General features: G+C 39.1%; 1 protein-coding gene across 1 annotated transcript; it reads right to left on the bottom strand.

Annotated features, from left to right (window-relative positions):
- Nucleotides 1–14,129: 14,129 nt before the first annotated feature.
- On the bottom strand, nt 14,130–67,520 carry LOC307154831 (globoside alpha-1,3-N-acetylgalactosaminyltransferase 1-like). The gene is made up of 8 exons (XM_079864955.1): nt 67,379–67,520; nt 52,032–52,067; nt 46,390–46,425; nt 38,046–38,072; nt 34,562–34,609; nt 19,351–19,380; nt 19,128–19,265; nt 14,130–15,388 (listed from the first exon to the last, which is right to left on the bottom strand). Exons 1-8 carry the CDS (start codon nt 67,438–67,440, stop codon nt 14,698–14,700), a joined length of 1,068 nt encoding a protein of 355 aa, XP_079721081.1. The 5' UTR covers nt 67,441–67,520; the 3' UTR covers nt 14,130–14,697.
- Nucleotides 67,521–72,089: the final 4,569 nt, after the last annotated feature.

The raw sequence follows: 72,089 nt of genomic DNA, 5'->3' as shown, positions 1-72,089 counted from the left end.
CTTTCTACGGATGATGCCATTGTCTCCCAGGAGAATTTAATAATAATAATAATAATAATAATAATAATACATTTTATTTGTTGGTGCCTTTCAAAACACCCAAGGACACCTTACAGAAAAAAAAAGCTTGTACATTAATACAAGCCCAACAATAATATTTATAGTAAAATCAAAATAATAAGTACAATCTTGAGCTAAAAACCATAAAGTCCAGGAAATTAAATTGGAATGATAAAATGTATGTAGGATAAGCTAATCTAACAAGATGTGTTTTAAGTTGTGATTGTTTTAAGAGTCCAGTTGGTGAATGTGAAGTGGGAGAGAATTCCAGAGATGTGGGGCAGAGCGGCTGTAGGCTCTAGCCCCCATGGTGCTCAGTCTGAATGTTGGTACAGTTAAAATTTCAGCCGTGGAGGAACAAAGTGTTCGAGGAGGATTATAGGGAAGAAGCAGGTATGAGGCGGCAAGGTCTTGGAGGGCTTTGAAGGTAAGCAGAAGAATTTTGTAGTTGATTCGGTAAGGAACAGGAAGCCAGTGGAGCTGAGTAAGAAGCGGTGTGATGTGGTCAGTTGATCTGGTGCGTATGATAATCCGAGCTGACGAGTTCTGAATGGATTGGAGGCGATGGAGAAGTTTATTTGTGGAGCCAATGAGGAGGGCGTTGCAGTAGTCAATGCGGGATGTGATCAGGGAATGAACAAGGACCTGTGTATTGTTTTGGGGAGAGGGAGGGGCGGAGTCTAGAGATGTTGCGGAGGTGAAAGTAAGAAGTCCAAGTAATATTGCTGATGTGAGGGCCAAAGGAAAGTGTACTATCTAGAATGACACCGAGACTTTTTACTTAGGAGGAGGTGGAAATCTTAGAGCCATCAACTGACATGGTAAACGGGTGACTTTTGGAGAGTGTGGCCTTATTTCCATTGAGTTTGAGAAGATTGATTGACATCCATTTGTTGATAGCTTGCAGACAGGAGGTGAGAGCGGAGGGGGGAATAGAGGTGTTAGGTTTTATGGAGAGATAAAGTTGTGTATCGTCGGTGTAACAATGAAAATTGATCCCAAAGGAACAGAAAATGTTGCAGAGAGGTAGTATATAGATGATAAAAAGCAGTGGTCCCAGCACTGAGTCCTGAGGAACACCATGGGTGACTGTTGTAGATTTTGATGTGACATTTTTTCCCTAAATGAACTGTTTTCTATTATGTAGATATGACCTGAACCAGACTAGAGCATTGTTAGTGATCCCGATGGCATTCCAAAATAATTGTATGAGAGATGGTGTCAAAGGCTGCAGTGAGGTCGAGAAGAATGGATAGGATGGATAAAATTGTCAGCTACAAGTTGGAGATAATTTGTGATTCTTACCAGGGATGTTTCAGTGCTGTGATTGTGGCGAAAACCAGACTGAAAAGGTTCGTAGAGGTTATTGTTGTGCAGGTGGGCTTGAAGTTGAGTCGCTATAGTCTGTTCCAAAAGTTTGGTGATGAATGGGAGGTTGGAGATGGGGCGATAGTTATTTGGGTCACTAGGATCCAAACCAGGTTTCTTCAAATTCGGGGTGACAGAAGCAATTTTGAGAGATGGTAGGAACAGTGGAAGTAAGTAGAGAGGAGTTGATTATAGATGTTATGATCGATACGACAGAGGGCAGACAAGTTTTAACCAGGGCGGTAGGTATGGGATCAAGCAGACATGAAGAATTCTTGGACTTAGTGATGAGTCTAGTGATTTCTTCGACTGATGGAGGCTAGAAAGTTGATAGAATGGAGAATGGTGGAACCAGTGTGGTAGTCCAGGGTGAGCAGCTGTATGCAGAGGCAGATGATTTCAACTAGTGGTGAAAACTGGTAATTTCTGTACTAAAAAAATTAAAAAATGTGTTACACTGAGCTGTGGAGGTGAGGTGATTTGCAGTGTCTACAGGTTTAAGTAGATTGTTGATAGTGGAAAATAAAGTCCGGGTGTTATTTTCATTGGTACTGATAATGTCAGAATAAAAAGAGGATTTCAGCAGTCAGGGCACTTTTATATGAAAGAAGATAATCAGTATACATTTGTTGATGAATGGTTAGACCAGTTTTCTTTGATAGTCTCTCAAATTGTCGACCCATCATTTTCATATGTCGGAGTTCAGAGTAGAGACCTGCGTGGGACGGATTTTTCGTGTCCCGCTCCCGCAAGATTTTGTCCCGCTCCCGCAAAAATATATGTTATTTTCACCAGCGCCCGCCCGCAACATTCAAGTTTCGAATAAAAAAAAATAAAAAAAACATAATAATTATAGTATAGCCTAATAAATTATATAATAATAATAAACCTGGATTTCTTTCATGTTCAAACAGAAAAGTAGCCTATATATAGGGCCTAATACTGCTTAAGAATGCCTTCTTTGCTTTTAGCAATTCCTTCAAACATTAAACAAAAACTATCCTTATTCCTCAATAACAAAATATACCAAGTTTAAATATTTAGCTAAATAAATAAATAAATAAAAATAAACCGAATTAACTAAAAAAAACTGTACGACTACTTAATGTGCCCATGTAGGAATAGCATGTCGTTCACTGATGAGGGCTTCAGATTAATCCGTCTCTGCTCCAGTATGCGACCGCAAATATTGAAAGCCCTCTCCGATGGTGCGCTGGAAGCTGGAATGCAAAGTACATGGCGTGTTACTTTGCTTAATCTCGGAAATTCTTGACATCGTCTTTTCCACCACTGGAGGACATCATCGGGTCTGTGTGCTTCTAATCCATCCAACTTGACCTTTAAATATCTCGCTATTTCGGAATCAAATGACACGTCGCTGTCCATGGTATCATCAGCATCCTCCCATTCCGCAAAGTCTTGAAAAGTCCTTTTTGCTGGCGGCGGTTGTAGGTTTTCCTCTGTGTTATCCTCATCAAACCCCAACTCATCAACTAGCACTTTGACAGCAAGGATCACAGCTTGTCTTTCATTATCATCAATCATTTTTAACTGATGCAGTTTGGGAGTGAGGAATGTAGCTATTTTGTAGAGCATATGAATTCCATTTGGTGCCCAATTTTTCTGCGACATTAGTTCGTCCAGACATTGTAGACAAGTGGATGCAATTTCACTGAGAATGCAGTCAGTCCTGGCTGCCTCGCAATGGTTTCTTAGTTTTACGGACCACGGAAGTACTAGAGACGCACTCAGGGCTGTATTATCTGACTCCAAGTCATTGGTTGCGTCTTTGAACGGCTTCAAAAAAGTCACCAGGGTTTTAAGAATATTCTTGTCAATGCACCCTACTTTGTCATACTGTGTATTATCCAACAGGATTGTTGCAATGTCATCATATTGTTGAAACACAGAATCTAGCATTTCAAAATTAGAATTCCATCATGTTTCCACTGACTGCTTTAGAGATTTACTTAGCTTCACTTGCAGGGCGGAATGTTTGAAGTAGGTGACAAGTTTTTTCACGTCTTTCAGAAGTTGGCCAACTTCGGGTGTTTTGTCCATCACAGCGGACGAGAATGCATGTGAAAGAATGGTGTTGAGTATGTGAGCACTACAGTTCAGTCTTGTGAAGCCGCGTAGAGCTGCGACCATGTTCGCTCCTCTGTCAGTGACGAAGACAAGTTTCTTTGCCTGTGAACTATCTATTCCAAATACTCTGAGATTTTGAAATAAGAAAGATCGAATGTTGTCGCCAGTTTTTGAAGTGCCTGCATCGAATGGGGTTGCAAAGAGCACCCTTGACACCAAGTCGTAATTTGCCTCTATGTAATGTGTTGTGGCTGACAGAAAGGACATATTTTAGTGCACTTGACACTTTCGACTGACTTGCCGTAAACGTCAGGGAAGTTTGGCCTTTCAAAACGGTGCACACATGATGCTTCAGACCTGAAGTTCCAGACTTGTGCCCGCTGTATGTGAGTATTTTGCTGCAGAAATACATAATCACTAAATCTAAAACATGGCCTTTATTATGAGTTGGGAAATTAATGTACTGAGTGAGGCCAAAACTATCTAAAACGGAAATAAAATCTTTAGTACAAGTGTCAGTTTGTTTATCACAATGGATATTAAAGTCACCCATTAAAATGACATTGGGACACAATGCACATAATTCGGATAAAATGGCAGTAAGTTCACTAATAAAAACTGCAGAGGGTATTGGGAGACTGTAAATAGACACAATAAGGGTTGGAGTACGACCGTTAAGTTGAACAGTTAGGATTTCAAACGAGGACGGCTTTGTGACTGAGACTGGCGAGACTTTCGTTTCTCATGATAGATTAGAGCGAGACCGCCACCTCTTCCGGAGAGGCGTGGTTTGCAGGTGACAAACCCCGGAGGCAATGCATGGTTCAGGTGGAAATAATCCTCGGGTTGTTGCCAAGTCTCAGTAAGACACAGAAAGTCGAGTTTTGCAATTAAAATGGCTTTATTGGAGAGAGATCGGATATTAAAAAGTGAAAATTTGAATCCTTTATGGAACAGCGGGGTCAGCATTTTGGTCGGCGAAGAATGTCAGATGACAATTCCTCTGTGCATTCCTTCATTACTGTCTCAATGTTCAGTGGCATCCTGGATAGGGTGTCTGCATCCACATTTTCTTTGCCAGGCCGGTACTTGATGTTAAAATGGAAATCCGCAAGTTCCGCCACCCATCTACATCCTGTCGCATTCAGCTTTGCACTGGTTAAAACGTAAGTAAGTGGATTATTATCACTATACACAGTGAATGTGGGGGCATAGTACAGATAATCCTTGAATTTTTCGTTGGAGGTGATACTTATTTTCGGCGACTGTCAGGGTTCGGGACCCATAAGCAATAACTCTAAACTTTCCTGCTTGCTTTTGGCATAGAACTGCCCCAAGACCCTGATTCGATGCGTCAGTATGAAGTATGAACGGCTGTGAGAAGTCCGGGAACGCAAGTACTGGTGGCTCAACTAGACAATCAATCAGTCCCTCCACTATCTCTTGGTGCTTGTCCGTCCATACAATCGGCCTGTGAGAAGGCACTCCACTTTTCTTTCCTTTAGCCTGTCGGTTATGTGTCTCCTTGCATTCTTCCTTGTCTGTCTCAGTTTCTTTCAGCAGGTCGTACAGTGGACTCGCAATTCTTATATACTGTCGATAGTAGCTCAATAGACCCATGACTGCTCTCAACTGTCCAACTGTGCTTGGTCTTTTATATTTCAGACTTCTCACGGAAGCTGTATCAGCCGGGTACATCTTACTCCCTTCCGCCGAGGCAATCCTTCCAAGGTATCGCACCTCACGTTTGAACAGTTCACATTTGCCAGGTTTTAGTTTTATTCCATACTGTCTCAATCTTCGCAGGACTTTCCTTACATCATTCACGTGGTCTTCAAAGGTTTTACTGAAAACTAACGTGTCATCCAGATAAGGAACTCAGATGTTGTCTTAGGCCCCATTTACACTGCATGGTTCAAGTGACCCAATTCCGATTTTTTCCTCTCAAGTGGCACAGATCGGATATGACCGGTCAACGTGTAAGCAGGAAAAAAACGCATGGATTCCGATTTTCTCAGATCGAATTCAGGCCTCACTCATATGTGGTAATAAATCGGATATGAATCGGATACGTGCATTTGCGTCTGCCCTGTAAGCAGACAAATCGGATATTCCCCAGTAAATGCGAGTCGTTGTTAAAAAAGGAACGTCAACTCAGGTGGACACCAACTGGGATCACATGACTTATTAATGGTGCGATGGAGGACGAAGGACGTCTACATTTGGTTGTTTTGGCAGTGTATAGTGTAAATGCAAATATCGGATACGGGTCACTTTTAAAAGATGATGTAAGCGGGTCGTCAAAAAAATCGGATATAGTCAGCAAATCGGAATTGGGCATCAAGACCTGCAGTGTAAATGCAGCCTTAGTTCACCCAGACACTCCTCCATGCAGCGTTGACAAACTGAAGGAGCATTCATCAGGCCGAAAGGTATCCTAATCCACTCATATAAGCCCCACGGTGTCACAAAGGCTGTTAAAGGTCTGCTTTCCTTGGCCATGAAGCCCTGATGATATGCTTTCCCTTGATCAAGAAGCGAAAACCAGGAGTTCCCTCCCAAACTGTCCATTATGTCTTGTACACGGGGGATGCGCTGTCTATCAGGATGCATTTTCCGGTTCAGTTCTCTGAAATCGATACACATGCGTAAGCTGCCATCTTTTTTCGGGCACATACGACAGGTGAGGCATATGGTGAGTTTGATTTCTGCACCCATCCTTGCACAATGAGATCATGCAGGTAGTTTTTCATCTCTTGGTAGAGGGGTTTAGGCACTGACCGGTACGTGCGTGCAACAGGATTAGTGTCTTTCAGTGAAATTGCAAGTTGTAGTTTCTCAATGCAACCTATGTCATTGTCAGATTTGGAAAATGAAGCTGCTTTTTCTTTTAACATTTGCTGAACTATTTGTTTTTCAGACTCACTGAGATGGCTCAAGTTGACTGGCGGAATCCATGCGATGTCGGAGGTATGGCTGGTTTTATTTTTGATTTGATTGACGTCACAGAAGTTAAACCAAGTTCCTCAAAAGCTGCAGTTGGATACACAGCCTGCACAGGTTACCATCTTGCCTGCTAACAGTAGGTCATGATCCGTAGGGTTCTGAACACTGACAACTATGTGTGGAGATGTATGTCACCGCAAGGTTACAATTGTTTCACAGAACTCCAACCCTTCTGCCCACTGTGGGTTAACATCAGGCTCAAAAATTAGCAAAGTCTCTTGCTTTTGTCTGTATGTCTGCACTCTTCATTCCACTTGTACCGATGTATGTTTGGGCACATGAACACTTTCCTTTGTTGTTTTGACTGTATATTCACATGGTTTTTCAGCATGAATTTGTTTTATGAAAGCTTGAACTGTTCCTGTTGCTGCACTAGGACAGGCTGTTCTCTGGGATTCACTTGTGATTGGCTGCGTAATTCTCTTGGTGTTCACCATTTGCTCGATCACAATATATCCGACAATAGGATGACGAAGCTGACTACCCCTCATCACCAACACAGGTATGACAAGTTCATCTGTTTCCACTTTCTTTTGATGCTAAACCAAAACTCACTTCCATCCACCCAATATAAGGTATTTCCTGTCCGTTTGCCGCCACTAGACGGAGTCCCTCAGGTGCGTCAATTACCCCGGCCACATTTCTCAATCTGATGTTTGGTAAGTGCTCACTTTTCCACAGTTCTTCCACTAAACAAACTTGAGATCCTGTATCCCACAATGCATCAACAAGGAGCCCTTTGAGGTAACATGGCACTAGACACTGTTTTCCTACAAAGGCGGCACGTGTAGACTTGTCGGCTTCACATTTCTTTCTGTGCACTGCAGAATTTGTGTGTACTCTTGCTGTCTGGTTACATTGTTTCATATGGACATTCCAGTGATTAGCATGACATGCTTTAGAACAATACAATGTTTGTGTACAGGCAGCGCATTGTCGCAGTCTAAAGTCCAAACCTGTGATACCACACTGTACGCAGCTTTGTGGGGACATCGTTGAATATCTGGTCACTCCTCGTCCCGCAGTCGTGACCCTGTCCCGTTTAACGACTGCTCTCTGTACATCGTTGGGCCTCGTTCTCTACAACCAGCCACAAAATGATCGCTACTGCCACACCTATAGCAGTGAGTACAGTATACATCTACTTAGGGCTGGGCAATATAGGCTAAAAAAAAATCCGATTTACGATTTAAATCGTTTTTTTCCCCCCTACTTAAAATCAATCTGCAGATGACAAAGAAATTGTTGAAAACAAGTTTTAACTTTATTTTGTTTTGATTTTCAAAATCAAAAATCTTCTGGGATTTTATCTGGATTTCCCCCTTGGAGTTAAAGTGCAATCAGAAACAACAAGCTAAAAAGACAACATGGCAGGCCCTGCCTTTGTAAACAGTGAAAATGTAACATAACATAACGTAACATAACATTAAATGGGTGGATTGGGATTGTGGGGATGTAAACAAAAAAAAATAAAAAAAAAAAATAAGTGGATTGTGATTGTCAAAACATTTGATAACTAAACAGAAGTTTAGTGACAACACAATGTTTACATGGTACAATGACTGGTATGCTAATGTTTTTATTATTGCTTGACACAAATTACACAATTTCAATTCAATTAAATTCGTGTGATTTGACTCTGATCTTGATTCAATATCGATTCCTTTGGATAAATATTAGGTACAGTAGATACGTTAATGTGTTATGTTCATTGTTCTCCAAAAAAAAAGATATCTCACCTAATGCTGTAAACATACAGAGCTGGTATTATTATTAAAGGTTAAAAATAACAAAGATAAAAACTAACAGAAATTAACATTTTCACTAGTGAAAATGGAATTATTGATATCAAAAATAAAGGTTTTTACTGGTAATAATTGTATTTCTGATATAGTAGGAAATCAATTCTTGATATCAACAATTGATTTTGAATGGCAGCCTATGGTGACATTTCACTAGTGAAAATACAATTACAGATATCAAGAATTATAGTTTTTACTAGCTGAAATTCAATTCATTTTAACTAGTGAAAATGTAATTGTGGATATCAAGAATGTGGAAATGTAATTTCTGATATCAATAACTATCATTTTAACTAGTGAAAATTTAATTGTTGATATCAAGGATTCATATCCCGGAAATTAATAAAAGTTAAAATGGCTTGCCATAATCAATGGCAATATTCAATATAATTTCCACTAGTAGAAATGTTAATTCTTGATATCAACAATGACATCATCACTCACAGAAATACAAAATTCCTGATATCAAGAATTGAATTTCAGCTAGTAAAAACTATAATTCTTGATATCTGTAATTGTATTTTTCCTAGTTGAATGTCACCATAGGCTGCCATTCTAATTTAATTGTTGATATCAATAATTGATTTCTTACTAGTTGAAATTCCAATTTCACATATCAGAAATACAATTCTCACTAGTAAAAACCTATATTTTTGATATCAATAATAACATGGTTACTAGTAAAAATGTGAATTCCTGATATCAATAATTAAATTGTCGCTAATTGAAATGTCTATTCTTGATATCAACAATTCAATTGCTACTAGTAAAAATGTTAATGCGAACAGCACAAAGACAATTTCCAAAACACTAAATGAAACCAAGTATATATAAACTATTTAACAAGACATGATGAAAATAAATTCAGCTTTTTGAGCTTAATTTATTTGGACATTCAATAACTTGACATAGATATGCAAAAGGTTATAACACATGCACACACACAAGTGTTTGTACTGAAAAATACAAAGTTGCTTATAAAAAATACAAACTCACAAAGAGAGATCATGCTTTATATGAAAATTAAGATCTGTCACCTGTTCTTCAGTAGGCCTATATTCTTCAGTATGACTGAAAGGAATAGTTCACCCTAAAGTCATTGTCATTATTCTGTCACCTATGTAGTTTCAAACCCGCCTTCACACACACCATTCCACACACACTGTAAAAAGTGAACATGTGCAGTTGTTGCTTTAAGGAGGTATTTCTACCTGATTTATAAATTCAGAATTTTGTTGTTGTAACCTAATTAAATCAGGTTTATGAAACATAACAACAAGGTAATGCTGTTTTAACATAATTGATGACCCAATATAAAATTTCCAATAAAGTTCAGGAAAGACACACTCTGAAGGACAAAGAAGAAGAGAAGGTTTATTTCAGTCAGGACCACTATCGTCAAATACGATTGACAGTTAGCATATAGTTAGGATTGGCGGTATGGTTCTGTTCTGGGCAAGAACTGCCTGCGCATCCATGAGACCTCGCATGGATATGATCAGGGAGAGCAGCAATAACCCCCCTTAGGGTAAACAGAAGAGAACCAACATGAATGTATTGCAGATATCATTAATTCATTTTAATGTACAACATAAATCGAGAATTTAGTCTGATTCAGGGGGGAATCAGAATGCCAAATCCTGACTGACGAGAGGAGGAGCTGGGGAGGGAGGAGGGTAATGAGCTCCTGAGAAACGCGATAGCTGCTGATAATACTGAAGGAGCTTATAATACAGTGATAGGCGTCGTATTCCTATAGGTAGACGTGGATCAGCTGAGAGTCACTGATATGAACTTGACTAGACTAGAACTTGCCAAAACTGACGCTATGCTTGATATTTGGCAGCTCCTTGATGATCGGCAAATTTTGCTTCAATGAGAAATTGTGATTTGGGGTTATTAGCTATACACGTGTTTGTTTGTTTAGTTTGCCTCTTGTTCAGTTTAATTAAATAAAATTAACTAAAGTAAATTTGTGTTTGGAACTATGAGTGACAAAATAATATAATTATTTTATATAAAACTATAAAACTATGGGTAACAAAACAATATAATTCCTTTCAGTCATATACTGTGCAACATTTTCACTTTCAGAATCATCAAATCAGAGGGCTACATAATATATGTGTGTGTACTGTGTATAATTATTTTGTATATATAAATACACACAAATGCATTTTGCATTTAAGAAACATTTGCATGTATATATTGTATATATATATTTATACATCATTTATATTATATTTAAATTAGGGTTGTCAAAAGATTAATCGCGATTAATCGCATCCTAAATAAAAGTTTGTGTTTACATAATATATGTGTGTGTACTGTGTATAATTATTTTGTATATATAAATACACACACATGCATGTATATATTTAAGAAATATTTGCATACATATACTGTATATATATTTATAGTTTATATTATTTATAAATATAATTTTATTTATATATAAATAACACATTTTTCTTAAATATATACATGCATGTGTGTGTATTTATATATACAAATTTAATTATACACAGTACACACACATATATTATTAAAAACAAACTTTTATTTTGGATGCGATTAATCGCGATTAATCTTTTGACAGCCCTAATTTAAATATAAGTATTTTATATATAAATAACAACATTTTCTTAAATATATACATGCATGCGTGTGTATTTATATATATATATATATATATATATATATATATATATATATATATACACTCACCTAAAGGATTATTAGGAACACCATACTAATACTGTGTTTGACCCCCTTTCGCCTTCAGAACTGCCTTAATTCTACGTGGCATTGATTCAACAAGGTGCTGAAAGCATTCTTTAGAAATGTTGGCCCATATTGATAGGATAGCATCTTGCAGTTGATGGAGATTTGTGGGATGCACATCCAGGGCACGAAGCTCCCGTTCCACCACATCCCAAAGATGCTCTATTGGGTTGAGATCTGGTGACTGTGGGGGCCATTTTAGTACAGTGAACTCATTGTCATGTTCAAGAAACCAATTTGAAATGATTCGAGCTTTGTGACATGGTGCATTATCCTGCTGGAAGTAGCCATCAGAGGATGGGTACATGGTGGTCATAAAGGGATGGACATGATCAGAAACAATGCTCAGGTAGGCCGTGGCATTTAAACGTTGCCCAATTGGCACTAAGGGGCCTAAAGTGTGCCAAGAAAACATCCCCCACACCATTACACCACCACCACCAGCCTGCACAGTGGTAACAAGGCATGATGGATCCATGTTCTCATTCTGTTTACGCCAAATTCTGACTCTACCATCTGAATGTCTCGGACTCATCAGACCAGGCAACATTTTTCCAGTCTTCAACTGTCGAATTTTGGTGAGCTCGTGCAAATTGTAGCCTCTTTTTCCTATTTGTAGTGGAGATGAGTGGTACCCGGTGGGGTCTTCTGCTGTTGTAGCCCATCCGCCTCAAGGTTGTGCGTGTTGTGGCTTCACAAATGCTTTGCTGCATACCTCGGTTGTAACGAGTGGTTATTTCAGTCAAAGTTGCTCTTCTATCAGCTTGAATCAGTCGGCCCATTCTCCTCTGACCTCTAGCATCAACAAGGCATTTTCGCCCACAGGACTGCCGCATACTGGATGTTTTTCCCTTATCACACCATTCTTTGTAAACCCTAGAAATGGTTGTGCATGAAAATCCCAGTAACTGAGCAGATTGTGAAATACTCAGACTGGCCCGTCTGGCACCAACAACCATGCCACGCTCAAAATTGCTTAAATCACCTTTCTTTCCCATTCTGACATTCAGTTTGGAGTTCAGGAGATTGTCTTGACCAGGACCACACCCCTAAATGCATTGAAGCAACTGTCATGTGATTGGTTGATTAGATAATTGCATTAATGAGAAATTGAACAGGTGTTCCTAATAATCCTTTAGGTGAGTATATATATATATATATATATATATATATATATATATATATATATATATATATATATATATATATATATATATATATATATATAATTATACACAGTACACACACATATATTATGCAAACACAAACTTTTATTTTGGATGCTATTAATCGCTATTAATCATTGCACAGCCCTTGCACAGGAATCACTGCAAGCAATCAAGGCCGATTGTATAAAGTTTTAAAAGTATTTTTATTTTCTTTAAAAAAGGTCATAACTTTAAAAGTCAGTTACATAAAAATGTAGATTAGTCTTTTATTTGAATCTAAAAAGTAAGACATTACCCATTGGCTAACTGCTAGTTGGTCAGATTATAAAGTCGGCATGAAATAAATATTCACCCTATCTATTTTCTAAATGCACGTCATAGATCTTATTGTGAACAATTCATCTGTTTAATTTTTCAAAAAAAAAAAAAAAAAAAAAAAAATCTAAATAATAACTCTGGTAATAATAATAATAAAAACTTCTCTCATGGTGACTTATGCAGGACTTCTCCAATCAGCCATTCATCTTAAACCATCCCCTGCAAGCTAGCATTCATCTGCCTCCACTTTTGGGAGTAGTGTGATAGCTCAAAATCAATCAACAACTGATGCATAAAACCAAGTCCCTGTTTCTTTTTCGATAATCCATTACGCTTGCATGTACGTCACAATATATAGAAAAAATAGAGAAAAAGAAATACAAATACATTTAATGTACAGATAAAGATATGTGGCTACTTCCATTTCATCACGACTTTAAGACACAGTCTTAACATAGTGGCTGTGTTAGCAACTTGCCCTCAGATGGAACCCCTTTTCATTCTGTCAACTACAGAAAAGGATATGGAAAAAGTGTGGAAATGCTGTCCAAAAGATAGTCTGTCAGTATTACATCTAGTGTCATTAATTGCAGTATCTACTAAAGTCTGTTGTTAAAATATCACTTTGAGATTACTTAGCTACACATTAGAGGTGCTTGTTGAGCAACACATTAAGTTGTTTATTTTAGAACAATATAGCCTATATTTACATGTTCATGATGATTTGAATCATTGAAGACATTTGTCTGCTGAGATTTGTACTCTGAGGATTTGAGTTATGGTTAAAGGGACGGTTCATCCAAAAAAAAATAAAAAAAAAATAAAAAACAACAAACAAATTTTAAAACAGGTTTTATAACAAATAGGCTATCCTCTTTTGTGTTCCACAGATGGAAGTTATACAGGTTTGAAATGACATGACTGAATGATACAGTATAATATTATTTAGATATTTTTTGTTTATTTCACCATTAAAAGTGGGGTCAGATTTCATTTTTCTTTTTTAGTTGTTGTTACAGTTGTTATAGTCAGTATGTTCTTGTTTTGGCGAGTGCTCGAAGTGGGCCAGAACGCACCGGTACGCAGCACCGGCACATTTTAAGCTGTAAAAATACAATAAAATATAATAAATAATAAATATAATAAATATAAATATAGTCCTATGTAAAAATGTAGGGCTTATTTTAATTAGCAAAAATTACTATAGATGTCTTTTGTTTTTATTGGTAAAGTGTTAAACTTTTTTCTCTTGCATCCTATTCTTTCGTTATCCAGAATGGCATCAGCTGAAAGGTTTGCTTGAGCGGCGCTCACTACTTTACACGCGTGACTTTGCATTTCCTTCAGACCGAGGCTTATTATTTGCATTCGTAAGTTTTCCATCCACTTTGCTGCGTTCACCCCTCATCACACTATAGTTTTCCTCAGCAAAACAGAACGTGAAGACACTTTCCTCTGACGGTCACTGCTTCACGGGGACTTTGGTTTGGAACAACATAAGAGTGAAGAAAATAATGACAGAATTTACATTTTTGAGTGAACTTTATACTCTTTAATGGATCACAGTGACATTCCTTCCACATACATCAGAGACAGAACACATATAACCAAACTGACGTTCTCATTTTTATCACTTGAATTCATTTAAACATAAGTAGAAACAGGGCAGCACAGTGACTCAGTGGGTAGCACTCCAGGTACTCCAAAAAACGTTCTTAATACATTAAAAAAAAAAAACCCAGATGTTTTGCACGTTCAGAAAACTTACAGAAATAAAGTTTAAATTACATTTTTAAAATGACTAAATGGAATGTTCTTTTAACGTTTTAACCAAGAAAAAACTTTCTTAATACATAAAAAAAAAGACGTTTTCAATGTTTAAAAACATTCAGAAATAACGTTTTCATAACCTAATTGGAATGTTAGCAAAACATTCTTAGAACATATTTTTTGTTAGCTGGGAAGCTGCTCTTTGCACTTTAGTGAAGCAAAAAAATAAGTCAGATAATATACATTTCATCCATCAGGCAGCATACATGTTGTGCAGCTGATGGAAAAATATTTGTCAGGTTTTGTTTTTTGCACGTTTCAGTTAACAGCTGCTAAGGGTTTGGACGAATTTCATTATAGTTTTTGAGAACTTGAGAGAAGCGAATGACTTTGATCTCCTCTGGTTTAGATTTTTTGTCATCCCACAGATACTCGGGTGAAAGCAGTTTACTGGGTTTGTTATAAAGGAAGTACTTGTTCAAATGAGACTCCTCCTGCCATGCTGCCTCAATGGATTTAGATGCATCAATGTCCAGCTGCTCCCGGCAGGTTTTAACAAGCTGATATACGTCTTTCACTAAGCCACCGATCACAGCCCCGCCATAATAATAATCACCCTCAGCATAAGGAATGAAAGCTTGAGACTCTGGTCGGCGTTCATATGTGAATTGTTCACGAGCTGCAACATAAAACCAAGGATGTATGACACCTACCAGACGACTCAAAGTCTCCACCCCCCAGCGACCATAAAACTTTGAATCCACATCAAGGCTGAAAATATAGTCGGCTTCATTGAAAAGTCGACTCTCAATCAGTTTCTCCAGTTTTGCCATCCTGCTCAAACTGATATCCTGCCATCTGTTAGAACTAGGGACTGTCAACACCGTCAAAGTATGTTCTTCACCCAGTTTCACTGCAGGAACCTGTTCTGGTTGATCAGTGAACACATAATAATGCACACGAAATCCAACAAAGTAATACTGCTCTGCAGACTCCAGGAAATCTTTAAGAAACTGTGTATACCTGAAAAACAGAGGGAGAGTGACAAAATTGTAAAGTAATAAACTGGCAAAATATTAGAATTTCTTATCCCCTTTTGGCAGTTTATTAAGAAAGACCATACAATGAACTCATATACTGTACATTCACCCTGAGTTACCTCAGCTTTTAGATCTGAAAGTTAAGGTTATCCATCTATTTTTTATCCATAAACTTAACCGGAAATGCTGCATAAACTGCTTTCTGGAATACCTCACAACATGGTTCAATTGCAGCTAAACGTTTATTTAATAACAATAATAACAAAAGAATACAGACATAAGACAAAACATCCATGCAAGAAAAAGACCTGACACTGAACACTGGAAACAAGAGGGCTAAATACACAAGGAATAATCAGGTTAACAAAACAGCTGATAACAATCAAGGAGCAAGAACAGTGGGTGAAGAACAGGTAACAGAACATATGCAAACTAAAATAAAAAATTTTAAATTTTAAACTAAACAAACTAAAAAAAAAGTTAAAGCCCTTCCCTCGCTAAATTCCCTCCATTTTGTGGACTCAGATGTACACCATTGTCTATGTTGCACAAGTGATGACAGCAATGAGTTTAATTGTGCTGATTTATTATTATTATTATTTCTTTATGAATTGTTTTAGGCACAATTCTATAGGTCTAGGTATGCTTAGGCTGCTGATAATACCCAGAATATCAATAATGATCTAAGATGTCATCGCTCTGCTGCAGAATTTCAACAGCATCAACATTTATTCCATGTGATAATATTGGATCTAGAGTATGATTTCGACAATGAGTAGGTTCTCCTGACACATGTTGTCTAACTCCAATAGAATGTCTTTAAATGCCAATCCCAATGCATCTTTTTAGTTATCTACAACACTTCAAAATAATTATATTTGAAACTAGACTTCTTAGTAATTCTAAAAATATTACTATGAATTACAGCATCACCTCCCCCTTTGCCTTTCAGACGAGGCTCATGTTTATAACAGTAATCTTGCGGGGTGGACTCATTTAAAGTAATGTAACTGTTTGGTTTTAGCAAGGTTTCTGTCAAACACAGCACATCTAGATTAGAGTCTGTAATCATATCATTAACAATGAGTGCTTTTGAAGTAACGGATCTAATATTCAGCAACTCAAGCTTTATCATTTGCTCATTTGTATTATATCTGTTTTTTATTTGTTGAACATCAATTAAACCCCTTAGATGGGTTTGGAAGTTTTAACAACAAGGTATAAACAAGTATAAACAACAAGGAATGATAGTAAATAATGATTAAAATACGAAGCTTACAGACGCAAACCAACGCAACAGCAACAGAAGCAACGAGGCAGACAGGAGCAATCGATCAGGGAGCAATCGATCAGGAAGCAATCGATCAGGAAGCACCCAAAGCAAAATGTGAACTTTGATACCGAACTTTGATAAAAAGTGAACCGTTGTCGGGATAATTCCGGTTCACGTGGCTATGCGGAAGTGATAAAAATTTTAAGGCCAGACAAGTAGTTTGTTGAGGGTTGGGTTGGCATACCTATAGACTGAACTCGTAATACACATGTGCACGCCATCAGCGTTCTCACAGGATCTCGTTTTTAAAGTTTCCGTAGAGAGAACTTAAAGGGGAACTTGGCAACTATTTCAACTTAATAAATCCGTTTAGAAATCATTTGGATGGTTAAATAACATTTTCTGGTGAGAATGGTGAATTTCCCCGTACCCCCCAGCGTTCCCCGGCGGAAAATCAGCCTTGCAACATGGGGACTAACGTCCCGGTAAGTTGGAAATAGGAAGTCTCGTGAGAAGCGAGAACGAGCGAAAAACACAAACTGCTTTACGGCAATTCAACATAAACACACACGCCATGATTCTGTGTATGATGTATTACCCACCTCGGTAGACATAGCTCCACACGATAAAGTTGGCCGGCTCCCATAATAACAAATGCACATGAGCAGCGGTAGAAAGGGGGATGAGGGTGCCGCAAGTGAGATTTTTTTTTACTACAGTGTTCTGAAATATACGGCCCACAGCTGTAGGGGGAGCTCGTTGAGAACACACGCGACAACAAAAGGGAAAATCAGTGAAGAAATGGCTAGAGTTGCCATGTTCCCCTTTAAGAGTTTTCTATTAAAACGGTGTCGTGTTAGCGGCCTCTAAGTTAATAACTAATGATTGTTGCGACTGAAGTAAATCAATCAAAATAAAATTTCCGCCGACCCCTTCAGCAGCGGCGACTGGAACGACCGGGGCGAGCGGCTGGCAGCCATGGCCGAGTCCAGTCGCCTCTACATCGGCGATCGAGCAGGTCGACAGCTACGTCTACCATGGCCAGGAGCTGACTGCTGGGCACAAGAACAACCGCGAGCTGGCATGCCGACGGAGGGCCGCCTGGGCCAGCTATGCGTCCATAGCAGAGGTGGTCACCAACACGGCCAACAAATGAGCGAGCTCTTAACGCATTATAGTCCTTCACGTCTATTGCGATCTCAAAATTCCGGCCAGTTGATAATACCTAGAATATCAAAATCGACTGCTGGCGGTAGATCCTTCTCCTATTTAGCACCAAAACTTTGGAACAGTCTTCCTAACATTGTCCGGGAAGCAGACACACTCTGTCAGTTCAAAGCTAGACTAAAGACACATCTCTTTGACCTAGCATTCACATAACACATTATAGACTTCTATAATTCAATGTTAGGCTGCATAGATTAGGTCAGCTGGAACCGGGAACACTTCCCATAAATCCTGATGTACTCGTTACATCATAAGAAGAATGGCATCTACGCTAATTTTAGTGTCTTTTGTTTATCCCGAGGTTTTCCCGCAGCCTGCCGGATCCAGGCCGTATCCAGATCTGATGAAGGATCTGCGCCTGGACCCGATGACAATGCAGTGCTGAAGTGCCAACTAGTCTCTCCCTATGGAGGATCCCTTTACCACTCTACAGATAAAGCGTCGTCGGGAAACTCAATTCGCGTATCTACTCCGAATTGATAAAATAAAATAAAATTCTGTGTCAAAAATTATAAGGAAACACCAGTACTTTGTTTAGGCTTGGTTTGTAGGGAATTCCAAACCTGCGCACATATATTCAAACGCACATAACTATAGAACCAATTCTTAATGCGAATGTGAACGCCATCAGCGTTTATCACAGGTTCGCGTTTAAATTCTGTGTAGAGAGAATTGGGTCGTCTTAGCGGCCCCTAATTTAATAACAAATGATTGTTGCAACGGAAGCGAATCAATCAAAACTAACTTTAGCTGGAAAATAATTTTATTAAAGAACCGCTATAAAGCCAAAACAATCTCTGTTACCTTAAATTATACATTTATCTCTGTAAAGCTGCATTGAAACAATCTACATTGTTAAAAGCGCTATATAAATGAAGATGACTTGACTTGACTTGAGTTCGGACGGGTGATGGACGCGGCCGTGACTGAATGGCTGCCACTCGACATCAAAAGACAGCTCGGCCGCCCCGCACCCCGATGGCGGGACTCGCACAGACAAAACATCGGCAGAGACTGGATAGCTCTAGCCAGGGACCGAAACGCCTGGTGAAGTTGTTGTGGCCACCGTCGAAAGACCAAAATACAGGCCGATTGAAGATTGAATTGAAAAAATGTGGTACTTAACGTAAGCATCAGCATTGCTGAAAGGGCATTCTGGTTTATTTAATATTGTTTAAATTTAAGTCAATGAAGATCAGAGATAGGAGAGATATATACTTACTTTCCAAGAGCGAAGACTGTAGTTGCTACGGTTATGTTTTGTTGTTTGTAGATTGAATCAATCAATGTTGGATCAAAAGTTCCTTCCCGTACAACTGGGGCCAACCATGGTGCCAAGGGAAAAATTTTGCCATCTGGGCTGTTTTTTAAATGAGGAAATATACATACATATGCATCAAATCCAAATCCAAATACATAGTAGTATGTATAAAAAATGTTCTTACCCCAGTACACTGGGCTGGTTGTAAGAAAGCCTGTAAAAAAAAAAAAAATTTAAAATTAATTTGGGAACAGTTGTGATGTCTTGTAATTATCTACACGCAAAACTTGTCATTCAACATTTTGTAACGTCTGTTGTAGATGATGTGTCTCAAGGCCTCATTATGCTTCTGCGTCAAATCCACGCCGTAGCTACGGTGTCGTGGCCGTTTTATGGTTCTGCGTCGGGTTGCGTTGCATCGCGTTGCATTTCACCGCCAGAACGCTAGGGGGGTGTGTGGTTCGCGAATCTCTTTGCTAGTTTGTTTTGGTTCCGTGCGCCGGTTCCGCTTTTTCATTTCCGACAATGGCGAGCGAAAGAGAGAGTGTTGTTGCAGCTGGAGCTAATCGACGTTGAACAACAAATGATTTTATTGCAAATGTTTAATCGCAGAAGAAATAGACGACATCAGCGAAGGTGGTCTGTACGACCAGTGCACGAAGACAGGGAAAGGATTGGCGGGAGGGGGAAACCAGAAAAGCTACACTCCGGAAATGATGTATAATCTGACCAATCACAGCCCTTGCGGTCTGCGTCGCCTCGACACGTAGTTACAATTTTTTGGAGGTGCACGTCGAGCTACGGCAGAGGGGTCGGAGAGGGGTTCGCGGCGACGCAGAGGGGTCTGCGGGGGTACGCCGTCGATTCGACACAGAAGCATAAAACAGGCTTTACAGTGGGCTGATCTAAAGCTCTTAATTGACTTTATTATTGTTAAAACTCTCCAGGTCATTACACCAAAACCAGTTACCTATCAAATAAAAGATCTAACAATAACTTTCAATGCTCTTTACAGTCTTGCCCTTTAATACCTCAGCACCTTTCCACACACTTTAGTCCTTTGTAGCCACTCTTTCTGAATAGAATAGAATACTATACAATACCATTACATTTATAACATTAGCACAAAATTAAAATAAAAGTCAATTGCAAACCAGAATTTTGGCAAAGTAAAAACAGAATTTAGGAAAAATTAAAAGAGATTCCCTTTCTTTTCCTTTGTCAATTTACAAAGTGTTAAGACAATCTAGATCAGTGACTTCCTCAAATCCTAACAGTTTTTTGCCGTTTGAAAACTGTTTTTAACGGAAGCCGCCATATAAACATAACTTCTGCAAAACAAAAGCTCAGTTACTGCCATTACATAAAATACAGAAATGTGTGATTTGAGTGGATTGCTTTCCCTGGGCTCTGAATAAAATCCTGTTTCCAACACACAAGTGTAACCCACCAGCTTATATGAATATACATATAATATAAACACTGAAATTCATAATATTGCAAAAAAACAGAGATAATAAATATGATGTTTCATAATGCATGTATGAATAAGTTCAAATGTATTACATTTAAAGGTGCATTAAGGAACTTTTCATGTTAAAAATACCCGTTTTTCTAACCCATACATGCTTAAAAAATTGCCTGATGGGCTGAATGAGCCCTTCTATGATCTCTGCGATTGCCTCTATAATCCTGTACAGTAAAATAAATAAGAGGGATTCGGGACGGAATCGACTGGGCGTGACGTCATGCGCGTTCACGCTCACCTGGCTATGTCTGGCAGGTTTGTGTATTCGCCGCCGTTATCCGCATCAGCGAAGACAACTCAAGCGACTTTGGCAAAAGTAGAAGATGGATTCAAAGAGACCGGCTTCTAGTTCATCCCAAACCCCAACGCAAACTCCACGTAACCGCGTGCACAACTCTGGTTGCAGTTTCGCGTGTCGCCAGAGGGGGGCATATTTCTGCAAAAACTCAGAGACTTGCCCAATGCACCTTTAAGCAAGAGTTCATAGAAACACAAACATCTAAATGCTGTTGTCATGACGCTTCCCCTTTAAGAAATCCGTATGTGATCTCATGAGAATACGTGTGTAAGTAGAAAGTGTAGTTCCCTTTCGTGAACGGTTCACTAGTATTGCGTAGCTATACACTATAGGAAAACTTATTTTCTCGAGAATATTGAAGCCTTTATTTTAAAACGCAATGCAGCTGCACAGCAAGGCTGTCTAAGCATGCTGATTGGCTGGGCTGCGGCAACTGCACGAACCTATGGAGAAGCAGCGAGGACGAGCAAACCTATCAGGACGCTTCCCACCTCGCGCGGGCGTGGCAGCTGACTATAAGCGGCCCATTTCGCCATTGGAATCAGATTTAATTTCCTTCAGCGAACGACGCATCTCTTCGCTGACTTCTCTGGACAAGAAGCCTCTCTCGCAGTTGAACAGCCCGGCAGCGGAACACAGCGACCTGCAGCAGCAGCTCAGCGACCGGCGGCCTCCTGCTCAGCTTCCTGAAGCTTCTCAGCGTCCTCACCCGGCCTGCTAGAAGCCGCCTCGATGAGTGGTTCCTGTCGGGGCGCCAACAGGCCCCTCGCCAGCGGCCAGCTCCATTTTTCCCCGAGGTCCACCAGGAGCTCACAAAGCTCACAGGAGCTCCCTACTCGGTCCGCCTGCGTACTTCAACCTCAGCGACGCTCTCAACAATTGACGGCACAGAGGAAAAGGGGTATGAGAAACTGCCCCCCCCAGAGGAAGCGGTGGCTGCACATCTTTGCCCTCCCACCGCCGTTGGCACATCCTTCTAACGCCCGTTTCACACATACTCCGTGTGCAGTGCGTATGCGGTGCGTGTTGCAGTGCGTATGCAGTGCAGGAGCAGCACGCGCAATAGTGCTTTCACATATGCTGCGTTTGCAGTGCGTAACTGATCCGCTGCTGTAGGCTGTACCACAAATACATACTCACTATTTGTATTTCAAATCCAGACGTTATCAGCAACTTTTATTTAAAAAAAGTTTTTTGGTAACACTTTATTTTGATAGTCCGTTTGTTGAGACTTTACTAGTTATTAGTAGCCATTCAGTAGCTTGTCAACAGTGCATCAGTTGACATTCAACAACACTGTTTCAACAGACAAGTAACTTACGTTCAACTGACTGCCTATAGACTATAAGGTACAATTCAAGTGTTAATCTACAGATTTTACGAAAAAGTGCCTGTTGACTGTCAATGTTATTTTGCAACAGGTTATTAACCAATTGGCGACTAACTTTCAATTGTCAACTTACTTTCTGTAGATTGAGTACCAACAACTCAAGATCAATCTGTCAGTTAAATGTCAACAGTCATGTCAGCATATGAAGTATATGATACTGTATATCCTACTCAAGGGGTCTCATGTGCATCAAATTAATGATTATTTTAGCTGATTTAAACTGTTTTTAAAAATGTTTTAACCATTTGTAGATAATCTGTTGATAGTCAACTAAAGATTACATGTAGTTGCTTATTTGTTGCTTGTCAACAAATAAATTGTTTGTGATCAGTAGACTATTAATAGACATTCTCAACTAAGCGTTAGTAGATAAATTTTAGGACTATCTAATTAAAGTGAAAGACAGTTGATATCAGTAGAAAGTCTATAACCTATCAACAGATTAATATATTGTTTATGATCAGTTGACTATTAATAGACATTATCCACTAAGTGTTAGTAGATATCTTTTAGGACTATCTAATTAAAGTGAAAGACAGTTGATATCAGTAGAAAGTCTATAACCTATCAACAGATTGCATACCTAACCTGACTGAAGTAGAACAAACACTATGGCCAGCACATCAGAGAAAAGAAAATCACTTTTATTAAATAAAAATTAATAATACAACCCATTATCTACTAGGATATCACGATCACATCTGAACCATCTTATTATGTGAAAAAAATTATATTGAGCATTCCAAATGAGAAAACTCTCAATAGTCTACATCATTTCAAATGGCCGAGGCCAAGATCAAAAGTTATAAACAACAAATAACAATAATTATTAATTAATACATTTAGCCTTTTATGACAGTAAGTTTTACAGAAAATCGCATTTATTAAATGCAGTTTAACGTTATAATATAACAGTTAATCATTTAAGAAATAATCTCTGTTCCTGCTGCAAACTCGCTTCGGAGGATTAACAGACAAGACTATAGTTTAAACCCTTAACAATACCTTCTTTAATCGTTTAACCATTTTGTAACATTTAGTTTATTTAACGTTACGGTGAGACACAAAAGGCGTTTTCTCCTATAGAACCATAATACACCAAAACACAATAAATTAACAAAATACATAATTTTTATTAGCTAACGTAATGTTAGATGTAATCCAAATCTTTATAATTCATACGCAAGCAAGAAACAGATCCAAATTCAGCCCTTCATCCACATCCAGCGATCTCCATCTCCATTCTCAGACCGTAAATGTCAAATCCCGCGCTCGTGATGAATTTAAATTCAAAAATTGCGCCCTCAAGAAGCATTACGACATGTTTTACGGCACTGATATCAAACGCTCATTGGCTCTCGCCTGCTTCGTCACAGATTGCAGCAGGCCGTGTTTCAGTTGAAATAACATTGAAATGCAGAAGCGCGCGCGCCGTCTTCATGCAGAGGGAAGCTGGGTTAACATTTTCATGGATTAATAACTTAAATTCTGCTCTGTCCCTTATACAAAATTATTATATAGCCTACTGCCAGAGATGACTGCAACACATCGTCATTTGTTGTTTTTCTTCATAATGGTTATGGGTAGGTTTAGGGGCAGGAGTAGGATTAATGTTAGTGGCTCAAAATATATTTTAATGCTATTAATAAAACTGGCATTTCCCTACACATCTCTGTCCATAAAGTGTTTTATTCTTTTTATATTCTGTATAAAATGAGTAATTTATATTTAGGTTTGGGAGTAGGGTTAAGGGAACTTACATTTATCTATAAAACAGTATAAGGGAAATGATACAGATATCTTTATGATTCGTAAACGTTTTGTAGCTGTGAATTCGTAATAATTCTACGTTGCAGACATGTCTGTATCATACGTTTCAGCATCAATCCAAACGTACAAAAAAAGTATGTTTTCAATCTGTTGATAGGTTATAGACTTTCTACTGATATAAACTGTTTTTCACTTTAATTAGATAGTCCTAAAATGTATCTACTAACACTTAGTGGATAATGTCTATTAATAGTCTACTGATCATAAACAATTTATTTGTTGACAAGCAACAGATATAATCTTTAGTTTACTATCAACAGATTATCTACAAATGGTTAACAATTTTTTAAAAACAGTTTAAATCAGCTAAAATAATCATTAATTTGATGCACATGAGACCCCTTGAGTAGGATATACAGTATCATATACTTCATATGCTGACATGACTGTTGACATTTAACTGACAGATTGATCTTGAGTTGTTGGTACTCAATCTACAGAAAGTTGGTTGACAATTGAAAGTTAGTCGCCAATTGGTTAATAACCTGTTGCAAAATAACATTGACAGTCAACAGGCACGTTTTCGTAAAATCTGTAGATTAACACTTGAATTGTACCTTATAGTCTATAGGCAGTCAGCTGAACGTATGTTACTTGTCTGTTGAAACAGTGTTGTTGAATGTCAACTGATGCACTGTTGACAAGCTACTGAATGGCTACTAATAACTAGTAAACTCTCAACAAACGGACTATCAAAATAAAGTGTTACCGTTTTTTTTCAGCATTGTGATTCTCTTTGTACACATTTAATAGACGCATTCACGTTTAAACACAATTTAAACAACATATTATTAAATGCATTAGGCTATATAATTATATATTAAGTTGCTCAAGCAAGTGGTAAAATATTTTACCATGTACTTCGCATAGCCTACATTTTAAATTAAAACTTAAAATTGACAAAAACAGCAGACTCATATCCTTTCTTTTGCATAATTTAAATCTTTATACAATAAATCTTACATGTCACAAAGAACTTGTTTTTCCACTTCCACGAATGAGATGAGTGTTGTTCATCATTATGTTGCCTTGTTGAAGTAAATTGTATTTTCCCTTGATTTACCCCGGTGTTAACGTCTCAGCATTGCGATTCTCTTTGTACACACTCTTTAATAGACGTATGCACGTTCAAACACAATTTAAACAACGTACGTCAGCCTATTATTCAATTACTTCTACTTATATTAAGTTGCTCAAGCAAGTGGTCAAATATTTAACCATGTAGTTATATTAAATCGCAAACATTTTAAATTAAAACTTAAAATTGACAAAAACAGCCGACTCTCATGCATTTTCTTTTTCATTTAAATGTTAATAGGCTACAATAAATCTTGCATGTCACAAAGAACTTGTTTTTCCACCTCCACGAATGAGTTGTTCATTATGTTGCCTTGTTGAGGTAAATTGTAGCTTTCCTTGCTTTACCCCGGTCTTAAAGTGAAAAAATTTGTATTTAACTCTCTGGGGTCTAAGGTGTTTTTGGTGTCCTTGAGATGTTCTGACATGCCCTGACATTTTTGCTTTTTTCAGTTGCTTATAAACATATTAATGGCAAAGGTGTAAATTCACTCTATATAGCACAAACAGGGCTACCATCATATGTGAGCACCATGCATGTACATGTTTTCATTTTTGAGAGAATAATGTTTATGCATGGTTATTGAAAAAACTAAAAACTAAAGTTTCTGAAATAAGGCCTTAAAACACATTCTAAATATGTGTCAATAAGACTTGTGACTAATTGATGTCATCGCCTAGTGTTTTTTCTTTAAAATGATGTGAAAATCATCCTGCCTAATCATTCACATTACACAATACATTGATTTAAATTTTGCAAAACACTTTCTGTCTGGAAAGGCAATATGCGGAGTGGGCGTCAACGATCATGAATATTTAGTGGTTCGCACCTGGAGACAATGGGGCCCGCATACTTAATGAGCCATTCATTCAGGTGTGTCACAAGAAAGAATGCAAGAGCAACAGTTGGAAGCATCTCAATTATTTTATTTTTTTTCACAAATTGTGCTTGCAAATTGGCCTATAATATCAAAAGGAAAACATGTCTAGTAATTGTGCAGTTAATTCTCATATTGTATTTTCAGTTTTGGAATATTTATCCTCTCCCCAAATTTGTCACTAATAAAACACAATAAAAAATTATTTTAAAGAAAAGGCTTATATTTGCCTTTTATTAGTTTGTTTACATCTACCTTGTATTTTTTTTTTTATTAAAAAGGTTACAATTACAACAACAATTCAAGTGTAATCTTTCTTTGTAAAAACTAAAGTATACATTTTATCATACATATTTCAAAGTTAAGGATTCATTACTTGAATATAGCCTAGGCTACATTGGAATAAACACTATAACTTATTATTTGATATTTTTTGACAAAACATACTATATTTAACATATGAGCAAAAATTGGCAAACAAAAGCTTATTTGAGGTAGGGGTGTCAAAATTTATCGTTTCTACGATGCATCGCGATGCAGACGAGGACGATTCGGTATCGGTTCAGTAATAGACCATAACCGATTATAAGTTTGACGCTTTTCTGACGTCATTTGTCGCGTACGTGCACATTTCGGCTTTTATGAACAACCTGGTAAGCACGACCTGCAGAAGACACGCGCTGTGTGCGCTCATGTCACGCACAAATATATGCAGGAGGTAATACCACTAACTTAATAAACCATGTTAGCCGTTTTCACCCCGAGCTGTTAACGCCTGGCAGAGTCTGGCTGCTTTAGAGATGCGCGGATGAGCTCCAACGCCGAATCCGCAGCCAAAAATAAATCATCCACCCGCCCCAATAATTTTCTCTGATTTAAGTATCCGCACCCGATGGTCAAATTACAATTATTCTGTGTTGTTACGCGTGATTATAAATGGATGATCGTCACCTTCAACAGCAGATTCGGCGACGGTTGATGCGCGCATCTTTAATGGTAACATAATACATTGATTAATGAGCGCTGCTTTTAAATGAACATTTCTTTAAAACAAAATTTATTTGACAGATTTTGCTTTTCTTAATGGCATAAACAGCTATACTCCCTTGAAACTTAAACTGGAATGTCACTGTTTCTGTCACTGCGACTTCCCGAACAGGCGAGCACACGCACACACACAAGCGCACACATCACTTTTGAAGTAAAATTTAAAATTGAGGATGCGGTGCATCGCGATGCATTGTGATATCGAATTGAACTGAATCGATGACATGATAATCGAAATCGAACCGAACCGTGAGACCAGTGTAGGTTCACACCCCTAATTTGAGGTGGCAGATATTTTACAGTAAAAATGTATAATCTATCCAAAACTAATCAATGAAATGTTGTCTTTCATATGTCTGTAACATAGTAACTTTCGTTTTTATTATAAGAAATATAAATGTTAATTTGCAGTTTAATACGTTGCTTATACAAATACATTTTATTTCAACATATTTCACTCGATTTTTACTCAGTAGCCTATAGCAATACAGTTTGCTAAAAGCGAAACATTCACAGACAGAAACGATTCAAATTTAAACCGTCTTTTGCCAGTTGTGGTAAACAGCGGCATCTCTGCCGTTCTTTCATTCATTCATGCACAGATACGCGCCGCACTTGAGAATGAAAAAAAAACTTACTACATTATTACATAGCCTCGGATCTGTTGCTCCTCGTACTTCTGAGGTAAATTTTCCATTATAGTATTATTCCTCACAGCGCTGCGAGACTGTGTAAACAAGTACAATGATCTGATGTGTTTTCTCGAGCTGATATGGGGGCGTTCACAGTTTGCAGGATTGCCTCAGACATTTGCGTTTGAATAGCGTGCGCTCTCCGGGGCGGGGTCACATTACATCTGAATGAGCTCTAATTAGCTCGACTGGAATCGCTCTCTTTTAATACAGATTTCACAAGCTGAGAATATTTGTTTTTTATATAAATTACTTCATTTAAAAGAAGAGAATTCAAGCTTCATGCCTGTATGTCTGTATGCCTGTTTGACTGAGTATTCGCTGAGTTATGGTTCATTTTCGGACGCGTTTCAGAATTGACTTCACTGACAGAGAGAAAGCAGAACTCGCATCATGTTTATTTTTCTTTATTTGGCGAAAAGCACAACACTTTGTTTTTATTGTGAGTATACACAAAAATAATATACACTTAACAGGATCGATTGATGTATAACACAAGCATATAAGATAAAAAGTAAAAAAAAAATTTTTATTTTTTTTTCACTGATAAGGAAAAAAACGAGCCTATTGCGCCGGCGCGATAGCCGACCTCAGGGGGTTAATTCAATACATTTATGGTGAGATTACTACATTTTATTTAATTAATCGCATGTATGGTGAAATTACTACATTGTCAGGTCAATCTGTGTTCATTTTGACCATGAAACATGCGCTGTCACTTTAATTCAGCGCGTGCAGCACAGCAAAAATAGACAGAAACGATCTCTGCACTGCTGTATACGCACCGCAACTGGAACGGATCGACGGACTGCAACCGCGTGCAGTGTGAAAGCTCTAACCTGTTAACATGGGTACGGAAAAAAATACGCACCGAAATGTGATGCTGTTAAAACAGCTATTGAGAGCTCAGAAAGTTTGCGACCACCGCTGCTCTCGCGCTGTAGAACCACCAGCACCGGTAGAGACTTCCTGAAGAAGCACCGACACACTCACTTGTTGTAATATAACAACACTCTTCAGAGACATCGACATGAAGACCGATCGGCTCCGAAGCGAAAGGCAACTGGTGCGTGCATCCACTTCCGTATTCATACCCGCGCCGCGGGGCGGAGTGTGAGATGCAAATCTCAAACACCAATGTGCATTGGCTCATTTTAGCAGTACTCGAAGATGACAGGCTCCCTAAGCGTGATACCAATCAGTCGACACGTCGACGTACTGAAAGGGAACAGAGAAAATCATTCACTGCTCTTAACTAAATAACTTTTGTAGCTTTAATAAGGATTCATTTATATTTACTTCATAAATTATGCAATGCAGAATGTTTGATCGCTTTATTCAATTTCTGTATATTTCCTACCTGTTGGTGGTACGGGGGGGTCATATTTAAGACATCAGTAGCTGTATTAGTATCAGTGATACTGGCTTTCATTCATAAAAAAGATGTCATTAAACAAGTATTTAAAATATACTGTCTTTATTTAGTCATTTTATGTTGTTTCTACATTAATCTAGAGATTAAATGTGAAATTATTAAATGATGAAATATAAGTCCAAACAAACGCTGACACGTGACAATAATACTGAAAGACAATTACAAAGCATTATTTTTTCTAGGAAATTTATATGAGAATTCTGAGTGAGGAAACCGACAAAGTGGCCACTCATTCAGTTTTCGAGATGCTAGGCCACAATTGAAGATTTCGAGACACTGTGTCCACAGAGGAAAAGTTTCCCATGGCTGAATGACGACGTTAGAACTTCAATTTGATCCAATTTTTGTAGTGAAGACATATTTGTAATACCTCTAGTTAGTCCCGGTTTGAAAACGTTCAAACAAAAAGCTGCAATTGGACACAATCCTACCTGCAATCTATTGAATGTGGCTTTAGACAGTTTGTTTGGTAGACAGGTTATATAAAGTTCCTGTCATGATAAAAACTATTTTAGTCTAAAAAGTATTTGAGTCTGTAGCACCAAGTTTCATCCCAAAATTCCACTGTCCGCAAAGCCACTATTTTGTACAATGGAATAAATGCTACATGGGATCTCCATTTCTCAGCTCTTGAAGGCTCTAGAGACATGAGTGCAAGATTGGAGGCTCTAGAGCCTTCCAGAGCTGAGATATGGAGATCCCATGTAGCATTTATTCCATTGTACAAAATAGTGGCTTCGTGGACAGTGGAATTTTGGGATGAAACTTAGTGCTACGGACTCAGGGGAGCCCGCGAGGGTGATCGCAAAAGGCCCGAATGACCATTAAATAAGAGGCATCTGTCATCCCAATTCACCCTACGATCCCTCCGAGTCATTATGCGTCCAATGGCAGCTTATTTGTATTGCCGTTTGTCCATGAACCTCCTATATGTACTTCTTATATTATTCAACATTTTATTGTAATCTACTGTTTCTTTTAGATTCTTGACACAAGGATTGCACAGCTCTGTAAAGCACATGGTGGAACTGCTTTACAGGTGCACACATTCTCTGGTGGCGATCCTTCACTAACAAGAAACATGTGGATGACAGTCACATTTCTTGTCTGAAGGTAAATGAAAATCTATAAAATAAATCTCAGGAGCAGGGGACACATTTGCAGCACCAATTATTTACTTAAAAATATTTTAAAGGACCTTGATGAGAATGACATGGTCCTTATTCCAAGAATTGTTGGTGGACAGAGCCCTGGAAAGGGAAACCATTTAATTTTGTGGGTATGTGTAAAAAAAAAAAAAAAAGAATACATTTTTGCTCAACAGTTGTTACTCTTTGTGGTTAAAGCGGTTTCTGTTTGTTTTGTAAAGGTCTTGGATGGTTTGATGAATCATATTCGAGTGTATGACCCCACTGGCAACTACAAGTCAATTTCTGAGATGGACCTGGCTATACTATGGTATTTTGTGCATTGTAAATGACAAAATTGTTATCTTTATTTACTAATGTACATTTCTTAATTTATTTTTTCTTTTGTACAAAAGCAATGCATTCTGAAATACTTGGGACTTGGGAAAAAGGACTGTTGAGTACCCAGAACAGTGGAAGCTGGCTGACTCTAACATGGGGTTTTGGTTTGTAGCTACAGTAAGTTAAATAAATGCTTTTTATTTTATATTTTTTGTGTATTACATAATTTAAGGAAAAGAAGGACAAAAAGCTTGAACATATCGACCTTTTAATGTGTGAAATGATTCCTGAGGTACGCATTTTATGGGATAATTTTGGTACAAATATATACTACACATTTTTATATCACCAAAAAAATATATATATAATCATCATTTACTCACCCTGGTATCATATGATAATATGTTGGGAGAAATTGATAGCTGATTTTTATATTTTTTGGTGAACTAACTTGTTAAGTAATTACTTTTTTAAATCTTTTGTTGTTCAGATCAGCCTTATAATACTGAGCTAATATTTAATTCTGAGCTATTTAATTCTTTATAAAAGTTAAGGCTCAGCCACGCCTTCCTAAAACGCTTCGTTCAAACGCCTCCACAAATCTACATCATTATGTGGGGCAGAGTTTCATAACACCGCCCAAATGTATACGCAAAGAAAGAAGGCGTAACTTTTAAAACCGTAAATAAAACCTTACCAATCTGATACGATCTGGTCCAGTCGCGCTGGCAAAGTTGATCGATCAGCTTGGTCATCTGCATTTTCTGGTTCAGATTCGTGCTCGAATTGATAAGGTAGTTCTGACATTATCACCTATCATTATTGCTTTGGGAGCTGTTGTTCCAAACATTTCCGTCATACGCTTAAGGTTTTTGGGCCAATCACAATGCACTGGATAGCTGGCCAATCAGAGCACACCGAGCTTTTTACACATTTCAGAAAGGCTAGGCATAGAGGAGCAACAATAATGTACAGCATGTGTAAAATAATGACTTTTTTGGACCTAAAACCGCGTAAACACATTACAGTAATCCAAATACACAAAATAATGTTATTTTTAGAACCATCATATGACCCCTTTAATCTGGTCTGTCGTCAGCATGTGGTTCGGCCGAAACATGATGGTCACGGATCTGTCAGAGATCACTTAAGGCTGATTTATACTTCTGCGTCGGACCTACGCCAGAGCCTCTACGCTGTAGGCAACACATTGGTTTTAATTTATACTTCTACGTCGTTGTCCGCGTTGAAGCGCAATTACACATGCAGAGGGAGCATGTGAAACCCGAGGGAACGGTTCTAGCAGACCAATTACAGCGCTTGCGTCCACGTAGAATTGGTGCGTTGTTACATTTTTGGAGAGATGCACTTCAGGGTACGCCGAAGGGTATGCGCACAACACAGCCTACGACGGCGGGAGTTTGACGCAGAAGTATAAATTGGGCTTAAATGTACATCTGTTTTACAAAATGTGCCTTGTCTTAATTTAATTCATGAACATATCCTACATAAACTTTTAATGTAATGCATTTATGTATTTCTTATTAGTCTGCAGCCGAAACTTATTATTATCATAAGTAGTTCTATAATTAATTTTAAATCTGTAAAAAAAAAAAACACTAATACTAATACTACATATAACATTTTTATACAGTAAGACAATTGTGATTGTGATTTTTTTTATTCATTGCCACCAAAATGGGGCCATTCAAAGCCTTTATAAAGTCTCCTAATGGCTGACACAACACGTGCAGGTAAGGGTCCAATACAAGCTTTGCTATTGCCTGATACATGATAATAATCTTTACAATATTATGTTTATGTATTATCTGAGCATAGTATTATATATATATATATAGTCAGCTAACATGTATATATCTAAGCTAACATTCTCTTCATACCACAACTCAATTAGTCTCCTGTGACTGTTGTTCTGTTTAATCCTGGCCTGTCCCTGCTCTCTGGGTTCTATAGCTGCCTCATAATTATATGGCTGAGGTCTGTCAGACGAGTAAACATTTGCAATTTCCTCAGCGTCGGAACTGTCATTGCGATCCATTGCTTTCATTGTTTAAATTGGCCGCACTCCCTCCTGTTACGTCACTTCTGATTTTGCCGATTTTCAGATGCGATTTTTTAGAATCTAGTTCCTACATTATTTTTCTATACATTGAGTCACTGGGTACTTCTAGAAGCACATTTTTGAGGTTGGGCACTGATGTTAGACGAGAAGGCCTGGCTCGCAGTCTCCGCTCTAATTCATCCCAAATGTGTTCTATCAGGTTGAGGTCAGACCAGTCAAATTCCTCCACACCAAACTCGCTCATTCATGTCTTTATGGACCTTGCTTTGTGCACTGGTGCGTAGTCATGTTGGAACAGGAACATCCCTAAACTGTTCCCACTACGTTGAGAGCATGAAATTGTCCAAAATGTCTTGGTATACTAAAGCATTAAGAGTTCCTTTCACTGGAACTAAGGGGCCAAGCCTAACCCCTGAAAAACAACCCCACACCATAATCACTGACCACCAAACTTTACACTTGGCACAATGCAGTCAGGCAAGTACCGTTCTCCTGGCAACCGTCAAACCCAGACTCGTCCATCGGATTGCCAGACAGAGAAGCATGATTCATCACTCCAGAGAACACGTCTCCAATGCTCTAGAGTCCAGTGGCGGCGTGCTTTACACCACTGCATCCGATGCTTTGCATTGCACTTGGTGATGCAGCTGCTCTGCTATGGAAACCCATTCAGTGAAGCTCTCTATGCACTGTTCTTGAGCTAATCTGAAGGCCACATGAAGTTTGGAGGTCTGTACCTATTGACTCTGCAGAAAGTTGGTGACTTCTGTGTGCCTCAGCATGCACTGACCACGCACTGTGATTTTACTTGGCCTACCACTTCATGGCTTAGTTGCTGTTGTTCCCAATTGCTTCCACTTTGTCATAATACCACTAACAGTTGAACATGGAATATTTAGTAGTGAGGAAATTTCACGAATGGACTTATTGCAAAGGTGGCAACCTATCACGGTACCACGCTTGAATTCACCGACTCATTCTTTCACAAATGTTTGTAGAAGCAGTCTGCATGCCTAGGTGCTTGATTTTATACACCTGAGGCCATAGAAGTGATTGGAACACCTGAATTCAATGATTTGGAGGGGTGTCCCAATACTTTTGGCTATATAGTGTATCTTTATGCTATGAAAGATTCGTAAATAGTTAATGTTTTGTAGCTGTAAAAACGTAATAATGCTACATATGTTGCAGATACGTCCATATTATAAATTTCAGCATCTATCCAAACGTACAAAAAAGTAAGTTTTATGTCTTTGAAAATTACGGATTATTACCTACGTTTTAACAATGAAACCAGGCTGGTAGTGCACGTGCATAACGCGCATCATTTGTAAAGTAACGGTCGAAGAGGAGAAGAGGCAGACAGATTGAGAGTAACTTGTAAAAGTGTATTTAAAATCTTTAAAGAGGAAGAAATAATAATACTTGATTTTTTTTTTTTTTTTTTTTTTTTTCACTGGTCTAACTACTATTTTTATGTTTGGTGTGTTACACTAAAGTGTTTCTTTATTCAACATCTGGTCTCCAGCGTAAGTTTTATATCTTTCTACCCCACTCCATTAGAAGCTAGAACTGGTCCAGTAGCGTAAGTGTTGTGTTGGAGGATGCTGGTGCTACATAAGTCACAATAAATTAGAGCAAAACTGTTGAAGGAAGTTTTGTACTTACCCATGTAGTGATTGCAACTGATAATTTTCCTGGTGCTCTTTTTCTTGTCTAAGAAATAGGAGATACAGCAGTGAATGTTTGTGTTCTGTAATATAACTTTTGTTGTGTTTGTGTGTTTTTATTAGCATGTGGATTACTGCACAGTATACATCATTAGCAATAGCAATAATGCATACATTTTCCAGGTAGAAGAACGTGTGTTGGAGCTACTAACACATTACAACTAACATGTAACCTACCTTAATAACTGTGGGGAGTGGTAAATCTCTAATGGTCCAAATAACCAGTGTTGGGCAGTAGCGTCTCTACAAGTGACGCTACTAGTTTAACTACATTTCTCAGTGAGGTACGCATATATATATATATATATATATATATATATATATATATATACATACATATACACACATATATATGCTCGCGATGTTTTCAGCCTATATGGACATGAATGCATGAACTTCATCTACACAGCCGCTTTGAGAGTCACTTCAGGAGCATTTTAGCTTGATTTGAGAAAAACTATTGTCATATCATAAAAACACAGAGAGACTCAAAGGTCTACACGGCAACCCGTAAAAATAAAAGTTTGGTTTAACCTTTGAAGAAAGCTTTGCTTAAATCATTACATTTTAAACCATTGGTTTTTACAATTAAATTAAACCATTTAAATGAAATCAAGAAAAATATTTCATAGTGCCCTAAAAATGTAATTTATTTTTAAAAAATTAATAAATTATTGTTAAATTGTATAAGTTTCATGATTTCAATTAATTAGACATGCTTTTTGATTTCTAAAATGTAATCTAACCATTAAAATGGGAGTTCAAAAAAAAAGAAAAGAAAAGAAAAAAACAGAATACAGAAAAATTCAAATGGAAAAAAATAAAACTGATTTTATAGCCCCTACAACTAGCTTTTTGGTGCATTACCACCACCTTCTGCTCCGGACGGTGACATCCCAATCTCAATCCTTGGGCTGACATGTGAGAAATGTACTTAATGGAAAGATGCACACACTCTCGACACTTGTTATAGTTTATAGTTTGTTTGTTATATAGTTGTATGGTTTTATATAGTTATGTTTTTTTGTTGTTGTTGTTGTTGTTGTTGTTTGTTGCCAAATTGGTTTGGAACAGTTGTTGAATAAAAAATTGGACTGAGAAATTATGCCTGCCTATCTGTTTGACTGACAGTTTTATTTATCACTGAGATAGCATTGACTTGGAATGAAGTTGGCTCAATATAAAAATGAAATTTTTAAAAATAGCTTAGATGTAGTAAACTACTTTTGCCATAATGCTGTAGCTTGCTACATTTCCCAGGGTGGTAGCTTCAGAAGCTACATTTAATGTAGGCTAACTGCTAGCTTAGCTCACTACATATTTCGAGTATCTTGCCCAACACTGCAAATAACATAATCAAACAATATTTAAGATATACACATGTGCGTGTACATGTGTATTTGTATGTTTAGAGAGTTTTACTTTTTCGTTCTAATATAATATACTATATAACAATATATACAATTAAAACTGCTACTTAGCTATATTTGTTTATATTAATTGTTTTAGCATTGAAAAAAATAAAATATTACAAATAAACTAAAACATTCTAAATGTTTAAATTCCAAGTCAAGCATGATTTCCGTCTTTTTTTAAATAACATTCATTATGTCAGCATGACATAGAAGGAAAGCAAGTTTAATATTCTAAGATCTTGGACCAGGAAAGAATGCAGGTTATCAATGTCCATTACTATTTAATTTTAACGTTTTTTATTTTGTATAATTCTAAATCATTTGTTGCTACTGTTTGTGAACAATTTTTAAAGATCAGGTGTCTTAATATGCATACCACTTGGTCCACATAAAATGTAAATCTATGATTTTTTCCACCTTTCCTCTCATCCTCTTTGCTAGTTTGCTTTGCAAACTCCCACAACACCTCCGCGCTGTCTCCTCCCTCCAGACATTTAAACTGATCTCAAAACTCATTTATTTACACTATGCTCTGTTAACCAATTGTATACTTAGGTTTTATTTTATTTGTAACATGATAACTGTCTGTCTGCCTGTTGTTATATCCTGTCTCATGTTGTTATATCCTGACTGTATATTTGTAACTGTCACTATTATGTAAAGTGTCCTTGGGTTCTTAAAAGGCGCTTTATAAATAAAAAGTATTATTATTATTATTACTCGATGATCTCAAGTTTGGTATGGAGTACTACAAGGCTTAGTTCTAAAACTGTTGCTTATACATGCAATTTTTTGAAGATATCATTAGGAAAGATGAAGTTTTCCCTGTTATGCTGATGTAAAATTTGTAAGACCGCATTTTCCATCTTAAAAATATCTCTATACTCTCAGTGTCAAATGCAGAAAAGTTCATTCATGCATTCATGACCCCCAAGGCTAGATTACTGTAATGCCTTACTGGTCATTAGAGTAATCAAGCAAAAGTGTCCAATAACAGGAAAGAAGCAGAGATAAAATACGTAGTATAAAATTAAGTTTTTTTAATCACTTGGCCATGCTGACAGTAAGTTTGAACTTGCACTAGGCCTATAGTGTAGGCCATGTGCATAAATGTATGCTTCTAAATGCACTTTTGTACACTGAAAAAAATTTGGAGTAGGATTTACTTGAAAAACTTGTTTTTCCACTCAGAAAATGCTAGTAAATTTACAAAGATTTGCCAAGTAAAAACCTAAACATATTTATCAGTAGCTTTAATTAGAAATCTTTAAGTTAAATTTACTTGGAATATGGAATTAAGTAAACTTTACTTAACCTAGTTAAGTGAAAGTAACAAAGAAAATAAGTAATTTGAACTTGGCTAGTAAAAGGTTGATTATTATCGATTTAGTTGAAAATTCCTTTGCATAACATTTCACTCAAACAATAATATTGAATTATACCAGTCATTTATAGTATGTGCTTTACTTAGATTATCTAAGTAATTTATACTACATCATGTCAGATGTTAAACATCATGTGAATGCAAAGACCTCAATACTTGGTAGACAATACACAATGACGGTAACATTTGATGGATCATTTTTGTGTTTGAATGTGTCATTTTGAGCAGAAAATTGACTCGAAATGTCACAAAATGGCAAGTTACTAATCTTGACAACAAAAGCAATGATAAAACAGTGTAAATACAGCTGGAAACCAGTGAAAAATGAACCTCATTAATTATTCAAGGTCCAGTGCATGATGGGAACCCCAGTATCAGAAAAGATGAGTAATTTTTACTTAATTTTATTGAGTTGATATTTACGCTTTCATTTCTACTCGCTTGAATTAAGTACTGATATGGAATTTACTTAGTTTTTTTAATTCTTGCCTGAACTAACTTTTTAATGTAAATTACATTGGTTTTTTTTCAGTAGTATTTACTTCACCAAAAAATGATTTTTTACAGTGTATGTGTAAGTGTGTGTGTGATTTGAGCGTGTTTCAGTGAGTGGCTGTACTTACTTAAGGCAGGATCTGTGCTGTTTATATCTGAAACATATATATGGTTATAATGCTGAAATACTGCATGGTCACAATACATTCCCCTAATTCAGAAGAAAGGGATTACGGTGGGTGAGCTTGTGCAAAACAAAACACAATTCCGAAAACAAAACAACAAATTCATAAACGAAATGACTTGCAATCAAGACTTCAGAAAGTAACATATAGGCCTACTGCACATCTGCGACAGGAGAGAGTCGATTTGCGTGTGCATAGAGCTGTCTATTTAACCAGCTAATTTAATGCGATTATTATGGAGAAAAAAAAACTTTTTTTATCAAAATCGTCCTACCATCTGATTTTAAAAGAACACGATCATGTAAAGAGGGAGAATGGCGTGTAGAGTAAGAACAGCAGATTCTGCTGGCTATTCTCTGAGAAAACAAAGGAAAATAACATTTGAACTCTCTTGCTATATTACCGTCCCCATTCGAGACACGATCACACTTGAGTTGACCACCTCCCAATATTAGGGCTGGGTATTGACACAAATTTCACAATTCGATTCGATTTCGATTCACAAGCTTGCAATTCGATTCGATTTCGATTACGATTCGATTCGATTCAATATTGATTATTTTGGATATTAGGTACAATACATTGCAAATTTTCTCAAGGAAAACAAATCTCTTAATTATTATTGTAAACTATGGGAGTCAGTTGTAGCCTGTAGGCTTCATTAGCCTACTATAATATTGAAGATAAAAATGAACTGATTTGTATACAAACACTTAAAATAAACTTTTATTTATTTTTATAATAATAAAGTTATATGAAATTATATAAAAATTTAAATGGTGGCTGTCATAAAAACTTTCCAGATTTATTCAAACATGCATTAAATATTGAAGAACATTAAAAATTATAATGAATATGTAATATGGTGCATATATTTAACAAAATGCTACTCTCTAGAGTTAATTTTTCTAGCTGACTAACGAGTTTATGTTCACTGGATATGTTTTTTCTGAGGTAAATGTGACGTTACATGACATTGTTTACTAACGTCTTTCGGTTGAAACACTGATTGAGCGATTCCATGTGACATGATACAGACTTCGATAAGTTGTACTCTATCTGTTAACACACTTTCAGATGCTCGTTCATGTTTATTTCGCGCTGTAACTGGTATTATTAAGGCGGAAGAGAAGGTCATGTCCGCTCCGCACTGCTGCTTCTCTTAAGCTGAGCTGTGCCAGAGCGATCTCACGCCACAGTACCAAAAACGGTAATTATGTTTTTGAATTTCATAAGAAAATGGACATAATTTGAAATCTGACACATTGTTTCATATCAATAATAACAAAGCACAAAGATTATTGTGATTTATTGGATGGCATGCACGCAACAATGTTCCATTCATTCATCAACTGAAAACAGGATGACTAATCGATTCTTGGGATTTAAGAATCGATATCGTTTCGCAAAAATGAGAATCGATTAAAATCGAGAAATCAATATTTTTTTACCCAGCCCTACCCAATATACACATCATTCCCTTCACCCATCCCTACCTGAATTCACCCAAAAATCTATATGGTTTTAATATGAACAATTATCATACAGTATTATACATGTTTGGTATCATTTGAAAGGTAATAAAGTATTTAAGAGTTTAGAGATAATCCGCACACAGAGGAGGGTGTGTCTTCCAGGCAAATGACATCCTATTCTCAAAGGTTTAAACTCAATGCAAATTCTGTCCCCAGTAAGTCTGGGATGGTGATCAGTGCAAATTCCCATTGTTAGCATAATGTTTCCATGTGAAAGAACTTTCTGTCTATATAATGAAATGCAACGAGAGACTCTGGGCGATTCTGTAACCCAGATCAGATCATGTATTTTATAATGTCAAGGTATTGCATCTTCTCTTTATTCCAGAGCATTTGATGTTTTGTATCTATTATCTTTGAACTGATTATGAAATTGCCATTATACATTTACCTGACATAATAAATTGTAAACATTTTATTTTATTCTAATCGACTCTGACATTATTTTCAGTAAAGATTTAAAAAGAATAGTCAAACATTCGCTCACATTTAATGATGCACAGATATAATTAAAACCTTTTCATTTATGGAGTCAGATGAAATAATGAGTTAATACATATGAAAAAATATATTTCATTTAATCAAATTACTTTGCCACGAGGAAAGACAGTAGACCTTCTGTCAGAACAGAGACCTTCACCCGCTGATCGGATGCCTCCTTTGGGCCGATTGAGCCGGGCTTACACCCACCACTAAACTTTGACTATAGGCATGTTGCAATATTAACTTCTTGTGTATTGATCTGTATAAAATTAATATCACATGTGGAAAAAACAGCACTCTTGCTTGTGTGCTTAACTATAGCCTATGAATATAATATAAGACAAAAGCTCATGCAGAGGAATTTTATATCTGGAATTTCAGGGACATTACTGCATTCTAATAGTGTTTTTGTTTGTTTTTTGCATAGTGAGTGACATTCTCGATAATGTCAGTTCGCAGCCTCGCACATCATAAAAAAAAAAACAACAATAATTATCGTAGACAATTCAGCTCTAATATTTACACATGGACACGCGAATCGACTTCCTCCTGCTGTACATTCTGCACGTCTTGATTGACAGATGTCTCGTCCAATCAGCGGTCAGTATTCCATTCGCCACATATACCTACCTTTTTTTTGTCTGAATTGTCGTTGTGTTTTCTGATTTGCTAAAAGAAGGCTTTTATTTTATTCTCGCTGTATTATTAGGTTTGTTTGAGATTAGCAAAATCTGCGCAGAACCGATCACCGGTGATCACCGGGAGATGCATGCCGGTTAGAAATGTGTCAGAGTGCGGTACGCCTTGCTCTGATGTCATGCTGACGTATGTAAAAAAAAAAACTCACGACGGCGGACGTGTCGGGTTCTGCAGTTTCTCTCCACCAAGTGTGCTGATCAAAAGCACAATGGGAAACGACTTGCTGACGACATAGCTTAATGCTCATTGGTTTAAACAACCGTGATGTATTGTTCTCTTTTAAAGGTGCCCTAGAATGTGAAATTGAATTTATCTTGGCATAGTTAAATAACAAGAGTTCAGTACATGGACATGACATACAGTGAGTCTCAAACACCATAGTTTTCCCTTTCTTATTTAAATCTCGTTTTTGAAAAACACCCCTGAAAAACAGGCGAATCTCCACATAACACCAACTGTGACGCAACAGTTGGGATCATTAATATGTACGCCTCTAAAAATTTGCATATGCCAGCCCATGCTCAGTGCCAGGCGAAACTGCACAGCCGAATCATCGGAAGTTCTGCAGGTGAAGAAACACGCAGGAGGAGGATCATAGGGAAAATGGCAGATCTATCTATAATCTGATACCGCTACAGTTTAATTCGAAGTTGTTAGTTGCTCTGCCCGTTTCACCACGGACTGTTTTTCTAACCTGGAACAATATCAAGCAGCCAGGCATCTCTTGGCGTCTCAAACGGACGAAGGGGGCAATTTCAACTAACGTTATATTCCCGCAAGCGGTAAGTAGTGATTTTATTAACGATAATTTACACTGTGTTATCTAGATCCAGCGCGATATTGTTTTTTCCTCGAGAGACATCGTGGCTTGCAAACGAGCGAACGAAGCATGGCAGTTGCTCAGTGTTTGGATGTACAAATGAACACAAAAGTATTTTTTTAGTTCCTTCATCCGAGCCTCTGGAGAACCAGTGGGTTATGTGAATTTCTGATGTGTAATTGTTCAAGTTCAGACAGATAATCTTTCTCTCAAAGTCGTTCAACACTGTTTATGCATCAGTAGATCGCGTTGCAGTGATAAGATCTTCATTCACGCGATCAACAGGCTGTCATCTGCTCAATGCTGGAATAATCTAAATACTTAAAAAAACTTCTCATGATTCGTTAATCCCGATAGCTGTAATAGTAAAAACGTATAAAAGCTGTAATAGTAAAAGTTTTCAGATAGCTCTACATGTAATGCCAGATATTTCATATGCAAGCATGTCAGCCAATCACAGCAGAGGGCGTTTACACTGAAGTCTCACAGCAGACACGCCCCTTCAAACAGAGTGTTCAATCCAGGGAATGAAATCAGGCTAGGAAATATGCCTTTTATTTCTAAATTATAACAAATTTTGATCTAAAAAACATACTAACATTATAAGGGCACCCCAGGAAACAATAATAAAATAATCCATTCTACGGCACCTTTAAAATGTTTGATTTTAAAACTCTGATTTCATGTTTTATGTGTATAAATTATGAGCGAATATTCCCAAACTTTCTGACAGTGTGATCTCTATATGGGTAATGTGATGTCATTTAAAAAAAAAAAAAAATTAACATATGTCTGTATTAAAATAAAAATGATTGATAAACACGTATTTGGAATGGAATTAAATAACAAGTACTTGGGTGTCTTGTTCATTATATTTATTTTCATATAAAAGTAACAGAACGTCGCGGTTACGTATGTAACCCTGAGTTGGGAAAGGAGATGTTACGACAGTGATTGACAAAATTGGGGGTTTCGCTTAGAAGTCAATCTAAGCCTATCACCTTCAAGTTTCACAAAACGAGCTAATGGCATGGGAGATGCCATGGGTCTGCGGAATTTGCATGGCGCAACTCCGCCCCACAGCGTGGGTATAAAGGAGGAGCGATGGCAATCTCACATTGTGTTTCCTCGCTGAGGAGCCGAGACTGAACTCTAGGCCGTTTCAGCGGTACAGCGGTTGTGGCAGAGGGACGTAACGTCTCCATTCCCTACTCAGGGAACGAGGGTTACATACGTAACCGAGACGTTCCCTTTCGGTCACTACGAATTACGTCAGCGACTGACGAAATTGGGGGTCCCAGTATAATCACACCTCATCCAGTGCCCTGCGCAAGACTGAGCTCCCTGTCGTGGGACTAGCACGGACGAAGGGCTAGGCTTAACGCAAGAATACCAAGGTACACTGGGTAACATATACCAGGAGGAATATGTAAGAAAATCCAGTCCGCAGGGTGGAATGTTTCAACCTCGAGAGAGAGGGCAAGACACAAGCTCGGTGGAGACTTGCTGTGGAAATACACATGTGAGAGTCACCCAACAGGGGAACCATGCACATGGAATACCTAGCCAATCACGTGGGCTGACCAACCGGGCATGCACTCTCGTGACGGTATCATCAGTGTAGGAGGAACTCAAGGTCTTAGGAAGAAGAACTTTAGTCCATGGAGTGGAATGGCACAGCAAGCGATGACACCGAGAGGGTCTTATTCCCGGCCACTGGGGCGAGTACCTGGGAGGACACTGGCTCCACTCAGAGAATATAGAATATTGCGAATGTGTCTGCCAGTGAGGCACCATGCGCTAGAGCCCAAGAGGAAGCCTGGTGGAGTGTGCCTTCACACCAAGGGGGCATGGTCGGCCCTGCGTCTGGCAAGCCAAGACACTATCCAGTGAGACAACCTTTGCTTGGAAAGAGCCTTTTCCTTCAGCTTCCCACCATAACAGACAAAGAGCTGGTCTGAGGTCCTGAAACACTGCATTCTGTCTATGTAAGCACGGAGGGCGCGTACTGGACAGAGCAGTGCCAAGGCTGGGTCTGCCTCCTCCGTGAGCAGAGCTCGCAGGTTCACCACCTGATCTTTGAAAGGAGTGGTGGGAACCTTGGGCACGTATCCAGGCTGGGGTCTCAGGTTCACGTGAGAGTTAGCCGGCCCGAATTCCAAACCTGGTCTCGAGAGTGAGTAGGATCAGCCAGTCGTGGAGATAGTTCAGGATGCGAACCCCGTGTTGCCGACTTGGCACAAGGGCTGCCTCGATGACTTACGTGACGTCGTGAGGGCACAGGGCTAACCCAATGGGAGAACCGCGTACTGATATGCATGCCCCTCGAAAGCAAACTGTAGAAACAGTCTGTGTCGAGGAAGAATGGAGACATGAAAGTAGGTGTCCTTCAGGTCGATCTCTGCAAACCAATCCAACGGACAAACGCATTCGAAAATGCGTTTCACTGTCAACATCTTGAACAGAAGCCTGTGAAGGAATTGGTTCAAGATGCGCAGGTCCAGGACTGGTCGTAACCCACTGCTTTTCTTGGGTTCAATGAAGTATGGGCTGTAGAAGCCGGACTTCATCTTGGCTGGAGGGAAGGCCTCGATCACACCCTTCACCAGTAAGGTGGCGACCTCCGCACGCATGACAGGGGCATAGCCACCTAACATGGTATAGCGGACTTGGTCCGGACCTGGTCGCTCGCACAAGCCAGCGGAGCAGGCTGGGAAGCCAAGCGCTCAAGAAATGAACCAGCAGGGTCAAGGAACTACAGGCGTACACACGATGGGGCAGCGAAGCGGAACGACCGGCCCAGACATAGGGATGCATATCGTCCCGGAGTGGGGGCGTGGTCAAGTTCTGGACGGCTGGCCGTAGGTGTAGAAGGGCCTCAGTCTGCTTCTGGGTGGACAAAAACTGTTGGGCGCAGTCCTCAACCACACCGCCGAAGAACCCAGCCTGGGACGTTGGGGAGCTGTGAAAACAAGTTCTCAGTCTCCTGCACATCAAACTGGTTGAGCCCTAATGGCGTTCCTGGGACCACACATGTGGACATCACCTGGCCCAGGGATCACGCAGTGACCTACATTGCCCGTAGAGCGAGGTCGGACAGTGCGCAGCGGAACGACCGGCCCGGACATGGGAGGCACAGCGTCCCGGTGGTGTCCTGATGCACGCGTCTCGCCAAGGAACCAATCGTCCAGCCTACAGTGCTCGGGGGAGGGCGGCGCCACTCCAACTGATGCTTTAAGCTGCGCCCAGGAAAGCATGGCCATCAGCTCTGGATCTGACTCAGCTAACGCTGGCACTCCCGAGGGAGGCAACGCAGTCGGATGCTCATTTCCAGAGGAATCAAGCCTGCCTTGTGATGCTGTGAGTGACATGACATCATCTGCCGGAGCCCCGATTGAAAACACTGGGTCCCCGAGAGAAACCAGGCTCACACGGAAGCTCCACGGCTTGCCCTGGCCACCAGCCAAAGTATCCCCTCTCGAGGAACAGATAGATTGGGGTGTGGCAGAGGAGACTCTACCCACATGGAGATCATTGAGTCTCGATCTAAACATCACGATGGTCATGTTCCCGCAATGAAAACATGACTCATCCACCAGCGCTGCCGAGCGTGATTAAGCCCAACACGCCAAACAGTGCTCGTGACCGTTAGGCAGATGGATCACTTGCCCACATCCAGAAAACACACAGGCGAGCCGTCTTGAAAAAGACGTGCCACGTGCAGCTCTTTTAGAGAGAGGATAAAGCTCAGCAGAGTGCTGACGCACCCAGGGACAAGCACACACACTGTCGGCAGATCACTGCACGGATCAGCAGCAGGCAATGTGATCTTGCTGGAAAGCGCCGTTGCACCAACACACTGGAGAGCCGCTCGTCTCGTAGGGTGAAGATAACTCAGAATGGCTTGTGGGAGTGAAGAAAACTCTTGGCTCCGAAGCGAAAACATAATGTGAGATTGCCAACGCTCCTCCTTTATACCCACACGGTGGGGCGGAGTTGTGCCATGCAAATTCCACAGACCCAAGGCATTTCCCATGCCATTGGCTCGTTTTATAGAACTCGAAGGTGATAGGCTTCTAAGTGAAACCCCCAATTTCGTCAGTCACTGACGTAACTTGTAGTGACCGTACGAAGGGAACTTCAATGACATCCAGTTTAAATGCTTATTGGTCTTAGTCACATTTTAGATATTTAGTCTAGTTTTAATTAACGAAAAGTCATTCCATTTTTTGTCAGCTTTTAGTCATTACTTTTAGTCAAACTTCAGTTACCGACATAAATTTTGGTAACTATTTTATATTTATTAAAAAATATAATAGGCCAAATCAATTAAGCTTATGAGAAATTAGAATCAAGATAACAGGCTGTATTGACAATTCTACATATCCCTTTTCCTTAGTTCAGTGGTTCTCCAATTTTTTAGAGTGCCTATTAAAACAAGTATCCCATTCATTTCTAGAAGTAGGCTAATAACTGCTTATGTTTTAGAGCAGGGATGGGCAACTTCAGTCCTGGAGGGCCACTGTCCTGCAGGGTTTAGCTCCAACCCTGATAAAACTCACCTGCCTGTAGTTTTCTAATAATCCTAAGACGCTGATTAGCTTGTTCAGGTGTGTTTGAGTAGGGTTGGAGCTAAACTCTGCAGGACAGTGGCCCTCCAGGACCGAAGTTGCCCATCCCTGTTTTAGAGGTATTAGCTCAAGGTTGTTTTTATGTGTGTAGTTATCACGCACAGTTGAAAAACACTCACCTGGTTAAATTGGGGGTGTAGCCAAAATAAATCAATCTGTGAGGAAACACAATAACAGATCATGAATGATAAAGTGAAGCAGATCATATATTTTCTCAATTGAATTATCAGATTTAATACACCGATACACATGAACCTGTCACAGTAGTTTGATGAGGTTTTACAGTGTTCTAACCATAGATATCATATATAAACGCTAGATGTCTTATGGCGCAGTCACTTCCGGCATCACCGTTCGGCCATCTTACGGCAGTGCTCTGTGCATTAAGGTGAATGATCAGCACGTACACAAATCCTCATATCTCGATGAAATCTCGACGGATTTACAAACGGTTTGGTTTCTTACAAACGTTATTAACATGGCTATAATTCCGAATGCTTGAACATGCATGTTATAATTTTTCATATGTATGCAGTTTATGTATGCAGTGTCGTAACTACATCTCTGACGTTTATAACAAACCAAACCGTTTGAAAATCGGTAGAAAATTGAGCAAGTTATGGTTATTTTAAAGTACATGCACCATTAAACGAGTGAGCGAGCACCCTGTCGCAAGATGGCCGCCGTGTGCGGACGTCGACCTCCATTGGCCAACAGCGCGTACGAGGTATCTAGTGTTTATATATATATCTATGGTTCTAACTGTTGCTGGTCTTCGTCAACAACGCGCTTTTGCACCACCTGCTGGTGAGGTAGACTAACAGCAGATGGAGAGTATGCTTGACAAACCACTGCTTTTCTTGCAGCTCCTGGATGTCAATGTTGAATTTACTGTCGAATTTGAACCACTTGAATTTGTGGAAGCGAATTTGCAGAGCGAAAAATAAAATGGACCGAAAATTGCCTGTTGAATATTATAGGTTGTATGTATTTTTAAACAGTTTGAATATTTTGGAAGTGAAATATGAATGGTGAATATGGATTATTGAATTTTTAATAATGAAAATGTGTTTGAAATGTTTTTAATTGAAATATTCACAGCTTAAATATTCAACCATGTTGAATTTCAGCCCATAAAAATGCAAGCCCTAAAAATACAATGCATTAAAATGCAAGCATGGTTAATGCAATGCCTATTTTTTCCCCAAGTAGTGCAATTCAACAGGCTTTTTTGTGTCAAAAACATTTGGCATTATTTTACTTCCATAGGCCCTGATCCTATTGCAACAGGTGCTGAAAGAGCTTCTATTAATCAATCACAGCAATCTTGAAATGATTTGGAAGTGAAAGAGAGAATGTGAAGTAGGCTAATTATTGTAAAAGTCACTCATTACATTACTACTATCTTGTCAGTTATATCACGATTTTTTATATTTTATCACTTTGCATTTGTCCATTAGTTGATTAGAGTTACATTGAAATAAGTAATGATGACACCACAGCAGCTCCTGAAAATGAACTCCACAGTCTTTCTGCTGGGCATTTAGGAACAGATTTAACCCTTATAAACTTTTCTCAACAATAATGTGTGTTTGCTACAGTTAGATCAAGCCATTCATTCATAAAATCAAAATGATTATCTGGGTCAGTATATATAAAACTCATTTACAGCAATGTAAGTGTATTTGTGATTATTGTGATGGCTGTTTTATGTTCAATTCAGTGTCTTCACGGTTACTTTCCCTGTGTAGCCTACATGCATCTTTCTCTACCGTGAATGAGATTATAATGTTACAACCCCGATGCGGATGTACAGATTCAATGTTACATTTGAGGTTGACATATATCTCTCTTAGTTGTTTAGTTGCCTAAACTTTATATTGCGGCGATGTGCTGCATGCAGTAGGCTACTAGGGTCTCCCTCAATACTTCAGGATTCCCCTGCTGGACATATAAAACGCTTAACTTAGCTTAATGGACTAATACAGTGATATAAAAGACCAAACTAGCAGGCAAGCAGATGGACTCAGAATATGAACTTAACGCGCAAAGTTTAATGCTGACTGAGCGTTTCCCAGTGATAGACTGGCATAAAGTTGGCTTGACATTGGACATTCGCACATTTAGGGACCGTCTCTAAAGTTACATATGATATTGGTATACAATACCGTGGTATACACTGGTATACATATATACCGTGTTGTTGTTAGGTAACAAGTATAGGTCTCTGCAGGAGAGTAATAGAAGTTACCAGATCAGTGGGCGAGGCCATAAACACAGGGATGTTTTCGACCGCATTACCCGATTTGCCTAGGTCACAGATAGGGTAGGGTTTAGGTGTGGGGTCGAGTGAAGGGCACCATTATCATTGCATGATTTATAAACACCCACCAGTACCAGTTTGAAAACACCCACAAATTTAGAAACACCCACTTTTGTTCCGCAGAGACCCCATACTCTTATGCTGAGTCCACACTGCACGATTTTCAAAGTAGTGAGGTCGCTGTTCTTTTCACACTGCCTATCTGGGGTAGCATCAGTCACTGCTGAGTTGACACTGCACGATGGATCGCAACAGAGGGTTTCACATTGCATGACTAAACAAAAGAAAGAGTCGCCAACAACTTCTGTCTGGTCCGCAAACTACGTTTCATAACCAAACACACGCGAGAAGACTGAAATTGTTATTAAAAATGATAACCTGCAAGAAGCTTGCGATCCAAATTATCTGTGCACTGATTTGCAAAATGAGAAAAAGAAAAACAGATTATGCAAGAAGAAATGGTTGGGGAGACGTGGGGAGCAAGGATTGTGTGTTATGCATAGAGAGTTGGGGGTAAATAAATAATTTTGCAATGTGCTGCTGTTGCTGCTGGTCAAGCAAATGTTTGTGCTTTGTTTCTGTTTGATATCATTTTAAATATATCTATTAAATTCTGATATTCCGGTCTATAACTCCTCCCCGAACATCCCGCTGCCCTGTATCTTGCTCTCTCATTGGCTGTAGGTCATCACTGATGTAGTTTTCAGTCAGAACACATTTCATACAGCAGGATGTTGTAAAAAAAAAAAAAAAAGAACCAATCACAACCAATCACAGTAGGGCTTTACACAAGCTGCAATAGCCGCCACAAAGACTTTGTGCGTGGATGGGGCACGGCCCGCATCCAGTAGCTCTTGAAGAAATGAAAGTACCAGTGGTACTTCGCATAATGCAGGGTCCTAGTTCCTGGCTGAGCACCAGCTGGAGAACACAGACCACTTAAGGGCATAGAGGCGTCTCGTGGATGGGGCTCTAGCCTCACAAATAGTGTTTAGGACTCTGGCTGGAAGGTCCGTAAGCTCCCGTCGAGGGGCCACACATGGAGGGCCCATAGTTTGGGACGGGGGTGCCAAATCGTCCTGTGTGCCTGGGAAAGGAGGTCTTTCCACAGGGTTATCGGCCATGGGGCTGCTGTGAGCAGCTGAATCAACTCGGGGAACCAAGGTTGGGTCCGCCAGAGAGGGGCCACTAGAAGGACTACATGTCTGCCTTCCCTGATCCTTTTGATGACCTGAGGGAGGAGCGCGACTGGGGGAAAAGCATAAAGAATGTGGCTAGGCCATTCATGGGCCAGTGTATCCCTCCCATAAGAGGAGACTTCTGGATAGCCTGTACAGAGGTCTCGTCCTGAGCCCCCCTGGCGGTTTATATAGGACACTACTGTCGTGTTGTCCGATCGGACTAGGACATGGTGACCTGCCAGTTGTAGGAAGGTTTGGACGGCCAGCAAAACCGCCAACATTTCTAGGCAGTTGATATGCAGCCGTTTCTCCGTGCTCGTCTAAGAGCCAGGGATGGCTTTCCATGCCTCGGCCAGGCTGGCTATGGGTTGGAAACAATTTCAGGGGACGGTGCACTGCATTTGCGCAGGGTACGGACACCCATGTGGTGTGGAAGAGGAAAAGTGCTCTTTTCTCGAGTATTTTTGTTTTTTATTTTGTTCGCTTTAACAGCGGTCAATTGCAAGGGGGCGTGAACTTGAACGGGCCCACAGCTTGCAATAGCAACATCTGCTCCAACAGCCGGAACTGAACAGGGCTGCGTTTCCCAAAAGCATCGTAAGCCTAAGAAGATCGTAAAAACGATTGTACGACTGATCTTAATATTACGGTATGTTTCCCAAAATCATCGTAATTTAAGTAGCAAATCATCATTAGAAAATCATCGTAGATCTACGAGTGCTCTGGAGTAATCGTAAATCCCTAAGTGCATCGTTAGAAGACAGAGTTATGTGGTCACCAGCAGGACAACCGGCAGATTACACCTATATTCAAGTGGAATGTGAAGGTGTTGATTGTACTTTAAGTTTATTATTTAACTTTTTAAGGTCTGCCAGCACAGCGTTTTTTCGCTGTTTGCCAGCACAGCGTTTTTTCAGTTGGGACGCTTCGTTGCTATGATACAGAATATCCGCGCCACAGTTTACTTGTAACTGATTTTGCAGATAATTTGTTCCATACTAAAAATGTCGACACAATGTAGAATACTTGCTCTGTCCCTTGCTTTGGATGAAGGGATGGCTGAACCACATAGAAAGAGAGGACGGACACGCCGGTCTATGTGGGTTCATGAGATTTTGAGAGTGAGAAAACAAATTGGCAAGTACCATCGTTTGGTCCAAGAACTAAAGTTGGACGGTAGCCGGTGTGGCAAATTAGCTCTAAAAAAATGTTATTGTAACTTGTGTATAATTGATTATGAATATTTGGATCAGTTAAACAGAATTAACTTACTGTAGTAAAATTTATATTACAATCAATTACAACTCTACCCACACGGAGATCATTGTGTCTCGATCTAAACATCACGATGGTCATGTTCCCGCAATGAAAACATGACTCATCCACCAGCGCTGCCGAGCGTGATTAAGCCCAACACGCCAAACAGTGCTCGTGACCGTTAGGCAGATGGATCATGCGCCCACATCCAGAAAACACACAGACGAGTCATCTTGAAAAAGATCAGCAGCAGGCACAGTGATCTTGCTGGAAAGCGCCGTTGCACCAACACACTGGAGAGCTGCTCGTCTCGTAGGGTGAAGATAACTCAGAATGGCTTGTGGGAGTGAAGAAAACTCTTGGCTCCGAAGCGAAAACATAATGTGAGATTGCCAACGCTCCTCCTTTATACCCACACGGTGGGGCGGAGTTGTGCCATGCAAATTCCACAGACCCATGGCATTTCCCATGCCATTGGCTCGTTTTATAGAACTCGAAGATGATAGGCTTCTAAGTGAAACCCCCAATTTCGTCAGTCACTGACATAACTCGTAGTGACCGTACGAAGGGAACTTCAATGACATCCAGTTTAAATGCTTATTGGTCTTAATCACATTTTAGATATTTTGTCTTTCATAGTTTTAGTCTAGTTTTAATTAACGAAAAGTCATTGCATTTTTTGTCAGCTTTTAGTCATTACTTTTAGTCAAACTTCAGTTACCGACATAAATTTTGGTAACTATTTTATATTTATTAAAAAATATAATAGGCCAAATCAATTAAGCTTATGAGAAATTAGAATCAAGATAACAGGCTGTATTGACAATTCTACATATCCCTTTTCCTTAGTTCAGTGGTTCTCCAATTTTTTAGAGTGCCTATTAAAACAAGTATCCCATTCATTTCTAGAAGTAAGCTAATAACTGCTTATGTTTTAGAGGTATTTGCTCAAGTTTGTTTTTATGGGTGTAGTTATCACACACAGTTGAAAAACACTCACCTGGTTGAATTGGGGGTGTAGCCAAAATAAATCAATCTGTGAGGAAACACAATAACAGATCATGAATGATAAAGTGAAGCAGTTCACAGGACAAAAGGTGAGTTTCTTGTAACAGCACGATATATGTTTTAAATTGCTTAGACATGACCCGTTTTAACTTGGAAAGTTTACCTAGCCCCCTAACATTCCAAGAAATAAATGTTATCTGAGATTCACTTGACATTTTTTACAACAGTACATTTCCATAACTCTATGATCATACCCACAATGTATAATAAAAAATTAAATAAATAAATAAATAAATAAATAAATAAATAAAAACCTTAGGGTGGAAAACAAGCTTTGAATGCAATGAACTATGCACTTGAACAGAACAACCCGGCGTTCACCACTTCCCACCACACAGCAAAGATTCTTCAACAGGCTCGTCTGGTCCTACAACTAGGAACACATCCTTGGCCAGCAAAAACAACATTAGACCTCAGCCTATCCACAAACTAGCCTGGTCCTTCCAGACTCTCGTACATTTCATTTGTACAGAGAGTCTGGCCACTCTCAATTGACAAGCGTTAACTTCATTGAAGGCGGGTACTCTGTTGAAGTTTAAAACTATTGGATCTGCCCAGAGCCACTCTGGATCTGCCATAACCAATCGCTAACGTTTGGTCGTGACGTATGTCTACGACTCAAACTAGAGCACCTCAACGTCATCGTTCTCAGCCACTCCCTCTGTTCGCTGATTGAACCGCCAAAAAATTGGCCACAGAAAACCCAAGAATATACCACAAACCCAGACGGAGAACTGAAGGAAAATGAAAATTGAGCAGAAGTACGTAGGAGGGTGGAGCCAGGCTATCCACAAACAGCCTTTAAACATAGTGAATAGATGATTATCTCCCCTCAAATATTCGTTGAACTGCTTCAGTCTCAGATCGAGTTACGTTTAAATATGTTGTCTTAATTTTAACAGGCTGATAAGACAACTGTCAGTATACATATCTGAGTTAAACCAATAGAGAATTTCCTTGGTTATGATATCAGCATTGAGAAATAAAACTGCATAACGTTTCAGTCAAATGCTAGAATCTCTTTGTTGCTCTCCCGGCGCTTCTCCGAATTCCTGTATGGATTTCTGTAAATCTCCTGTCGTCTCTCAAATCCTCCACTCTCCCTTATACAGCAAGCTCAGTTTGGCTGGATACACAAATCTGTATGAAATTTTCAGCTTCTTCACATCATCGAATTCCTTTCGTTGTTTCCTCACCGCTACTGAGAAGTCTGGGAAAAACACTCATACTCATACTTCACTGTTCCCATCTCCCTGGCAGCTTGAATCACTCTCTGTCGGTCGCGGAAGTTGTGGAATTTCACAATCAGGATTCGCGGAAAGTGCTGCGGCTTTGTCAGGGGCCTACCAATTCTGTGTGCTCTTTCGATGACTACTGAACTTAGAAAGATAGATGCTCCGAACACATCAAAAAGCCACTTTTCCAAAAAGTTTGCCACATCCTTCCCTTCCAATTTTTCAGGCAGGTTGACTAAACGGAGATTGCAGCGATGGTTGCGGTTCTCTAAGTCATCCAAATCGCGGTGCAATTCGACATTCCAGAACGTTTTCTGTAACTTTTCCACATTATCCTCAGTTTCACTAATTCGGTGCTCCGCTTCTGATATTCTGCCACTAAATTCGGAAATGTAATATTTTTATTTCTTAAATAGCATTCAGGACGCCTTCAAATTTGGAAGAATAAAAGATCTTCATATCAGCGATAGCCTTCATTACCTCATTATCCTCTTCGTTGTTCACGCTAACATCAGTTCACGCCCGTCAGTAGTTTCCTCAGTTTTATCCGGAATTTTCTTTGTGGTTCTTCGATTTGCCATGACGAATCAACACTCTTTGTGATCGCGGTTAAACTCGGGTAATACTCAGTCAGCTAAGTGTCTTTAAAAGTTTTATAAACCTTAGAAATCTGGCTGTTTGTGGTAGGAGCATTGAGTTGTATGTCTATCTAGCTCGCCGCCATGTTGGATCCTCCAAAGAAGGCTTTCTGAGTATTCTGTGAAGTCTGAAGATCGTCGCAGAAGGAGATTAAATCTGAATCATATTGCGAAATGAGCTGCTTTTATAGGTTTATAGATTCCCCACCCCTTCTGGCGGGCTCTGCGCCCGGATCGGCGGGCTGTACACTGATTGGTTTGCACAGTTACGCCGCAGTTACACCACTTATCAGTGTATTGTACAGGGTGTGTCTCACATACACACAAAAAACAGCAACAGTACTTTCTCAGGAAACTCTTTAGTTGATTTAGTACTTTTTATTTTATTTGGTAGCATATTCTGATCAAGCACACTAGACAAGACATGTAAAATAAAACACGTCACACAGCATTCATTTTACCACCTAACTCTGAATTTACTATCGGACACTCAATATAGATTTTTACAGTTGTTTATGTGAAGTGTATTTCATGAATCTTTTTATTATTATTATTATTATTATTTTTATATTTAATTGTACAGTGTGAAGAATTTTGTGCTTTTATATTCAGTTTTCAGTAATTCACATAACCAACCGAAATCGAGTCCCAAATGAAAACTACTCCTCAAATCATTAACAGTTTCACTACTTACGAGCTTTATTTTATTAATATAAGTTCCAAAAAAAATAAATAACCAGGGTTCCCACACCTTGGTTAACTTCAAATTCAAGGACCTTTCAAGGACTTTCCAGGTCCAATACCCTCAAATTCAAGGACTTAATGTGGGGACACATTTCAAGTGAGAGCAAGGTTACAGCCTCTTTTTTTACGGTCTATGGTTACATTGTGTTACCTTGTAAGATACATTGTTACAGTTCCCTTTCGAGGGAACTCGAACTGTGTCGATTACGACACTTTAGGGAACGCCCTTAGCGTAATGCATCTGAAGTATAAATGAAACTAATCCAATCCTGAGCAAATTGTACTTTTTGTGATTCACAACCTGAGACTATCTTACATCTTTTTTGGCATTGTTATCATACAAGAAAACTTTGGCAAGACATTTGCTAGTCCATTGTAAATTATATATATAAAGACTTTGAGCTTTATTTCAAGGATGTTTTATCTGGGTTTTTCATTTTTGAGAAGCAATATGAGAATATATTTTTTCTTTGCAACTTAATTATTTTGCTTGCAAAATATTTTATCCACAAGTGTAAAACTATGAAAGTAACCCCCAATTTTTCTCACTTTCAAGAAGATGTTAAGATTTATATCAAATCCTTATCTACCTCTTGTAACAAAAAGGCTACTAAAACTTTGAATTTATGCTAATTTTTTGGCGTTTTTGTATATTTTTTTAATTTTATTATTATTATTATTATTATTTTATTATAATGTGATGTAATATTTATAATAAAATAGTATAAAATAATAATAATAATAAAAAAAATAAAAAAAAATAAAAAAACAACAACAACAATAATAATCCAATCCTGATTGGTGCTGCGTCATTACGTAACATGCGACGGCATACACGGAAGCTACAAAGGGCACACAGCAGAGTTAGATTTTTTGCTCTTCAGCAAGCGCTCTGTGTTAAAATGTCTGTCCTATTTGGTGTTGTTTGTCCCATAAGAATTGTCACAAATAAAGGTCTGCATTGCAATATAGAATCTAGTGGCTCGGATCTCGCGTTTTCCAAGGCAGTGCGTAGATTACGGGTCTACTCTGCATTAAAGATTCTGTGGCTGGGATCTCGCGTTGCCGAGGCAGCGCGTAGATTACGAGTCTACTCTTCAATAAAGATTCAGTGTGGGTGCGAGGAGAGGCATGCACAGTCAGCTCCTGAGGGTGCGCTGTCGGATGTTCCAGCCTCGCACCTGTTGACTTTCTTCTTGAGGGATGAAAGACAAATATATTGTAACGGCACTTCGAGAATTGTTTCGACCAAACCCTGCCGGAGAGCCGCTTCAGGGGATCGAGAACGAATCTCGAATAATACCCGAAATCAGTCTTGAGAGGCTGGTTCCCTTAGTAGAATATTTCAAAGCATTGCAAGACCTGCAAAATATTTCTCTGTGGGTCCTGCGCACAATAAAGAAGGGTTACAGGCTGCAGTTCGATTCCACCCACCAAAATTCAGTGGGTTGGTGTGAGATGGAACTTCCTGTGAGATGGAACTTCCTTCCATCTCACAGGAAGTTCCTGAGGTTCCCTTCGGGGGTGAAGCGTTCCAATATTGGGTTCTTCCGTTCGACCTAGCTCTCTCCCCTCGCACTTTTACCAAATGTATAAGAATGTTCCCGAGGGGGAACCCTTTCCGCATGATCAGGGTTACGCGCAGATGCCTTCGATCCCTATCTATGTCGGAAAAAAGCTTGGTTTCTGTCCCAAGGCCCCGTGCTGGGAGCGTCATGTCGCCAGAAAGCCGCTTCGACAGACGCCTCCCTCACAGGCTGGGGCGCGGTCATGGATGGCAGGGCTCTGAGGAGCTTCCTCCCAGACCTCAGGGGTCACCACGCAGACAATGTGTCGGTGATCTCCTACTTGATTCATCAGGGGGTTCTGAGATTATCTCTCAGAGCAATGCATGTCCCAGGGGACCAGAATCAGAGAGCAGACATCCTGTTGAGGCAGGGGCTGAGGCCCGGGAAATGGAGTCTTCACACCGAGGTGGTGAAGTCGATATGCGAGAGGTTCGGCCCAGTGGAAGTGGATTTGTTCGCTGTCCGCTGTGGTTTTCTCTCATCCCTCCAGCCCCATTGGGTTTGGATGCCATGGTACAGACTTGGCCGAGGCTACGCCTGTACGCTTTGCCCCTGATTGCTCTGATCCCGTTGGTGTTCTGGAGAGGGTCCGTCGAGACAGGATCAGCTTACTTCTAGGTGCCCTGTACTGGCCGGCCCCCTCTGAGGAGGGACCTGCTTCCACAGGCCGGTGGCTCAATATTCACCCTTGACCAGACCTGTGGAAACTTTGGGCCTGGCCCCAGAGGGGGCTCAGTACCTAGAGGCTGGCCTGTCGGCTGGAGTGGTTGAGACCACACTCAGTTCCAGAGCTCCTTCCACGAGGAGATTGAACAGCCTAAAGTGGAATGTGTTTCGAGTTGGTGTAGAGAGCGTGAGGTGGACCCAGTTAACTACTCGGTTGGCTTCAGTGCTGGAGCTCCTCCAATATCGCCTCTCGGCTGGTCTTACCCCGTCCACACTCGAGGTGTACGTGGCTGCCATTGCGGCTTTCCATGCTCCTCTGGGTGATGGGCCCCTGGGGAGACATCAGCTGGTTGTACGTTTCCTCCGTGGGGCTCGGAGGATGAGACCTGCGGCTCATACCAGAGTTCCCACATGGGACCTGGCAAAATAAAGAGCTGGTCGAGGCCCCATTCGAACCTCTGGAGTCAGCTGAGGCCAAGAACCTTCCATCAAAGTAGCTTTTTTATTAGCCATTACTTCTCTGAGGAGAGTAGGAGACCTTCAGACACTCTTTATATCTCATGGGTGCCTGGAGTTTGCTCCAGGTGACATTAAGGCTATCTTGCATCCCAGGCCAAGCAATGTGCCTAAACTGCCATCTAATGTGGCACGGCCTATGGTTCTGCAGGCTTTTCATCCTCCACCTCACGTGACGGCGGATGAAGAAAGACTTAATTTGCTCTGCCCTGTCGGAACTCTCAAGATTTATGTCCAGAGGTCTTCTTTATGGCGGAAGTCAAACCAGTTGCTGGTGTGCTTCGACTACCCAAGAAGGGGCTTCCCGCATCCAAACAGGCCATCAGTAACTGGGTCATTCAGACTATCTCTATGGCCTATCAGGTACGCAGCTTGCCTTCACCTTTGGCCGTGAGGGCTCATTCAACCAGAGGCATGGCGTCCTCTAGAGCCCTCCTTTCAGGGGCCCCGATCCAAGAAGTGTGCGATGCAGCAGGATGAGCTACTCCTCATACTTTCATCAGATTCTATAGCCTGGACATTCCTTCTACGCCAGGCACTCTAGTGCTCTCGTCCTAAGTGTGCCTGTGCACAGCTTCACACTGGGACAGGCAGGGCTCGTTGTGGCATAGTGGGTACTCGTTCCCCAAAGTGTCGTAGTCTACGCAGTTTGAGTTCCCTCGAAAGGGAACGTCTCGGGTTATGACTGTAATACTTGTTCCCTGAGAAGGGAACGAGACACTGCGTCCCTCTGCCACGCCTTCCTCTGCCTGGGAGCGACTTGCTTCACCGCAGAAGCTAACTCTGTTGTGTGTCGGTGTCCCTTTGTAGCTTCCGTGTATGCCGTCACATGTTACGTCATTACGAAATAAAAATTTTATGTCATGAAGAAATTAATATTTTTCTTACACAAACTCATCGCTTTCCTCCAGAAGGCCTTTATTAACCTCCCGGAGCCGTGTGGAGTTCTTTTATAATGGATGGATGAACTTTTTTGAGCTTCAATCTTTTTTGCAATTCACTGCCATTATAAAGCTCGGAAGCGTCAGGGTGTTTATTAATATAACTCTGATTGTATTCGTCTGAAAGAAGAAAGCCATATTAGTGTTGTCAAAAGTGCCGACTTCTGTACCAAGTCGGAACTGAAATTTTAAAAATGTGACGCTTTGAGCACTGTTGAGCGGAATCGTAAACACCTCTGATTGGCCGTTGTGTTCACAAGCTCATCAGATATGTCGGTGATTGACTACAATACACAGGCAACATAAACAACATAAAGACAGTATTTTAAATATTTGATCTAACACAGTGGTTCTCAAACTTTTTACACCAAGTACCAATTCAGAAAATATTTGGTTCTCCAAGTACCACCATAATGACCAACATTAAGTAGTAGACCTAAAATGGCCTAAAATGGTAACACACACACACAACACACACACTCAGTTTCGCTTTTTGAGGGGAATTTCCATATAGGCGTAATAATTTTTATACTGTACAAACTGCATATTCTACCCTCTTACACTAACCCTACCCCTAAACCTACCCATCACACAAAACTTTCTGCATTTTTTTAGTTTAGCCCCATACATATTATTCTCTCAAAAAGCCATATGGATATGAATACATTCGCAATTTCCATTCATGCTGAATTTTACACAAGAAGACTCGAAGCCGTGCTACTCAACATAAAATCACAAAAAGAGATGTTAGGCAAAGCAACCAGTCACCACTCTTTACACTATGAAAAAAAATTAAAAAACAAGCAAATGAAACCGAATGGTAACTGCAGCTTTCAATCCCTAACATTCTCTCAAACATCTTAATTTCGTTTAAGAAAAAAAAAAAACATGCTTAAGACAGAAAAATAGACCATTAAGTTGATTAAAAAAAATTTGTATGATTATTTAATGATAAATATTTATTTTAAAGGGAAATATGTAATGATAATTTAGAGTGTTTTCACATCTGTAGTTCGGGTTAATTTGGTCCGGACCAAGGGCAAAGAAGTATACATTGTAGCATTTTTCAGCCTTTTTGTTTCCTTTTCACACCACACTGATTGCTCTGGCCCGAATCAGTTGACGAGTTGGTAAAAAGAACCAAAATGCAGCCTGTGGATTTCAAGCAGTCCAATAGCATGTAAACAATATTGTGATTCTGGGTGGATAAAAAAATAAATAAATAAATAAACTGTAATACTGGGTCTGCAGATTTCAACCAGGGGTCCGTTCTTCGTACGTCGCTAACTCAGTTAGCTGGATTTGATTGTTGGCGATTTGGCATGATCTTGGATTGTTTGGTTCTTCGACGCTCATCCTGGACTTGCTGTCATAGCAGCATGTGCGCAAACTTAAACCTGCTCGGGAGCAGGCTTATTTCATGTTAACAGGATTAGACTGCGGCTCATAAGCGGAGCTGATACGGGAAGTCCAGCGCAGCGCGATAGTGCACTTTCTGAAATATATTTTTTTTCTCGTGATTCGTGAGATTGTTGTTTTTTGTCGCTTTTATGTTTAAAAAACAGTTTTAGTTTTTTTTTTTTTTTTTTTGGGCATTTCCAAGCCACAACCCAATGTTGTAAAGCAGTTTTTTTTTTTAGGCTATCATAATTTTTTATGAAGATCATACAATCATGACCATGCCGATTACAGTATATGTCACTCAGGCTTCACTAACGTGATTGTTACCATAGTCTATAGGCTATAGACTGCCATCAAGGCCTCAATGAAGGGGATTATGTGAACAGAAATGGGGTTCACAATGTAAATGTGCAGCCCAGTTACTATTGTTATTCTTAATATTCCAGATTTGTAATATTATATCAATTAAAAAAGGCAGTTGACTAAAATCTTCCATATCACAAAAGTGAAAGCAAAATGGCCATGATCTGTGCATGACTTAAGAATTTTCAGAGATTCACATTTATGCACATTATTTGAAAGTGGTAAGGAAAGTTTCACAATTAAATATCAAGCTCACTGTATTACATACACTTATGCTGATCCTAACACCTTTTTCATAGGTGATTATGACATGTTCCTGCCTACAGACAGGTGTTTTATGATCCCATTCCCTGACCCAAACCAGTTACAATGCAGCTCTAGCCAGGACAAGGGCACACAATGAAATGAACTTTGGCTAAAGGGAAGATTTCAGTGTCTGAGAAGTCTGAGGTGTTGCACACCTGACAGGGCCTGGGACATTGTTGCACGTGCCATACTACACAACATTGCCCCCCCCCCCCCAAAAAAAACTCTTTTCATTAAATGTTTAATAAAAGACAAATATGCTTAGTTCCTTGAGTTTTATTTCAATTGTTCTTTGTAAAGAAAAGCCAGTGGTCTAGCCAAGTGCCTGCAACAAGAGATATTAGACACATTCCTCATGCAACAAATAAAAAGGAAAAGTTGGCTATACACTGCCCACCTGTAGGCCTATGTCTCCTCTGTCTGTGCAGACTCTTCTGTAGGCCTTTCTGTAGATGTGGAATCCTGCAACTTATATTGCAGCCATAAAGCATACAAGTATAAATGAAGTAAAGTTATTTATGCACTTGCAGGTAGGCTAGTTCCTCCATATGACAGTTATCTGAGAGGGTTTATTCACTGTCCAGTGCAATGGAAACAAATGGACATTACAAAGTCTTATACTTTCTTTCCTTTGGAAAGTTAGAAAATGTTAGAAAGTGTTGGTGTATTATGTAAAAGTGCACAAAAGAGGAAAACACAATGTCATTACAATGAACTACACTCAGGAAAAATGTGATCAATAACTCATGGCAAAATATATTTACATTAACATAAGTTTATCAGTTTTCACTTTCACAAGTCAAAGCAATTCATCATTACTCAAGATTTAACAGTTGAAAGGACTATACGGCCTTAATTTAATGCAGCAAATTATTTTACAGTGTAGGCTACTAAGGCCTTTTTCTTGGTTGCTTTTATAAACAGAACACCATTTATTTCACAGTGCCTTTTATAAAAGAGACTATAATTTAACTAAAAATTACCATTATGTAGAATATTTTTGTACTTCACTTTTATTTGTTCCCATGTTCTAGTGTGGTGACTCTGACATTACAATGAACAAAGTAATTATGCAATTATTAAAATACAAAAATATAGGCTAATAATTGATAAAAACATCTAACATGGCCACTTCTAAGGGATTTAAATTGTCTGCTACTTTTTGCAAAATTATTTTTCAGTGTAGGCTACTAAGATCTTTTCTATTTTTTTATCAGCCTTTTTCTTGGTTGCTTTTATAAACAGAACACCATTTATTTAACAGTGCCTTTAATAAAAGAGACTATAATATAACAAAAAAATAACATTATGTAGAATATTTTTGTACTTCACTTTTATTTGTTCCCATGTTCTAGTGTGGTGACTCTGACATAACAATAAACAAAGTAATTATGCAATTATTAAAATACAAAAATATAGGCTAATAAGTGATAAAAACATCTAACATGGCCACTTCTGACGGATTTAAATTGTCTGCTACTTTTTGCCAGCTCTCTCTCCTGGCTTTTGCAGACTTTGAGATGTTCCCTGGCGTTTTGATTAAACATTAAAATTCCGAATAAACTTTGACTATTAGTTCTTGCTCTGCTGAGGAGAAAAACTGAGCGCGCTCTTTGGCCACGCTGAGCAGCCAATAGCACATACATGCCAACCCTCCCGATTTGTCCGGGAGACTCCCGAATTTCAAAGCCCCTCCCGAAAATCTCCCGGACCGACCTTTCTCCCGAATTTCTCCCGATTTCCACCCGGACAACAATATTGCTACACCATCCGTCACTGGGCGCCGTTTCAGACCAAACCGGACCAAACGCTTGCGCTCCCATGGCGTCTGTCGTTGCTATGCAACCAAACTGCGCTCTCCATGATGACGACGAAGAAGTATCAGCAAAGGATTAATTGATTTCTAGCCCTCGCATTAGCTTTACTACTAGATATATTTCTGGAGATGAGAAGGAAAAACCCGCCTGGAAAAACTAGCGCACCACGTTGCTTCCATTATGAGCGTGCTCACCGCGGCCGCGCGCCTACGGTTGAAATAACGACCTTGAGCGCGAAAAAGACGCGATATGTGAACGGCCCCTAGAAGCAGATGTCTGAAATGAAAGGCAAGAACAGCTATTTATTTAGCTTTAGACTGCTACATGAAAATTTAAAAATGAAATGTCATAATTATAATGTTTTGAGAGTTTACTTATGTAATTGTTGCATTAGGCTATGAAGCAGTGGCGTAGCCACGGGTGTGCCAGGGTGTGCCGGTGCCACCCACAGTGGCAGCTGGCACACCTAAAAATGGATGCAGAATTATTTTTTATAGTCTCAATAAAAAATGTTTTACTAAACTTGGGCTATTGTTGTTTATTTAGAATATACTTTTTTTAAATCAACCCTTTCAAGCGTAAGTTAAAAATATTTTAACTCCCTTGTTTCCATGGCGTGATGTCACGTGACACACCGCAGCCACAATAACAGACGTATTGCTATTACCATGTCAACTATCTGATATTCCGATTCTTCGTTTAAAAAACTTTATAAATTATCTTGATCTATAACGAGATGAGCGCTGCAGTTCAGAGAGTCCTGTCAGCCGGATTTACAGCACCTGAATTCCACAGTTTCTCCCGAAATACATGAAAGTAAGTGGCTTGCCGCTTCCATAGACATCAGTGTGTATTTTACAAACTGCAAATGTATTGTTTTACTAGCCTACTTATGTGTATTTAAATGTCTGAAACATAAAATAAACATTATGTGGTTGAAAACACTGCATATTAGTTGTGATATACTGTATGACAAGCGCTGAGCGCGTCCGTCTCTGCCTCAGCGCCAGCCAACGCGCGAAAGCAGTTTGGATCAGGTTTGAATCTGGCAGTTCTGTGACGTCACTGAACATTCTAAATCATACTCAGGGGCACAGAAATAAGAATCCAATATGGTGCCATAACTCTGGGGCTCGTTCTTCGTACGTCGCTAACTCAGTTAGCTGGATTTGATTGTTGACGATTTGGCATGATCTTGGATTGTTTGGTTCTTCGACGCTCATCCTGGACTTGCTGTCATAGCAACAGGTGCGCAAACTTAAACCTGCTCGGGAGCAGGCTTATTTCATGTAAACAGGATTAGATCGCGGCTTCATAAGCGGAGCTGATACGGGAAGTCTAGGGCAGCGCGATAGTGCACTTTCTGAGATATATATTTTTTCTCGTGACTCGTGAGATTGTCGTTTACATTATTAATTTGTTGGAAACGCACATTTATTTTCGACTTGTCGGAGTCGGGCTTTAACTACAGCACAAACTGTACCCTAAGATTATTTGCGAGTGGCTCTTTCCTTTACACTATTGGAGATGTGGAGAACTTGATGGAAAGTGCTGTCTGTCGTGTCGTTCGGAGTTTACCTGGCGCTTTTAGGTTTAAAAAACAGTTTTAAGTTTTTTTAAAGCATTTTTTTTTTTTATGCTATAATAATTTTTTTATGAGGATCATGCAATCATGACCATGCCGATTACAGTAGCCTATATGCCACTCAGGCTTAAAGGGATATATACTCCACTTTAAAAATCTGTCATCATATAGCCCTACTCACCCTCATGTTGTTTCAAACCTGTATGAATTTCTTACTTCTGCTGAACAGGAAGGAAGATATTTAGAAGAATATCAGTAACTAACCAGACAGTTTCTGGTTTCATTGACTTCCATAGTAGGAAAAAATATATACTATGGAAGTCAATGAGACCAGAAACTGTCTGGTTACTGATATTCTTCTAAATATCTTCCTTTGTTCAGCAGAAGAAAGAAATTCATAAAGGATTGAAACAACATGAGGGTATATGATGACAGAATTTTCATTTTAAAGTGGAGGCTGCCATCAAGGCCTCAATGAAGGGGATTGTGTGAACAGAAAGGGGGTTCACAATGTAAATGTGCAGCCCAGTTACTATTGTGATTCTTAATATTCCAGATTATATCAAATAAAAAAAGGCATTTGACTAAAATCTTTCATATCACAATTGTGAAAGAAAAATGGCCAGGATCTGTGCATGACTTAAGAATTTTCAGAGATTCACATTTATGCACATTATTTGAAAGTGGTAAGAAAAGTTCCACAATTAAATATCAAGCTCACTGTATTACATACACTTATGCTGATCCTATTAGAACTGCATTTTTTCATAGGTGATTATGACATGTTCCTGCAGACAGGTGTTTTATGACCCCATTCCCTGACCCAAACCAATGCAGCTCTAGCAGGACAAGGGCACACAATGAAATGAACTTTGGCTAAAGGGAGGATTTCAGTGTCTGAAGAAGTCTGAGGGTTGCACACCTGCAGGGCCTGTGACATTGCTGCATGTGCCATATTAAAAAAACACTTTTCATTAAATGTTTAATAAAAGACACATATGCTTAGTTCCTTGAGTTTTATTTCAATTGTTCTTTGTAAAGAAAAGCCAGTGATCAAGTGCCTGCAACAACAGATATTAGACACATGCCTCATGCAACAAATAAAAAGGAAAAGTTGTCTATACACTGCCCACCTGTAGGCCTATGTCTCCTCTGTCTGTGCAGACTCTTCTGTAGGCCTTTCTGTAGATGTGGAATCCTGCAACTTATATTGCAGCCATAAAGCATACAAGTATAAATTAAGTAAAGTTATTTATGCACTTGCAGGTAGGCTAGTTCCTCCATATGACAGTTATCTGAGAGGGTTTATTCGCAGTGCAATGGAAACAAATGGACATTACAAAGTCTTATACTTTCTTTCCTTTGGAAAGTTATAAAATGTCCACTTACTGCACATATTTCAGCCACTATACTTTCTTGGGAACAGATACAAGTGTTGGTGTATCATGTAAAAGTGCACAAAAGAGGAAAACACAATGTCATTACAATGAACTACACTCGGGAAAAATGTGATCAATAACTCATGGCAAAATATTTTTACATAAACATAAGTTTATCAGTTTTCACTTTCACAAGTCAAAGCAATTCATCATTACTCAAGATTTAACAGTTGAAATTACTATACAGCCTTAATTTAATGCAGCAAAAATTATTTTACAGTGTAAGACTAAGATCTTTTCTTTTTTTCTCAGCCTTTTTCTTGGTTGCTTTTATAAACAGACAACCATTTATTTAACAGTGCCTTTTATAAAAGAGACTATAATATTAAATTTCCATAATGTAGAATATTTTTGTACTTCACTTTTATTGTTCCCATGTTCTAGTGTGGTGACTCTGACATTACAATGAACAAAGTAATTATGCAATTATTAAAATACAAAAATATAGGTGATATTAAGTAATAAAAACATCTATGGCCACTTCTAACGGATTTCAATTGTCTGCTACTTTTTGCCAGCCCTCTCTCCTGGCTTTTGCAGACTTTGAGGTGTTCCCTGGCGTTTTGATTAAACATTAAAATTCCGAATAAACTTCGACTATTAGTTCTTGCTCTGCTGAGGAGAAAAACTGAGCGCGCTCTTTGGCCACGCTGAGCAGCCAATAGCAGCGTTGCTGATCAATGTTTCTACTATCGATACATATCCCCTTTTAAACCAGCGCATGAACGCGTAATTATCTCAGATAACTCAATCCAGCTATACTAATCATAAACAACAGGTGAGTTCGAAGAACCCAATTAGCCGGATCATGATTAGCACGATGATATCATCTTGGATGTGTCATTTGATCTCGGATGTAATAAGCAACGTACGAAGAACGAGCCCCTGGTGTCCGGGACACGTGACGTGTGTGTGTTTTTTTAAAGGACAAGTGAAAGAGAATTGTACTTGCCCAACCGGACCCCTGATTAAAACAATTTTCAATATCAAAAAAATAAAATAAGAAATAATGTAGCCTACTCAGTTACTAACGTAACCTCAGTTCCCTGAGAGTAGGGAAAGAGTATAGAGAGTAAAAATTAGGGAAAGAAATGCCCTTTATAAAGCTAAAAAAAAATATTCTGATCAAAATTAAATTGTCAATGTTTCATTACATCACTGTTGGAAAACAGCTCTTATCAGATTCTGAAGAACTTTTATTTTAAATAAATCTTAATTTTAAATCAGCCTACTTCAGTGTGATATTTTATCATATTATCATGCTTAACACTGAGAATTTGAATAATTGAAATGTGATGATCAGATGCAGATATCTAAATCAGAGAATATCATATAGGTTCGGGAGGTTGGCGGGTGGATTATTTATTTTTAACAGCAGATTCGGGAGACTCAAAGTGCACCAGATTAATGAATTTATCTTTAAAATGTACAAAATTTTCTTCCGGGGTTTTCTTCCTGATGTATAGTTATATTTGATATAGTTTTATGGTTGTGTGGGGCATGGTTATGTGGTTATGGTTAATACTTTTGCACAGTAATCTGACAATAAATGTGGCACACCCAGATTTTCAGATGCACACCCAGAGTCTCTTTTCTGGCTACGCTACTGCTATGAAGTAATAAATGTTTATTGATAAGATCTAGCCTAGCTATTTCATGTCTTTTCATTTACAGTAGCATGAACCACGAGTAGTCGAGTAACTCGAGTATTGTTTTGATAAGAAATCGACTAGTAGTAGTCGTGCAACCCCTAGTAGAGGAGTGTTGTTGTTATTGTACAAATTAGGGTCTAAACTCCTGAGGAGAGGCCTTAAGGAATTTAATTTGTCAAATAAATGAATTACATTTTTCTTTCCGTTTGTGTGTGTGATATATATCACCCCCCCCCCCCCCCCTATCAACAAAGTATAATTTTTTTTTTTTTTTATCAGTCCAAATTAAAATGACACTTAAACTCCAAAATAGTTTAATTACTGATATGTTGTAGTTTATTCATTTAAGATCCAAACACTAAAGGTAACAGTAAGCCAGCTACAAATGACAAAGTAGTAACTACGTACCCAGCTATTGAGAGGCCAGCCAACACGAGAAGAAATGCATTAACATTTTGAAGGGGTTTCATTATTCCTGTAGGCTATTAGGTTTTGTGTCCTTGTTAATTCGAAGAACTGAATGTCCAACAGATAAAGCAAGCAAGAGAGTGATAAATAATGAGGCGTGGTGCTGGGTTACAAAGTGATGACGTTTTTTTTTTTTTTTTTTATGTACACTTAAACAGATTAACAGTTGTGTTTATAACAATCCTGTTGATCCTGTTGAACAGGTTTAAAACACAAGCCCAAGTTTTGCACTGATGTAAAAAGATAGTGACATGATACCTCACGTTGTCAAAATGTTTTAATCTTTTAACTATCAAATGAAAACCACAAAAAACTATCAAAACACCATGTATGTTTTTAAATGTTTGATTATCTTTTTATTAGTGCTGTCAATCAATTAAAATAATTAAGTAATTAATTCCACATTATTTCTGTGATTAATCGCGATTAATCACACGTAACTTTAATGTTTTTAATATATATTTTATAATGTAATGATTTCACATTTAGGGCCCTATTTTAACGATCTGAAACGCAAGTGTCAAAGCGCAAAGCGCAAGTAACTTTGTGGGCGGGTCTTGGCGCTGTTGCTATTTTCCCGGCGGGATAAATGACTCTTGCGCCAGGCGCAAATCTAAAATGGGTTGGTCTGAAGTAGCTTCATTATTCATAGGTGTGGTTTGGGCGTAACGTGAAATAAACCAATCAGAGCGTCATCTCACATTCCCTTTAAGAGCAGGCGCGCTTGTTCTAAAGCGGATTCCTATTATAACGGCGGATTTGCCAGACGCACGCCAGGAGCGGTTCACAGCCAAGGAGACCGACGTTCTCGTCAGGGACGTTGGAGATGGGAGAAACCCACCCAAATTAACTTCGGTTAAAAAGGCGTATGATAATTTGGGTAAATGTGTAAGCTAGATGTATGCTTTTATAATAAATTGTCTATCTATCTATATATCTATCTATCTATCTATCTATCTATCTATCTATCTATCTATCTATCTATCGTAATAATGTATGATTTGCAAAAATGAAAACTGCTGCTTCTGTGTAGATGAGAGAATCAATGTGTATGCGCGTTGTGCACACGCTACATTGATTATGGCCAAGCATGCGCCCTTAAAATAGCATATGAATAACATATGAATGACTTTAAACTATTTTTTCCTGGTTAGTGGCGCAATTGTTTTCTAAACCTACAAAATAGCATGAAGGAACGTTTGCGCTGGAACACGCCTCCTTTTTTGCGCTGAACCGCCCAGGGAGCGCAAGTTCATTCCCTAGTTTAGCGACGTGCTTCTGTGGAGGGAAAAGTCCGCTGTGCGCGGGTGCAAAATAGGAATGACACATGCGTCGGTGTACAAAGTCAATTGCGCTGGGTGCAAGATAGGGCCCTAAATCTCCAAATTAATGTAGAAACAACATAAAGACAGTATTTTAAATATTTGATCTAACACAGTGGTTCTCAAACTTTTTACACCAAGTACCACCTCAGAAAATATTTGGTTCTGTCGTTGTCAGCATAGTTCAAGGAGTCTGTGTTTCCCGAATCCATAGTTCTTCAAACGAACATTTGCAAACAGTATCGCACTGTTGTTGGAATGACAGTCTTCGACCTGTTGTTAGAACCAGTTTCTTGTAGAACCAGTTTCTTGTTTGCATGTATGGCATGTGGACTCATGTCATGAATAAATCCTTATCTTGAGACAAGCTGACATTGAGCACAATTTATATATTTTATTTAAAATACATACACATTTTATTTACATCTTGTGATGGATTTTTTTAATAAATAAAATAGTAAACTGTATTTTAAACTAATCATAATTCTAACATCAAACCTTACTTATTTAAGTAATTAAACCTTACTTCTCCTTCTCCTATTCTAACATTTGAACAAAATGTATTCTGTGTCGAATCCAGTGGAAAATTCTGAGATGCTGGCTAGACAATATGAAAAATATAACAGTCTAGAATAGTCTCATAACATATTAACCCTCTGGGGTCTAAGGTGTTCTTGGGGTCCTTGAGATGTTTTGATATGCCCTGACATTTGTGCTTTTTTCAGTTGCTTATAAAAATATTAATGGCAAAGGTGTAATTACACTGTTTAGCACAAACAGGGACACCATAATATGTGAACAACATGTATGTACATGTTTGTATTTTTGAAAGAATGATGTGTATGCATGGTTATTGAAAAACAAAAAAATTCTGAAATAAGGCCACAAAACACATACTAAATGTGTGTCCACAAGACTTTTGACTAATTGATGTTTGTCGCCTAGAGTTTTTGCTTCAAAATGATCTGAAAATCATCCTGTCTAATCATTCACATAAAACAATACATTGATTTTGTAAGTGTCATGATTCCTGTCTTGTGTTCCCCTTGTCTTGTCTGGACTTTTGTTATTTCCTGTCCTGTGCCATGTTTTGTAGTCCTTTGTAGTTGTTCTTGTTTATTAGTCTCCCCAGGTGTTTCTGATTAACCACGCCCCCTTGTTATCTTATTTAGCTTGTTTGCCTGTGTATTTAGTACTTGTTTGCCTGTGTATTTAGCTTGTTTGCCTGTGTATTTGCCTGCTGTAGCTGTTTCCATGTTCCATGTTCCTGTCCTGAGTTCCGTGTGCCATTGTTTGCCCTGGATTTCCTGTTTGTTTCATTAAAGCTTGCATGTGGATTCTCTCTCTGCTTCGTCCTTGCCTCATCATTACAGTAAGACAAGTTTTGTTCGGAAAGGTAGTGATGGCAAAATGAGGCTTCCTGAACCACTGAGACCTCCCAGTCCATTGCTTCAGCCAAAGGTTCATTACTCGAAGCTTTATTCAGCATCGCTCACTAGTGACACCTAGCTACTGTGCAAAGAAATAGCAGACAAATTAATTCATTCTGAACCAGTGTTTTGGGTGGTTGCTAGGCGGTTGCTAGGGTGTTCTGGGTGGTTGCTATGCTGTTGCTAGGTGGTTGCTAGGGTATTCTGGATGGTTGCTAAGGTGTTCTGGGTGGTTGCTATGGTGTTGCTAGGCGGTTGCTAGGGTATTCTGGGTGGTTGCTATGCTGTTGCTAGGTGGTTGCTAGGATATTCTGGGTGGTTGCTAGGGTGTTCTGGGTGGTTGCTATGCTGTTGCTAGACGGTTGCTAAGGTGTTCTGGGTGGTTGCTCGGCGGTTGCTAGGATATTTTGGGTGGTTGCTAGGGTCTTTTGGGTGGTTGCTAGGCAGTTGCTAGGGTATTTTAGGTGGTTGGTAGGGTATTCTGGGTGGTTGCTAGGCGGTTGCTAGGATATTTCTGGTGGTTGCTAGGGTCTTTTGGGTGGTTGCTAGGCGGTTGCTAGGATATTTTCAGTGGTTGCTAGGGTCTTTTGGGTGGTTGCTAGGCGGTTGCTAGGGTATTTTGGGTGGTTGCTAGTGTGTTCTGGGTGGTTGCTAGGCGGTTGCTAGGGTCTTTTGGGTGGTTGCTAGGTGTTGCTAGGATATTTTGGGTGGTTGCTTGGGTCTTTTGGGTGGTTGCTAGGCAGTTGCTAGGATATTTTGGGTGGTTGCTAGGCGGTTGCTAGGGTATTTTGGGTGGTTGCTAGGGTGTTCTGGGTGGTTACTAGGGTGTTCTGGGTGGTTGCTAGACGGTTGCTAGGGTGTTCTGGGTGGTTGCTATGGTGTTGCTAGGCGGTTGCTAAGGTATTCTGGGTGGTTGCTAGGGTGTTCTGGGTGGTTGCTATGGTGTTGCTAGGCAGTTGCTAGGGTGTTCTGGGTGGTTGCTATGTTGTTGCTAGGTGGTTGCTAAGGTATTCAGGGCGGTTGATATGGTGTTACTAGGTGGTTGGTAGTTGTCACAGATGGTTACTATGGAGTTTTTATAGAGTTCTTAGCATGATCTTGGCATGATTTAACACTTAACTAATCGCTATTAGCATGTAGCTATGCACTGCTAGCATGTGTAGCATGTTGGAAGTGCTGTTTGCTAGCATGAGTCAAAAGAGCCAAACCTCATCTCTATACGATGTTCTGATACAGAGATATAGGTCTTGCAAAACGGTTGCTAGGGTACTCAAGTTTGGTTGCTATGGAGTTGCTTGGGAGCTGGAAGCTTTAAACTTAAGAAGTTTAAAGTGGTTTGAAGTTTAAAGTAGTTTACAGCAGTTTGAAGTTTATGACAGATAGATAGATAAATAAGTTAGATAGACACACACACACACACACACTAACTCGCTCACACACTCACTCAGACACACACACTCAGAGTTTATGACTTTAGAGTGTATAAGTGTATAAATTGATGAGTTTATAAGTGTATGAGTTTTTGAGTTTTGAGTTTATAAGTTTAAACAAGTTTAGAGTTTATAAGTTTAAATGAGTTTAGAGTTTACAAGTTTAAATGAGTTTAGAGTTTATAAGTTTAAATGAGTTTAGAGTTTATAAGTTTAAATGAGTTTAAGAGTTCAGAGTTTATTAATTTATGAGTTTAAGAGTTCATAAGTCTATGAATTCATGAGTTTATAAGTTAATTAGTTTATAAGTGTATGAGTTTAGAGTTTATAAGTTTAAATGAAGTAAATTTAGTAGTTTGAAGTTTAAATTAGTTTAAAGTTTAATTTAGTTTGAAGTTTAAAGTAGTTTGAAGTTTAAAATAGTTTGAAGTAGATAGATAGATGAGTTTATTAGTTTAAATTAGTCTCA

The sequence above is a fragment of the Squalius cephalus genome, assembly GCF_949319135.1.
Source record: "Squalius cephalus genome assembly, chromosome: 3".
Lineage (NCBI taxonomy): Eukaryota > Metazoa > Chordata > Actinopteri > Cypriniformes > Leuciscidae > Squalius > Squalius cephalus.
The sequence above is the reverse complement of the archived record's forward strand: the minus strand, read 5'-3'. Positions and strand labels throughout refer to the sequence as shown.

Excerpts from the sequence above, each read along its gene's own strand:
- LOC307154831 (XM_079864955.1), bottom strand. The coding sequence starts at position 67,440 with ATGAAACCCCTTCAAAATGTTAATGCATTTCTTCTCGTGTTGGCTGGC. Across the intron at positions 52,068-67,378 it reads GCTGGCCTCTCAATAGCTGG|ATTGATTTATTTTGGCTACA; the intron begins GTACGTAGTTAC and ends GTTTCCTCACAG. Across the intron at positions 15,389-19,127 it reads ACAGTCTTCGCTCTTGGAAA|GTATACACAGTTTCTTAAAG; the intron begins GTAAGTATATAT and ends TCTGTTTTTCAG.